This window comes from Gavia stellata, chromosome 2, assembly GCF_030936135.1.
Source record: "Gavia stellata isolate bGavSte3 chromosome 2, bGavSte3.hap2, whole genome shotgun sequence".
Lineage (NCBI taxonomy): Eukaryota > Metazoa > Chordata > Aves > Gaviiformes > Gaviidae > Gavia > Gavia stellata.
Genome location: NC_082595.1, coordinates 23,808,452 through 23,877,015, shown reverse-complemented (window position 1 = coordinate 23,877,015; position 68,564 = coordinate 23,808,452). Strand labels below are relative to the sequence as shown.

General features: G+C 41.3%; 2 protein-coding genes across 5 annotated transcripts; both read right to left on the bottom strand.

Annotated features, from left to right (window-relative positions):
- Positions 1 to 23,318: 23,318 nt before the first annotated feature.
- MEMO1 (mediator of cell motility 1) lies at positions 23,319 to 52,756 on the bottom strand. Of its 4 annotated transcripts, none has more exons than XM_059830662.1 (9): positions 52,644 to 52,756; positions 39,390 to 39,471; positions 37,095 to 37,163; positions 34,998 to 35,110; positions 33,511 to 33,622; positions 32,391 to 32,533; positions 31,142 to 31,218; positions 25,542 to 25,646; positions 23,319 to 24,216 (listed from the first exon to the last, which is right to left on the bottom strand). In XM_059830662.1, the coding sequence occupies exons 1-9, from the start codon at positions 52,702 to 52,704 to the stop codon at positions 24,085 to 24,087; spliced, it is 894 nt and encodes a 297-aa protein (XP_059686645.1). In that variant the 5' UTR covers positions 52,705 to 52,756; the 3' UTR covers positions 23,319 to 24,084. The 4 variants fall into 4 exon arrangements, with proteins under 4 accessions (XP_059686645.1, XP_059686624.1, XP_059686632.1 ...); XM_059830641.1 differs by lacking the exon at positions 52,644 to 52,756 and adding an exon at positions 50,236 to 50,410; XM_059830649.1 differs by lacking the exon at positions 37,095 to 37,163 and having other exon boundaries at positions 52,644 to 52,737.
- An 8,371-nt stretch (positions 52,757 to 61,127) lies between these two features.
- DPY30 (dpy-30 histone methyltransferase complex regulatory subunit) lies at positions 61,128 to 66,960 on the bottom strand. Its single transcript, XM_059835636.1, has 5 exons — positions 66,845 to 66,960; positions 66,267 to 66,347; positions 66,135 to 66,182; positions 64,640 to 64,782; positions 61,128 to 61,419 (listed from the first exon to the last, which is right to left on the bottom strand). Exons 2-5 carry the CDS (start codon positions 66,300 to 66,302, stop codon positions 61,347 to 61,349), a joined length of 300 nt encoding a protein of 99 aa, XP_059691619.1. The 5' UTR covers positions 66,303 to 66,347; positions 66,845 to 66,960; the 3' UTR covers positions 61,128 to 61,346.
- Positions 66,961 to 68,564: the final 1,604 nt, after the last annotated feature.

Genomic DNA, 68,564 nt, shown 5'->3' with positions numbered 1-68,564 from the left:
TTCTTTTGGCAAATTGTTTAATGACTGACCTTTTATTCAGGGGGAGTGATTTGAAACACTCTTAACTAGATGTTACAAAGGAAATATTTGGAACTTCCTCCGCTCTGCTCAGTGATTTAGTCTTGGTGAATGTTTGGTGACATTTCCACCCTGAGGAAAGACAGTATAACTCACAGCGTTTTAGCGCCACTCTCTTTGTGACTCATTGGACAGGTTTTAATGCAATGGTGGATAATTTATTTTCTATCTTTATGGTCTCTAACAGAGCTGTAGATAAGAGTAGATAAGAGTTTGGTACTTCATAGCTCACGTTTTCTTTCAAACCTTTTCCTCCCATGACTTTCTAAGACTCACCATACATAAAACATGTAATTGTGGTACTGTTGGGATTTCTTCTAAAGAGATGGGTTGGCTTTGAGGGATGGCTTTTCCTCCATTTAAGCAGTGCTGGGAAGTAGGAAAGTGAATATCAATTTTCTGTAAGAAACACATGGACTAGACCTCCCTGGGTCTTCGCCACCACGTGGAGAAGTTCTGGGATCCACAGAGCTAACAAAAACTCCTTTTGATGTAACCTTAGGCACCACCAAGGGTACAAAATATCAAAAAACAATCTTATAGGAGGTGTGGAATGACAAAGTTTGGGGTAAGTGGTCTGGGCTTGGCTCCTGAGCCCCCCAAATTTCTGCACCATCTCCCTTCTGCCTTGCTCTGGGCTAAAGTGTGGGACACAGAAAGCAAATGGCAGTGTTAAGGGCCTTGGGTGCTCAGATCTTCTTTGACCTACATTTTGCAGAATGTGTGTCCACTGGTGACTCACGAGATCTCATCAAGATCCTCACAGTATCTCAGCTTTGGTCCTGTAAGGATTGTACAGGAGTTAATTCTCTCCACATTGACCCTTGACTCAAGTAGCTGTGTTCCCGGCATGGCACCCAGCACTAGTGGTTTGCCACTTGAGTTTCACAAGATCTGTTAGTCTCTTTTTTCAGGCCGTATGAAAAAGACTTTGCCACTTAGTTATCACCAGGCCTTTATCCTGAGGCTTAAGGAGAGATAGAGGAACCTCTGGGGGATGAAGCAGTGAAGGGTTTTGTCCCTTCTCTGGCTGTCATCTTTAGGCAAAGAATTTGGCAAATAGACTGCAAACTGTGTGTGGTTTGGCTATGAACCCTCATCATTCCTCCTTTGTTCTCAGTTGGGTTTTCTCTCTGGAGCATGCAACTTTTGCCCAAAACACATGTGGTTCTTCCACCAGGTTGATTTCTGTTGATGGTGGATGTGTTTTGATTATGCGGATTGAAGGTTCTTGGTCTGTATTCCAGGTGCATTTGAAGTAAAGGCTGCATTTGTCTTCTGTGTTTAGTCATTGTATAATGCCTAGGAAATGAGACAGGGTTAGGCCCTCACTGAGTTATTACAGTCTCTTTTTAGCTGAGTCTTGGTTAGGAATATTGTGAAATTGCCTTTCTGGCCTTTTCATTTTGCTCGTTTTAGGCTGCATCTGAGTGAGCGAAAGTATCTGAAGCAGGTATCTGAAAAAATCAGTAGCAGCTGCAAAGGAGAAAGTTTTCACTCTAAAATAGGCAAAGAATGAGTTAGAAATTACTCAGATGATAATTTGGAAGTTTTCAAGTGGATTAGGACTGATAAACTTCAGCCTGAGATCCTGAAGACCTGGTGGAAGTAACCTTAGAATGATGCAACCTCTGCAAACACACGGAGGACAAACAAGGTGGCCTCAAGATGAGAAAATGGAAAACGTAGTGGATAACTTTAAAAAGTGTAGCATGGAGATGGGAAATTATCAACTGACCAAAGGAAATTTTTACTGAAAAAATCTTGATGAAAAAAATTGAACAAACTGTATCCAGAAGACAAAGAAGACGAGTATCAACTAAGATAGGTTTGTCAAGTGTAATGTTAAACCAGTTTGTTGTCCTTCTGCAATAGGGATAACAGGTCTTGTGGAAAGGGCAAAAGCAAGAGTTTCCACATTTCCTGGTTCTAGCCAGGCCTTCCTTAGCACTGTTTCAAATTATATTGTCATTATAATTTAGGGAAGCATGGTTTAGATGAGTGTTTTTCAGTCTTTTCTAATGTAGATCCATGAGGAAGCTCAGTCCCCCATAGTAAATTTTTGTTACTGAAAATATGCCTACTTCTCTTTGCTGCATTTCAGAAACACCTTAAAGGTAGCCCGTATGAAAACCTAAAGACAATAATTTCAAAATCGCTGGTTTACACAAAACTATCATAGGGCTAGTACAAAACTGGTTGCACACATAGTCACAAAGTAACCATTGGTGGTCCACTATTAAAATGTAAAACATACGGAGGTGGTTTCTTTGGAACCTCTTCTAGGTTTGCTCTGTCACTAGGTAATGAACCAAAAGTACGTAGGTCTCTAGAGTCACAAATCATAGCTGGGAATGCTATAAAGCATTCTCCAGAAAACAGTTTCAGGGGATTAATAAGCTAATTGAAAAAGCTGAACTCGTATCAACAGTGTTGTTCTGGTGGCAATAAAGCAAATACTGTTCTTGTAAAAGCAGGACTATTGACTGCAAGACATAAGAAATTACCATTCTGCTCTACTCAGTGCTTGGTAACAACTCAGCTGGAATATTGCCTGTGCTGGTCTGGTTTACATCCCTGCAGATGAAGAAAGTCAAGAGAAGAGCAGCACAAATGACTGGTGATCTAGACAATATGACTTAAGAAGAAAGATTGCATTTATTGGGTTCTCAGGCCAAAGGAAAAGAAGACTGAAGAAGTCATGAAGATCTTTTATGCCCTTAAATACATATAAAGTTGCTGTACAAAGGACAGGAATAATCTGTTTCCCATATACACAATGAAAAATAATAGCCTTAAGTTACTGCAAAGGACATTCAAGATAAACATTAAGAAAAAAATTACAATATTAAGGGTTACAAAGAGGACCCTGTGGGTTCCCCAGTGCTGCAGGTCTTTGAAACACAAGTCTGTCAGGAAAGGTGCAAGTACACAAGATGCAGCCTTAGGGCAATGGACTGATTGGTCTCAGAAGTCCCTTTACAGCCTTTATTTCTAAGAGCCTGAGAAGCTGTCCAATTTAACCTAAGATAACATCTGATAGTGGACTTCAGCCAGCCCATGTGGCCAACTTTCTCCAGTTTAAAGAGACAGGATAATTTACAATAGGCAGCTCTTTATAATACTGATTCATAGTAGTACAATCAGGTCGGTATATGATTTTACTTGAAAATGACATATGTGAGACTATTTACAAATCCGAATTGTAGCTGCTATTTGTTTTGCACCTGAGTTATATTTCAGTTATGTATTGAACTTTTTGTTACTTTGTGCATTTTCACTGTTAAGGATCTGCTTGTAAATCATTATGTGCCTTGAAAACCTTGACTGAACTCAGATGGGCATAGTCCATCTGAATAGCTTTTATAATCAACAAACTTTGTTGCCTCAGTGTTCACACACTTCTGATTGTTTATGTCTGTGCTGAAGAGCACAGGCCTTACCACCGATTCCTGAGGGATTCCACTGATGTCCTTTCTCCATTGAGAAAACTTTGTTTTCTATTATTCAACCAGTTATGAATAAATAAAATTGTCTTCCTTCTAACTCCCTGGCAATTTAATTCTTTTTCAAAAGCTTCAAAGGAATCTAACACACGTCATGATTTTTCTCTACACGGTATGGGACCTTTCCCCACGTACCACATTTATCTATGTGACTACATCTAGTCTTATCCTGTGCCATATCTCTGAGTGGAAGTCAGGACTGCTGATCTGTTTCCTGGATTAAAAATTAGTGTCACATCTGTCATCTTCCATTCCTGTGGCGAATAATAGATATGGCACATAATACCACAGCTGAGGTATTATGTCTGGATGGATTATATATTCAAGTAGTAGTTTCATGACTTTATATCTAAGTTCTAGCTATATTCAGAACTCCGGTGTGAATATCTTCTGGCCCTGCCAGCCAGCCATTATTCATATTATCAGCTCTGAAGTTTCATTTATTCATTCTTTAGTTTTAGGAGGTTTCTTTGCCACAAAAAAAGGCTAAAGTCCAACACAGTGGAAACCAAACCTTATTGCTTTGGCCAGTTACCTGCCTTGCTTGCTCCTTTTACTCCTTGATATCGTATCAGTTCCACAGATTTTTGGCTGGTTTCTGTTAAAGGAAAATATATCATGCTGGATGTGAGAGCTCAAGAGAGGCGAGGCTGCCACAGATCCATGCCCCCAGTCAAACCAGTAGCAAGGCTGAAAATGTATTCCCAGTAGGTACACACACACAAAGCACCCCAAGTCACCTAAATCCCTGCCTTTTCCCACCTTTGGTTCCTCCCCTAAACATCTTATAATAAGTAAGTCACATGCAATTCCAAACTGCTCTTCCTTTGCATCCCATAATGTGTCCTACTGTCTCAGGCAGTGATCCCCACAGTCCAAAAGGAGATCTGGAGAGCTGCTCCTGATGACACCTTGCGATGAGTTTCAAGTCTGGACACTGGGGTTGAGGCCCTCCTGGGACAGCCCTAGGAGGGGTGCGGAGAAGTTGCTCCCTCACTCCTTGGGGATCCTTGATTTGGGTTCCTGCTGGCAGTTGTGCCTCTGTGCTCCTTTGGCATGTGGACATGGGCATTTGGTGGGCTGATGACCCCTGTGATGGGCCTGGGAGCAGCCGGGCAGGGTGTTATATGCCCCCCTGCCCCATCTCTCTGTGCTCCTTTTTTGTGCAGACAAGCTTTTATTATATAACCTAACAATTTCCAGCTTGTGACCTGTTTAAAAACATTTAATATTATCTTTTTCCTTTGGTGACTTGCTCTTTAAAATCTTTTATCTGGCCCAACTTTTTTTTGCTTTCACATTTAGCTTGACAGACATCATGCTTTATTCCTTGCTTGAAATAACCTCTTTTTTTTTTTTAAACTTTTGTTAGCTTCTGCTGTTTAACCACACTGACTTCTTTGGCTTATCAGGGGTCTTTCAGAGTTTCTATTCATTAGAGAGACACATTTATTCTCAGCTTCTAAAACTGTGTCCTTAAGCAACCCCTGTGATGCTCTGTGCCTGGGAAGATCATAGAACAGATCCTCCTAGAAGCTATGCTAAGGCACATGGAGGACAGGGAGGTGATTCGAGACAGCCAGCATGGCTTTGCCAAGGTCTTGCCTGATGAACCTAGTGGCCTTCTATGATGGAGTGACTACATCAGTGGACAAGGGAAGAGTTATGGATGTCATCTATCTATCTGGACTTCTGTAAGGCCTTTGACACGGTCCCTACAACAACCTTCTCACTAAATTGGAGAGATGGATATGATGGATGGACTGTTCAGTGGATGAGGACTTGGTTGGATGGTTGCATCCAGAGGGTAGTGGTCAACGGCTCAATGTCCAAATGGAGATCAGTGACAAGTGGTGCCCCTCAGGGGTCCGTATTGGCACCAGTACTGTTTAACATCTTCATCAATGACATATACAGTGGGATTGAGTGCCCCCTCAGCAAGTTTGCAGACAACACCAAACTGAGTGATGTGGCTGACACGTCTGAGGGATGGGATGCCATCCAGAGGGACCTGGACAAGCTCAAGAAGTGGGCCCATGAGAACCTCATGAGGTTCAACAAGGCCAAGTGCAAGGTCCTGCACCTGGGTTGGGGCAATCCCTGCTGTCAATACAGGCCTGGGGATGAAGGGATTGAGAGCAGCCCTGCGGAGAAGGACATGGAGGTACTGGTGGATGAAAAGCTGGACATGAGCCAGCAACGTGCACTCGCAGCCCAGTAGACCAGCTGTATCCTGGGCTGCATCAAAAGAAGCATGGCCAGCAAGTTGAGGGAGGTGATTCTGCCTCTTACTCCACATTGCTGAGAGCCCACCTGGAGTACTGCATCCAGCTCTGGAGTCCTCAGTACAGGAAAGACATGGACCTGTTGGAGCGGGCCCAGAGGAGGGCCATCAAGATCATCAGAGGGTTGGAACACCTCTCCTATGAGCAAAGGCTGAGGGAGTTGGTGTTGTTCAGCCTGGAGGAGAGAAGGCTCTGGGGACATCTTATTGCAGCCTTTCAGTACTTAAAGGGGGCTTATAAGAAAGATGGGGACAGATTTTTAGTAGGGCTTGTTGCAATAGGACAAGGGGTAATGGTTTTAAACTAAAAGAAGGTAGATTTAGACTGGACGTAAGGAATAAATTTTTTAAAATGATGCTGGTGAAACACTGGAACAGGTTGCCCAGATAGGTGGTAGATGCCCCATCTCTGGAAACATTCAAGGTCAGGTTGGATGGGGCTCTGAGCAACCTGACCTAGTTGAAGATGTCCCTGCTCATTGCAGGTGGCTTGGACTAGATGACCTTTAAGGGTGCCTTCCAACCCAAGCTATTCTATGATTCTATGTCTATAAGCATATCCTCAGTTTCCTTTCAATTTCTTATCAAACAGCTTCTTCATTTTTACATGAATCTCTTTTTTAAAAACGCTTTAAGTCATTATTGTGGGGTTTGTGTGGGTGTTTGTCTTTTTTGTTCCTACCAGAAGGCTGTATTTAATATATTAGGATCCCTTGTATGGAGTAATACTTAAATAGTTACCTACTGAACCACATGCACTACTCAGGACTGAATCAAGAGCTGTGTCTTTGCTGCAGGTCCTCTAAAGTCATGGTTACAGCGTGACTTTAATCACTTTAATTAGTATATGCCACCACTGAAGAGGGTGGTCTTGCCTGTCCTCCCTGCTGCTGCACCTTCCCTCTGGATCAGAAAACAAAGAACTAACTCAGTAAAACTATGTGACACTTAACAGTGCCATGTAAAACCTGCCGTCTTTCACTTTGGGAACAGCGTGTTAAGCAGGGAGTTGAGCCGTCAAAAGCTCCAGCTCAGCTCCGTTTCAGGTTCAACTGGGGATGAAAGTGCTGCCAACAGCAAAACTTTAAAAACGTGGTTTAGGCTCAGTTCTGGTCCGGGGTCCTGGTCCCAGCTTACTGCAGGCTCCCTGGGCAACATATCCTTTATGTGTCACTTGCCGTGCTTGAGCAAGAGTTCCTATAACTGGCTTCTAAAAAAGCCAGTATAAAAGTGGAATAGTTTTATCGGGAAGAGGTTCAGCACCTGTTGGAGCACCAGCCTTTTGCACTCTTCTGCTGTTCTCAGGGAAAGGCTTTGGCCTCTGCAGCTGGTAATTTTATTGCAAAGAGAAGGAGATGAGATAGAAAACATCACACTTCTTACCAGCTTTGCCAAAAGCACTTGAAAACAACTTCAAAGAAGGACACCCCCCTCCATGCTCAGAGTGCAAAACATCCTTTTGTAGGGAGTTAAACTAGACCAATGAAATGGGGGAGAGACATCCGCTTTGATCATTTGTTGCTCAGACAAACTCCTCAGCAACAGTTTCTAGGTTAATTAAATGTTACTTTGTACTGACAACAGCTGAGCTTGTGTTCAAGCCTCAGAATTTGTTTCTGTGGCTGAAAGCTTGTACTCCCTCGTAGTCACGGTATAAGACACAAACCTTCCGGTTGAGTAACACACAAATACAACAGCAAACAGCAAGGTATGAGACCTGCCTTCCTGGCTTAACTATCAGTAGTGGGGGAATGAGCTTCCCACGTCAGAGAATTGGTTATTTTCTCAAATTTAGAATCATGAATGCATAACTCTCAAAATCAAATTCTTTTCTTCAGGGGAAAGAAGCATGCATTCAGTTTTTAAGAACTTTCCCCTTTTTCAACTGTTCCGTGATCAGATTGGCTCAGTCTACTCACTTTCTCTACAGAAAGGAAGAAATAGCGAGGGAAGAGAAAACAAGTCTTGCCTGCTACTTTTGCAAGTAAGAGTAAGAGGAAGGACTGGATTATGTATGGAGGGCTCTGGTGGCTCTGCTACTTTCCTATTGCTTTCCCATGTCTGTATGTCAAGTCTTGCAAAGCTTAATAATAGTACAAAAACCCTGCTGTCATGGGAAAACCCTTATTTCTACAAAGTGCTACTTATAGTCTATCTAAAATAGTTCCTGTCATAAGGGAGTACTTACGTCAGAAGGACAGCTGTTACTTGGGCAGCGTCTCCTTTACCTGTACTTTGTTCTGGGCGGTTGTTCCAAAGATTTCAAAAGGCTTCAACTACAGGAATGAACCGAGCTTAAAAATACTCGGTAGTGCTATAAATGTCAAGCCCCTATATTGCCAAGCCTGACTGTGATTGCTACCCCTGGAAAAGTGTTTCTTTCTATAGCTAGAGATACCACAGGTAGCATCGGATCCTGCAATGCAAATGCTAACTAATGCCCAGCAGCATCTCCAGAACAGATCAAATGCAGCCGGATCTGGGGAGGTTTAGCTGACAAATGGACATCAGCGTTCTGATTTCTAAAATGTGCATATGGTGAAGCACACACTAACTGAGCTAGCATATGCAGGGTAGTCCTATTCACAGAATTGCCAACCACGCATGTCCAAAAACCACAACTCAGGCCCTTCCTTTATATAAAGGGGCTAATTTTAAGGTAATGACATTAAAAAAGAAAATAACCATGACCTTTTGCTTGTTTGAACCCTTTAATCAAAACCAAGTAACAATTTCCAGCTTCTCTCTAGCTCATGACAGATAGAAACTGAATTATTAATTTTAATCAATTCTGGGATCGTCCTGTGTTCCCTGGGCTGTGAGAGTCAGGGCTCCAAGTGACCCTCTGGTAGCATGATAATTGCAATAAAATGCCTCAGTTCCACAGAGGCTGCACCCTTGGCAGCTGAAGGGCAGATCTGCTTAACAATTTCATTCTAAATAGCTGTTGGATGAAATTCTCTTCTCCTTCAGTTATTTAAGTTTACGAAACTGTGTGCCTCTCCAGGGATGGGCTCAGACCTCTCACACCAGCAAAGACAGTCCTGCTTTTGGCCTGGACAGTGAGTGTCATGGAAAACTGTTACCGGGGTTTGTCCCCACTACAACGCAAGATTTCTGCTGTCTTTGCACTTGGGAAGGCACAAACAGCTGACAGGGCAGCTTTCACAAAGGACCTTTTCCAATGGGGCCACTCTCTTTTAAAGTATCTGAGTGCTTTGCAACCCTTTTGAGCTGGTATTTCCAGAGAGAAGAACTGCAAGTCAGCTTTTAAATCAGTATGTGTGGAACGAAAGCCCGCTGATGTTGTGACCACCACTTGTGTTTTTATGTAGACACATTGAGCTCAGGACATCTATTTCAGTGGCGGTGAAGTGCAAGTAGCTTTTACCATAAAGGTGATGATGAAGGTAAAATGAAGGCTGTGATCATGTAGCTAACCTCAATAACTCATATTCAGTTACAAAGCACCTGTCCTTGTCTCTGTGAGGTTTCTGTCAGGGCAGTTTTATTCCAAGGTAATAATTTTAAGTATCTGTCACAGGGTCCTGAGCCTCCTCCCTTGGGCAGAGGCAGTGCAAACGCAGCTCTCCAAAGCACAGAAGAAGAGACCAGGCAGAAGGAAGTATGACTCAGAAGGCCAGCAAGGCTCCAGTCTGTGTTCCCAAAATTATTTTCGCTTTTCATCCAAAGACTAGAGTGAAATGTGTAAGCAGACCTGCCCTCTGTGCCCCAAGTGCACTCTCTCATCCCTCAGCTACAGGCTCTTCCTTGCTGATTCTCTCTGATGTGGGTTTGAACATCCTCCAGCTGAGGAAGGCTTAAAACACGTGTCTCATTTCCTGAGCACATGTTCAAACCATTGATTTAAAACTTAGGCATTACCACTAATGCCTTTTTTTTTTTTTTTTTTTCTTTTAAAAGATGCAATGAGCCTTGTTTGGTTCCGAAAAGGCAAGATGTTACCACCAGCCCTCAAGATAGCACCCAGGTTTGGGTGCCCAAGGTCTGGAGAAGGGCACTAACTCTGGACCTTTCCCAGTACGTTTCCTGATGGCAAACTGTAGAGGCTCCCTGGCCCATGGTTTCCAATCCTTTTTAAAGGGTGCCAAAATTCCCCTGTCTCCCGTATCAAAAGTGTGAGCTCCAGGTTCTGGCTTTCATGTCAGCAGCCCTGACTGACTGCCGCAGCCTCGCAGTCCCGTAACACACTCAGGAGTTTAGAGACATTTGTGCAAGCAGAGTATGATGGACCACAAACCCACTTTCAACTCCTCCCATTTACAGGCCAGCACCCTGACGGCTTTCCCTCAACATTCACCGCACATTGAGGCTTGGCTTTGAGCAGGGCAGCCTGGAGCTATTACCTCTCACTGCTAGGGAACCATCACAGAGCATTTAAAAGGAAATAATGTGTGTTCTAGAGCCTTTAAAATCATCCCATTGAACTTTAATTGAAACTATGCTTCTGCTGTCAGATACTCCATGATTAAAATAGCACCAGAAAATATGTTTAGTAAAATTATACATTTTAATAGATTGCTATCAATCACATAGCAAAAGCCCGATTAGTTTCCTTTTTAATAAATCATCTAAGGCTTTTCCATACAGATTTAAGAGGCTAACTTGACTTGGAAGGCTCAAAAGAGAAAGCACTTTTTAATGCAAAGCAGTCTTGTCTAAGGATTTAATTTTAGGACACTGTTTTTGTAGAAAAAAATTTACCACTGCTGAGAAAACCTTGTGTGTTGTCACTCTAAATATAGATCCACTTGCTGGAGGAATACTCTGTTCCAATGCTCAAGACAAAATAATATTTTTACTTCAGCGTGAAACAAAACTTAGACTTCAACCCCTTCATGGTTCAAGGTAAGACAATCATCTCGCCCGTTGCAGACAGAAAGAACTTTCTCTGAACTGACATAGAATAATGTTTTCTTATTCCAGGGCAAATATAAAAATAGTATTCCTTCACAGGTTGAGTATTTGATGATGCTGAAAGAAGAAAAAATAACAGATAAATGTTGATTTTGTCATAGACAAAGTGTTGCTTTATTCTCTGAGCATGACATCACATCCAAATAACATTTCAGATTCCCAGAGCAACGAAACAATCCAGTCAAATTCCCCAAATATCCAAGGGGATTCACCACACAGGCCACCATGGGAGTGGGATCATGCTCTGAAGATGGCAAATTCTGTGTTTTATTAAAAATTCCTGTGCAACTGTTTGTTGCAGGGCCTCTTCTGCCTTTTTAACTTTTCTGAAGCTGATGCCTGCACGAGTAACGTTGCTCCATGAGCAGCAGGACTGATAAAGCCTGGTTTCATGTGGATTCACCTCCCTGTTTGAGCCATTCTGCAGACTTCCTAGAGGGTCCCCATCTCCTCCTCCTCCTCCCTCTTCTCCTATCGTGCAGGCACATAACCCTGCTTTCCCCTGCTGGGGCTGTGCTCGTCTTCCCCCCACTGCCTTCTCCAGGCAATGCCCTCGGCACCCCAAGCCGCTGGGGCAGGCAGCAAGAGCTTCAGCCCTTTGCAGCAGGCTGGATGAGTGTAAAGTTGCTAGTCTGGTGGGCGAAGCAGCAATAGTGGTCCATCATCATCCCTTCAGGTGTTGCCCTGAGTCAGGCACGCTCGGAGCCAGAATCTCCAACTCTGCCTTTCCACCAGGGATGCCCTCCCTCGGACCAGAGACCGAGGCAGATGCTGATATGGTACCTTCCTTCAGCATGAGCCAGAGCCTGTGCGAATCTGTCTGTGAGGGATATTGCTCTTTGTTCACAGGATTTTTTTCCTTAGAAATATTTCACAACTATGAAAGGAGAAAAATTGCTCATGCCATAAGTTCTGTCTGCAAACTCTCTCCCACTTCTTGGCAGTGGAATTTATTGGTGGTGCTTTGGCACCATCATGCACTCCCAGGATGAAAAGATCAGTTGTTTTAGTTGTTTCTAATGAATGTACAATTTTAAATGTTTTCCACATAAATTAGACTTTTACACCCTTCAGTAGTGCCAGATGGACAGAGCCATCTGTCAGAGATTAACACTCGTTAAAGGACCACTTAGTATTAAAAAAAAATAACAATAATGTTTCATTCCAAGAAAATTTTTGCTTTGTACATTGGTTGAACTAAACAATTGCATGTGAGGCTGCTCTTGTTTTCAAAGATCAGCATTTATGACTGCTTGTATAATAATTTACTGAATTGGAAACAAGAGATTGTTGGATGATTAACCCATTTTTACAGCTTGAGGACATTTCTGAGGGTCTCTGATCTGGGATGATGCTGCAAATGCTGCAAAAAAAATTGGAGTGCGAGAGACAGCACGGCCATGATACAGCCATGGGCAAGTCACAAGCAAATCGGGGATTGTTGCAGGAAAGGGTGAAGCCCTGAATAAAGCGTCCTTCCCTTTGAACTGAGAACAAGAACCTGTATAAAAGTTTGCAATAACGTTGTTTAGCTGATGAGCATTGCCGTTATCCTGCAGGCTCCCTCCTGGAGATCACGTTTGCATTTTCCCTCCTCACTGCCCCACCACCAGTCCGAAGCCTTGCACTAAGGGAGGCCAAGCCCGAGCCTTGCACCTCTGCCCTTTGCACCAAGGGCTAAAGGAGAGGCCCTTTGGCCATGACAGCCCACGCTGGGGCTGCACTCCTCAGGCCACCGCAGCCACCTCCTGCCTTGGGGACTGTTCCCCCTGGCCTCCCTTTCCAGCCGCAGTCCGTTTTGCCACCCAAACGTAATAGGGAAAGGCAAAAGCTAAACCCCCAGATCTCCAAAAGCTCCGCCTGCATTTTCGGTGTTAGCAGTGCAAGGTAATAACTTCCTTGCAGGAACTTGTTAAAGGGGGTTTGGCTGGTTAGGTGCAGAATTTGCATAGTGTCTCCATTACGTTATACTTTATGGCCACTGGAGATGGGACTTACTGAACCAGGCAGTCCTTTCCCTTCCCACGTTTCTATCACTTAAATCTATCAATAATGCCAATAATGACAGTGTTTAATATATTTTTTCTGTTTCCACTGAAAGGGTCAAGTGTGATCAGACATGACAGAACTGCCATCAAAAGACTGAGATTTCAGGGTACTAAAAAAAGAGAAAGTTATCTATATTTATTTTAAAAAAACGTTTAGCTAAATTAAATGTTTTCACACTGGTTGTGCCTAATGAATTTCCCCATAGGTATTTCCACCACCGACAGAAGCTATCTCAGAGCTGGCTGAGGTTACCTGAGAATTTGGAGAGGGTGACCAAGGTCACATAAGACTGACCAAGGGCAAACAGAATGCCCAACTTTATAAAGGGGGGACAGATGATCAAGACAATTGGAGACCAGTTGGCTTAACTTCAGTGCCCAGAAAAACACTGTGAGAACAAACCATGCTACTTGCAAATACATGAAAGATGCCAAACAGATGAGTGATGGCAAACGCAGATTAATGAGGAACTAATATGAAACCCATTTCAGGTTCCTCCTGTGAGAGGATAAAAGCGGAAACCATCATTCTACATAAGCAACAGATGTGCTTTGACTACAGTAAATCTTTGGCATTTTCTCACATGGCGTGCTTTTAAGGGGAGGTGACTTGAGTCAACGTGACACTATCGTAAAGGAAGTTCAGAATTGGTTAGAAAACTTGTTTCAAAGAGTCATTGTCAGTAAATCCATAGTCAAACTGGAAGGGTGCATCAAGCATGGATTTCACTGAAGCCAGTCTATGGTACTATACTGTATCTTCACTAATGCTTTGCATACTGAGAGCCTGGAGTACGATTATTAAATTTGCAGATGGCAGCTAGGGTGGAAGGACTTCCAGTACACAGGAGGCAGCCTAGGAATTCAAAATGATCTAGCCAAACTGGAGAAACTATCTGAAAAACAGAAGGCAATTTGATAAGGACAAGAGAAAGTGCAAACTTGGCACGGGTTTCTGAATGAACAGACATTTGACAAGGCAACACCTGGCTACACAACTGTTCTGCTGTATTCAGGTGTTAGCATGTGTCACAGCATCTTGCTGCTGCAGGAAAGGGTGAGCATCATACTGGGTCACACCATGCAGTGGTGAGGTGTGTGAAAACATGAAGTGATACCCCCCCACCCCCCATTTGGCACCAGCCTGGCCTTGGAAGAAATGAGTCATTTGGGATGCTGCAGTTTGAGGAAGCATTGACCAGCAGCCTGGAGGAAAGCAGCAAGAGCAATTAGTCATGGTGTAGGAAAGGATGGAGAGAATTAGGGCTGTTCCTCCAAGGGAAGAGAAAACTGAGAAAAGATGCAATAAGGTTTTCACAACCAAAAACAGTAGCTGCCAAGGAGATGGGGGAGTTTAACAAGTCTGCCAGGATAGGAAGAAAAATGGGATTAAACTGCAGAGAGGAGATCCCAACTCAAGTGCCCCCCAGGAAGGGCAGCAAAGCCCTGGCAGGACCATGCTGGGGGGCTGTGGGTCACCACACCAGAGGCTTTTCATGGACATGTTGGAGAAACATCTGCCAAGAGTAATTTAAGTGTGTGCGCTCTGAATGAGAGATGGCATGGTGGACCTCCCAAGTGTCACACGATACAACACTGCTATCTCTCCAAATGCCTGCAAGCAAGAAAAAGACCCTGGTAGCTGTGGTGGAGGTCACTAATGTTTCTCTCTTGCTGTTACCAAAAGGAAGTCAAGTACCATGATTTTTGTTTTAAAGATGAGGAAACTGAGGCACATATCCCTGCTTGGATGAAAATTTGGCATTTGGTCGAGCACAGAGCTGGCCAAGAAGGCTGGTGCGCTCTCCTCCAGAACGTGCAAGCCTGTCAGCAGTGATATGGTGGAGCAGTCACCCAGCTGGAATATACTTTTTGATAAAATTATCAACACTAGAGCCAGGGCTTATTTTTGTGTCTATATTATGTTGCTCAGGAAAATAGTTAAGAAAAACATTGTGTTTCATTCATAGAATAGTTTAGAAAAAGTTTAATCCCTTTCATGAGGTGTATGCATAAGAGAAACCTGAAGATTTCATTGCATTTCATTTATCTGTAAAATTCATGCATCCCTCTTACTCTCCAAGGGGTTCCCCCCTGTAATTTTTTTTCTAGAGTTACACATTGCAGAAGGTGAGGTATTTGTCTGTTATGTCGAAAGGAAGAGGGCAGTTAAAATAATAGACTTAATTCTTCTGATCTGTAGATGGGAGTGCTGAAGAAGCTTTGACCTCCTTTGAAAAATCTCAGGAGGGCAGAAACTGAGAGCTATTCCTAAAACACCTTTACAAAGCAGTTTTAAATCCCTTGATGAAAAATACCCCACAGCATTGACTGTATCAGTACCTAACTGTGCTGTATCAGCAAGAGTGCAGCCAGCGGATCAAGGGATGCAACTATCCCACATCACACCTGAGCACTGTGTCCGGTTTTGGTCCCCCAAGGTCAAGAGGGACATTGAAAAAGTGGGGAGAGCCCAGCAGGGTTGGGGGGGGGGGGGGTAAGCACACCAAGACGGTTATGGGGTTGGAGACCTTGGCACATGAAGAAAGGCTGAAGGGATTGGATTCATTCAGCCTAGAGAAGCGAGGGCTTGGGGGGGGTTTCATCCCAGTTTTTCAGCGCTGGAAATGTAGAGATGATGAAGGCACTCTCTTCACAAGGATGCACTGTGATGGACAGTCAAGTCATTTCAGGCCAAATTTTGTCTCCAGACACACTAAAAACTTCTCCACTATGAGACCAACTAAAGGCTGGGATAGGTTGCTCAGAGGTGTGGCGGAATTTCCCTAGATGGAAATATGCAGAACTTGGCTTGGCAATGCCCTAGATCACCTAACCTAAGGCCCTGCTTCCAAAACACGTTGGCCCAGCTGCTCTCTCTGGCCCTGGCCAAGCTGGGCTTTCCCCCAGTTTTTGTTTCTCTCAGTACAGCGAATTGCTGGAGAGTCAAAGAGGCAGCGTCTTCATGACTGTCTCTTACCTCTGATTTATCTTTCCTCCTACGAAAATACAGCTCCACGGTAGCAACAGCCAGCAGCAAAAGGGCATCTTTAGCATCCTGTCAGCTCTGCCCATGCAAAGCAGCTGTATAGAACACAGACACAGCAGCTACACTGCCCATTTTAGCATACATCTCCCTGCTACCAGGGGTAGAGCTACACCAGTGCAAGGTCTGCAGTGGCACGTCCCCGGAAAGGACTAGTGATGGCACGCTCCAGCCGTATGAGGTGCCAGGGCCTGGATGCTGGATGTTTGCCAGTGGCAAAAGCAACTCAGCAATGGAAAGAGAAAAATATGAATTTCAAAATGTCTTCACTGGTCCAACTCTGTTCCAGCTGGAGTTAGGTAGAAAAAAGTGGACATTGTCTTTTTTTTTTTTTTGTCTTTTCCAGCATGACTTTTTAGTCCCTCACCTTCTGACTTTGTTTTGGAATGCTGCTAAAATAAGCTGGATCCAGCCTGAGATTTCTCTCTCAGATAAGATGATTTCAGCTAAAAGAAACTCTAGTCATGGAAAAGCTCATATGTCAAGAAAATGGAACCTAGCAATATTTAAAAGAAAAAGAGAAAGAAAAAAAAAGGGGGAAAAAAAGCAGCAGCTTGGCTCCTGTTCCTTTTTTAATGAACAAAATAATCTTGTAAAATCAACTGACAGATCAGATAAATGAAACTTCTGCTTGGGGTTAGAAAGCATGGACATTTGTCTCCAGATACAGTTTGAGTGCATCTTCTTCATCTCTGGTTTTGTTCCCCTGAACAAGCTGCCAGCAGCGTCCTTCCACAGCCTCTCCCCAGGTTACAACGGCTGAGATCTGGCTCCCTCGCCGCTTTCTTGAGCAGCTCCTATCTCCTTAAGAACGTGAAGCTTGATCCGTCTCCTATTGAGTTCATTGGGAGCTCCGTCAGACACAGAGGTATTTTTTCCAAGCTTTGTGAAAATAAGTATCTGTGCAGAGGTGGGATGCTACATATGCAGCCCAGTGGGTGTGCTGTTAGGTGGCCACCCCTGCGCCTGCCAGGCCAAACCAAAGCACACGGACCAAAGTCTGGGGACCATCCTGCCCTTGAGCGCAAGGGTGGGAGATGCCATGGAGGATGCTCTCATCCGTCCTGCTGCCCACAGCTCGGGTAGGGCAATGGCTCCAGCTGCTGTCTCAGGCTCACTCTGCTGAGACCCATCAGACCTTTGCCACCACCTTTAACACGAACAGGAGTGCATCCTTAACAATTGACCTGCAATGCCACTTGCAGTGGAGCTTGGGGAAAACCCAAGCTCCCACCTCTCCTCTAACAAGAGCAGCCCAAGCTCCCACCTCTCCCCTAACTGAAGAACAGCTTTCTTGAAATACCAAACAAACCAAGTAATTTTTGCACAACTTGCAAAACACCGAGAGATCACAAGAGAGCAACAGGGTCCATGTCCAGAGAAACAGACGGAGGTGCACCACCGCTTTACTTTGAATGTTTGCTTACGAGCTTTGTCAACAAAAACGTTTGTGTATAATAGGTGCTGTTGCCATTTTTTACTGCAGTTTGTGACGGAGATAACCCAGTATGTGATGACCTCCAATGTAATTTTTCTTTAATTTTTTTTTTAAACACAGTTATTTTAAAGGGGCTGTTGGACAAGGGGCTTTTGGATACGGCCACAGAGTTCAGGACAAACTGGAAAACGAAAGGCTCTAACCGATATTTTTAAAAGAATAGCAACTACTATTGCCAGAAGTGCTGCCGGAGCCTCCCGGCGGGGCACACCGCCGTCCCCGAGCGGCAGCTGTGCGCTGCGGGCCGGGCAGGAGCGGCGGGAAGCTCGACACTGACACCTAGTGCCGGCCCTCCCCCGCCCCGGAACGACTCTTCTTTCGGAAGCGAACAAAAGTCACGGAGGAAACACATTCTTTCCAGAATGCTTTGCAGTCAGCGTTGCTGAAGAGGGGCGGTTAGAAGCAGCCGCGTTACTCTGGCTGAGGGCAGGGCTGCTCCTAGAACCCAGCTGGCTGCTGCTGACCGTGGCTGCAGCCGTACCCGGCCGACAGCAGCAGCGACTGCAGAGGTACCTGGCCTGCATTTGAGAGGGGCATCGACAGCTGGAAAACACGTTGTCAGCAGAGTGAGAAGAGGTAATGGCAGCGGGAAACCCCCGTTTTCCAGTCAACTATGTGCAATGATGCGAACACATCACTGAGCCCCAGCCCTTTCGCTCAATCTCATACAAGACTGCTTGCAGGAAAGCAGACTGTTTAAGAGACTCTACTAAAGTTCATTCTCTGGTATGAGCAAAGGCAGTTTTTCAAAAGACTTGCTGATCAGAAGAGGCTTTACTTGCATTTAGCAGAAAAGGCCCTGCCCTCTGGACCAGGGCTCCTGCTGCAGATGCAGCAGAGGAGGCCTCCCAACCCAGGTTTGTCCCAGCCTTCTGGTTAAATTTTTCCCCGCTCTTCGTAGAACTATGCCTACACATTTTTTGAGTTTTGTGGGTTTGTTTTGTTTCTTGGGGTTTGGGTTTTTTTTTAAGTGAACATGAGAATGCTGTAGTTTCCATAAAGTACAGGTTTACTCCTGCCATCACGTCTCTGTTATCCACTTAACTGGAATTATTTTTCCACACAACCACAGCGCTTTGGAGTTGTCTTGGAAATACACAGGGCATACGTCAGTAATGCATCCCATGGCCCTGCCGCCCAGGTAACTTCTCTGATGGATGAAAAGCTGAGCGTGTACCAGAGCTAAGTGCTTACATATAATAACCAAATCAGTTTATTTCAGAATGGCTTCAAAGCAGCATTTGGTTACATCTCAGCCCTGCAAACAGAAAACCATTTCTTACATCACAGACAGTATGACTTCTCCCTGAAAGCAGTTGTGATGACAGTCAGCATTGCCACACAGCCATTTATTGCAGACATCTTACTGACATGTTATTTCTGACACTGGCTCTTTGGACTGTGATCATAAAGCAAAATAGATTATCATAAAAAATATTCACGAGCTCAACACAGATTCATCACAGCTGCACTTAACAGCTCACTCTTCCAAGTCTTTTAATTCAAATAACAATTGCTGGAGACAAATGGAAAGTCATTTAAGGATCAGCCGACACATCCCAGGGAATGCCTTTCCCTACCTGCCTGCACAGCCCGGCAGCTCAGTCAAGCCTCTGCCTCTGCGGCCCAGGCACCAGGATGCTAATACCGCTTTGTACTGCTGGAGTTCAGCAGAAAAATGTAATAAACAACTTTTACCTAAGAAGGGGCTTCACCCAAGAGTGCTGCTGTTTTCAGTTTTGTGAAGCTGCAGTCACAGGCTCAGGCAAGTAATTTGCCACTGTTTTAAAATTCACTAGAGAAAAAATGAAATCTGAGAAGTTTAGGTTCAGAGACTTCCTAGTTTAATGCTTAACACAATGTTTTACTCTTCTTGTCATTTAGGTCTTTGTCATATACAGAACAGATACTGTATCACTGAAGTCTGAAGTTTCATTACTGGCTTCACTCACAGTGCATTTGAGGCCCTGGATAATTCTTTAATGGGATTTAAATACAACTACTTGCATTAGCATATATTTTTGTTTGAAAACAGTAATTAAATAACTGGTTTCACAAGCTTTGAAAAAGGTGTATAGAACTGTTTCTGAGGAATACATATTTCCATTAATGTCAATGGAGATCACAGGGCTGTTATCTCAGCCCTATATTTACTTCTCTTAAATCCACCGAGAACCAAACACATTGCCTTAGAAACCTAGGGGGTGAGGGCTAGTCTGTCACCTTTGCATAAAGCCCAAGACACCTTTATTTACCTGTAACTTAAAGATATCAGCATAGGATTCTCACCCTTGAGCTTCAACAAATTGAGCTAGACTTGACAAAATACCTCCAACATTTCTTCTCTTTGAAGTAGCAGTAACAGGCTGCCCACCATTGCATCCAGCCCACAGCTGTACTGGGCAATATTTTGCAGAATGTCAGATCCCAAAGAGGATAGCAGAACAGTTGCTGACATTAAATTGGAAAAGCAACCATTTTCTTCCTTGTCTATGCCCATTTTCCTCATCTCTCTGCCCTTTCCAAAAAGATCCAAGACCCTACCAACTCCCCCGCAACCAACCAACCCCAAAAACCAGAGGCAAACAAACAAACTGACATAATCTCTTCCTTAATTTAGAGATATTGCTACCATAGCATTTTCATTCCTGAGGTATAAGCAATGGCAGAGACATCTCAGACCTTGGTGTCAGGGAATGCACACACTAAACAGGTACCAGAGAAGACAGGAAGAAGCCAATGCTGAGTTTTCAGCTAATGCTGGAATAAGATAACCCCCAAATGACACCAGGCATCTGGAAGTTGTCTGCAATATGCATGGACAAATTGTTTTCAGAATTAGACAAAAATCAAATAAGGAAAAAAAATTTGAAATTAAAAAAAAGCTCTAGGGACAATTATAATAGATTTTGCATTACTGAAAGAATAGTCAGTTCATCCCTACAGACCAATTCCAAATCATGTTTTGCAACCATCTATTGAAAAGGCCATCTGGCTGCAGTGTGGGCCCCGAACCAAAACATCTCACATCTTTGGGGTGCACTACACTGGATCCTGAAATTCAGTTTTTCTTCACACTGAAGATCTTTTCATAGGCTAGCTTCAAGGGTTAATTTCAGAAAGTTTCTCAGGAAAGTAGGAAGGCAAAAGGTCACCTATCCAAGGGACTTAATTACATTCCTGGAGAATTGTTTAGTTTGGGCAATGTTTGAGAGTGGATCAGATGCTAGTTAGCACACTGAACTCAGCCTGAGGAAATAACAACTGCAAATCACGGTGACTGATGTCATTTGAAAGCAAAGCTTTCTCTGATGCAGGGGAGAGCATTCTTCCTGAGGGAATAAGGGGAAAAAGGACAAACATGAAATGAAAAAACCCTACAGCAACCACAAAAACGACATGACAAAGTACAGGGAGACTACGTGTGCAGGCGTCAAACGAAAACCCCCATTTCAGGACTTGAAATGTCAATTCCAAATTCCCAAGTAAAGCCTGCACCAATATTCAGAACCCCCAAGACACAGCAATGAGCCCGTGACTGTGAAACAGTGAGAGCAAGAGCTGGGCCTAAAAATGCCCAGCTGAACTTGACATTTCCAAAGGCTCCAAGAGGCAAGGCTGCACTGGAGTAAGAGTTCAGTTCCGATAGTAACTTTGGGTCAGAGCCACTCAAGCCAGGATTTTTTAAAAATAAATAAAGCCAGACAATCATTATGAACTGACAAAGGGTGACAGTTGAAGTGGCTACATTACACCTGTGCCTTCTGCTTCTGCTGATCTAAACCTGAAGCAGACCTGCTGCTCTATTTCAGTGGCAAAAACATTAAGCTGAAGAATTAAGAATTCAGTAGACAGTACTCGAAAAGCACTTTTGAAAGTCAGTATTTAAAAAAATAAAATCCATAAAGTTCTTTTGTAAGCAACACGAGAACAGAAAAACAAAGGGGTATTTTAATCAACATTTTCACTCATTGAACATTTCTCCAAAATGCCAAAATTTGAAAATGAGGATCACGTCCCTGGCTAGTTTTATTGCACCAGAAGGGTGGTCAAAGCCCAATCATCCCATGCCCAGAAGCCTCCACAGAAGTGAATAGGACTCTGAATATTCAGTATTGTCTAAACCAGACACTCTTTGTCCCAAAATGCTATATTCAGATGTATTTGAATGAGAATAAAATGTGCGGTAAAGCTAAAATAATGAAACTATAGTCTTGAGTGAAGATCTTTTCAGGATTTTGTTATTTTCCTTATTTGCTTTTCCTTCTGACACATTTTAAACTGACACACCAGGAAATGGAGCACTGAAGTCAACTCCCTCCAACCCCACCAAAAGTCAAGACCAAAAAAAATTGAGTTATTTGAAATCGGGTATTTTCTGCTCTCACACAAACAGGGTTTTTACAACAAATCCTTCGAAGTTAGAGCAGATTTCACAAAGCTTTAAATTTCTCTCTGAGTGGGCTTCTGAACTGTCATTGCTGGTTATTATTAGTAGGCACAGAAATTCCCATTTTAATTAGAAACTTTATTTTGAAATACATTACACAGTTTACATGTGAAGTGCTTTCACTATAAGATATTTTGTAACATTGTACTGAGCAAAATGGCTGACCAATTTCCTTGAAGCTCTTCCAGTTGTGTTTTGTTTTTATTAAAACTATCTTACAGAACTAAGATGCAACTTAGGCATTTGTATTCATAAGCTAATTACTATGATTACCTTAGGGAGAAAGCATATACTTAACTGTTCCAATTAACTATGTGTTTGAATAACAACGTTAAGCATTTGGCATAAGACTGAAAGAAACCTAAGTCCTAATTAAACTTGTATTCACCAATGATTAAAAAAAATTAATCTTCATGATCAAACTACCTTTTTAATAAGGCACAGTCAGACAAGTATTTATAAAAGACTGGCTACCAATTCAGTTTTGCCTGCACCGCCTTCCTGCTGGTCTGTCAAAAGTAATCTGAAATTGGTTTTCCCTGTCTGCTGCTGAGACTTTTCAAGAACAAGGCAGAGCAATAAGGCAACTAAAAGAATGGACATGCAAAGGAGTCTGGCGTTTGGGATGGATTCTGAACATCTGCAAAGTAGTTCATTTTGTAAATGGAGCATTCACCTGTTATTATTAAAATGGTGGCCAACTGTGATAAGGAAAATAGAAGTGATGCAAGCAGTGCCTGTTTGCAAAAGGGTATTTTAATAGGAATAAACAAGATGTCTGGTACACTTTCAGGTGAAGACTTTGCATGCAGCAATTCGCACAACTTCCAAAGATAATCTAAATTGAATTCTGAAATTCCCCTCTGTCACCCAGAAGAGCTGAATGTACCAGGAGGTTGCTTGACAGCAGGCAAAGTATCAGGGAATGAAATCTCCATTTAGATAATGAGCCAGTACTGCCATCCTACTTTGCATTTCTTATCAGAACAAAAGAAAGTCTTCAGAAATGATAACAACTCAAATAATTACACCATTGTTTTGGCTGGAAGAAAGTTCAAGAAATCCCAAGATGTGATGATGTTTAAAGAACATGAAACAATTTTACCCACAGACAAAGAATAAAGGATAAAAAAATAAAATATAAAAAATAAAAAAAGAGAAGCCTTACCCTCCCCTCCCAATTAAATCTGTGAGGAATAATTGCTTGAGCTTAGCACTGTATGGCTTCTGTGGCCTATGAATGCTTGATAGATACTCTAAGAATTATAATTTTCAAGGTACTGTTTGTTTTCAATTTCAAGTAATTTCAAATAAAAATACTGCATCCATTTCACTTTAATAATCAAACCAAGCATAAAAATAATTAAAAGTGTATTTCTGATACAAATTTGTATCACATACTAAAAGATACTATTTTATAGATAATTGTAAAACAAAAAGAATTAGAATATACAAAAGGTTTTTAAAATTCTTTCGCACAGCTGAACTCATAGTGCAGGTTTAAGATAAAAGAATCTGTAAATGAAGTAGTCATAACAAATGTTGAATATAAAATACATTCTGAAGTATTTTACAGAATGGCTGAATTATCAAGCATAAGAACTGAGGATAAAGGATGTTAATGACAAGCAGCCACATACAGAACACAAAGCAATAAGTTTAAATCAGACTATTTTCGTTTGTGTAGCCCTTTATTAGCAACTAAAATAGAAGATATCTGTTGTACATCACGGGTAGTAACTGACTATACTGGAGTTTTATTATATTCTAATACAGGATCATTTATAAATGCGTGGTTTTCCTTTTTTTTCTTTTATTAAAAAGCTTCCACCCCTTTTTCAGTTTACAACTTGCAAAACTATTCTGAAAGCTGAGTACATGTGCACAGGTCTGCAAAGAGTGCAAATTTAGGATATGGTAAATGCTTTACATGTTGTATTTGTAAGGACTGTCTGCCACCATGCCTTCACAGCCATTATCTTTAAAAAATTAAAAAAAAAAATAAAAATCACAAAATGAACGTTTCGATACCAGCCTTCCTTCCATTGTCCTAAACAAGAAAGCATTTTTAAATGAGTTGAAACTAAGGAAGGACTACACCTACTAGAAAAGAAGAGAGTTCTATTAGTTTGAGGTTTCAGTATACCCAAAGACCAGGGACTGTATCTTTGTAAGGGCTAGGCTGGGACGCCGTATACAGAGTGTGTGCAGGTGCCATCCCTGAGCATTCAGTGGTTCAGTGGACCATAAGTGCTCCAGCTGCATAACTCACTGAGCTGTCTTGCCAGTTTCGACACTGGCTTGACTGAGCATAATTCAAAAATGAAAAACTCATATTCATTCCATTCTTCTGGAGCTCGTTGATAGCCTGAAGAGAGAAAAAAAGCTGTTTAAAAAAGGTATCAGTGAAATTACGACCTCTTCTACATTTCAGACCTCTCCCCTCACTTGGGGGTCCTTGCACTGTCTCTCATAATATAAGCACCTCTGAGTAATTTGTGGACCTAACCCATTTCTGTGCTGCTTCATTCACTGACACTCCCCCCACTGCACTATGCACATCCATGCAGTTCTATAATACAATACTAAACCTTTCAAAACAGATCCCTTGGAAACAGTGCTTTCAGTTCCACAGGGAATTTAAATAGAAACACAGATGTAACAGAAAAAAGCCCAACACTATTAACACGTTTTAGATTGTATTTCTTCCATTAAGGAAAGAGAATGTACCAAGATAATTCAATTAAGCGTGACAACTGGCAAAAGTGAATGAACAGAATTTAGCTCAGATTCACTGCAAAACTAATCATTATCTGAGGTTAAGAGTTGGACATTTTTGCAGAGTTGTCATAGTACTGAATTTTGCTACATGCATCCTCAATATTGATATTGCTCATACAAACTTTTATGGACTCCACTTTATAAGGTTCCTCTGTATGTTCACCATACAGACTACGTTTCCAGTGAATTAAGTTTTCCCTTTTTAAAAAGTTAACATGTTTCCTGTTTTAGATTTGAATTACAGTAAAAATACAGTGAGATTCACTCAAGCAATATGACAAATCTGCAGCACTCCAGCAGTGCTGTAAAGCAGCTGTGACCCAATTCAGACAACTAAGTTAAGCCAGGTTTATGTCTGCACTGCATCACCAAAGCAGAATATAGTAACTAGGAAGTACCAGTTAATCTGAATTCTAATTGCCATTAATTTATGAGTTAACGGTGCACTGCACTAATACTTACAGAGGCCATCTCTCATCATATTTGCAAAACTCAAAAACGCTGCCAGACATCACAAGGCACTCACAATAGCTAGCTAATAGCAATACAGAAAAAATATATACATGTTTGTAAGTACCAATTCAAAAGCGTATATATGTATGTACTTCTTCAGGGAGATGGAGTTATTTGTTTGTTTATTTAGGGCCAAGAGAAAGTGAATTATTGTATTTCATTGAACATGGTACCTCATCTCCCTTAGGGAACTGAAAACCCTCAGCCCTTGTAAGAGCTTACATTTGTCTATATGCAAGACACAGAAATTGGAGACCAAGTTGAGAACATTTGGGAAAAATAAATTAATTCAAGACTTGCCATTTTAGAACTAACAAATACTCCAGCAATATTGTATTTAAAACAAATGGAAGCATTTTGCTAGAAGTTACATTTCTGAACAAATCCAAAGTTACTTACGTTTAATAATACGCCAATAGGATGTCTTCCACATATGGTATTATGGTATTTCTTCAAGTAATTGCTAAAAGATACAGGATCTAGCTGCTCTATAATGCTCATACCCTGAAAAAGAATCAATAGCAACGATTACTTCACACATTCATCAGCAGGTGTTTATACATCATCTATTTATGACAATACAGAATACTTCAGGAGGAAAAAATCTCTACTTTGTATCAAGGGAATCTCAGCATGTGAGCTCTAGCTTGTAGTCATCTTGTTGCCATCCCTTGCCAAACTAAAAGTGCAGGAGCTCTTCCAAAGCTGTCAATGATCCACAGATCTGTGAAGCTATCTTTGCAGGTACCAGCGAAGCTCATGTTAAAAAAGCTCCTCCCGCAGACTAGTTGATCCCCACCTCTAAGGATGCCCTACTTCCATAGATTTCATACAGCAATGACCAGACAAATTTACTAAAAGGGCAAAGCAGGAAGAAGTTTTGCCTCCATCTCTTCTCCCTGGTAACAGAGTTCAGGGCTGAGCACTTGCCTGGGACTTCAGGATGTCCAAAAACCCTAGACAAATCATCAATATACACACATGCAATTCAAGCACGCAGCAAGTGTAATGTATCCTAGACGCATCAGGCATGCAAGGCAGTTGATCTGGGCACAGGCTGACTGTCTGCTCAGAGCATAAAAAGCAGATCCAGAACATCTCTAAAGCACTACAAAGTTGGTGCACGACAGAAACATAAGAGCCAGGAGATGATGCTTCCATTTTACATGAGGCAGTCATATATATACATCCTTTTCTCCATCCACAGTGAGACCCATGATCCCATGGAGTCATACTATGAAAACCGGAACATGTACAGAAAACAAAACCTTCCACATATACAAACATTTGCATTCTTAAACGCAAAAAGAATCCTACAACTCCAGATACAGCCTACTCCTAACCCATCCCACAGACCAGATCAAATACAATGAAAGTATAGTTTAAAGCAAGTCTAAATCAATTATTGTCTGGGGTTTATCACAGCTTTGCTATTTTGCCTATATTAGACTCCATCCTCTTGTGTTTTTCCTTCCTCTGAAAATAATTAATTCCCTTCACCAGGTAAATGAGCTCCAGACACTCACTAATTCAGTAATACACACAGCTGTGCTTCTTACATGTAGCTGATGAAACAGCAAGGTTTTCCTTAGAGACGGGGAAAAAAACATACACTTTGCACAGGAACAATGGGACGTTGATATCAGAAAGGGAGAGAATTTCTCCTAAGGTTTCTGCGATTGTCCCAACCCCTTCCCCTGCTTTTGGGAAAGTGTGGGTGATAAAAGGAGAAATCACAATACAGGAAGCAGTCAGTCTGAAGTCGCCACCTCAAGAGTGAAACCTCTTGAATACTCTGCAAGGGCGTTGGCTGATCTGGCAGGCACGCTAATTATTCAGACTGGATCACAGCTTACAATGGAGGAGCTGGAGATTCGAGAGTCAGGGAGGATTAGAAAACAGCAACCATAACCACCACCTTTGTGTATTTTTAATTAAAAAAAAGACATAAAATGAATTCATAAAGAGGTAAGTTTTATGGAAAAATAAAACCAAACTATGCTGACCAATTGCTGGCAAGAGCTCAGTTCTTTCAGGGTTATGGAGAGAGTGTTTGAACCCCTGGCCGGTAATTACAGCTGTTACTCACTCCAGATCTACAGAACCTAAATGAGTGCCAAAAAAATAAAGTAGCTATTTTCTAACTAGCAGTGATTACATACATATCATTGCATTTCTAAAGTTTAAGCAGCAGGTCTTTGAACCATCCATTTACTTGTAAATTGTACATGTCTAAAGAAAGCAGAACCAAACTTAACTATATACTCCAATGAAACTAAACGGGCATAAAGGCACTTATTCAGATACTGAACAGCTCATAAGAACATATTTTATCCATTTGTAAACCCTTCCACGACTCTTTAAAAAATTAAGATGGCTGCTCAATTGAGAGTCTCATTTTATAGCTGTAAGTCACTGGAACATACTGGGCAGAGGCATTTGAGCATTTGTCTCAAATGAACGGACATGGATTTATGAGAATGCCTGGTAAGCTTATTTCAATGCATAGTTCAACACTGTGAAACATCTAGAGCTATGCAGTTCATCCCAGCAAATACTAACAGAGCTCCATACATCACAGATTGGAGAAAATCCACAGGAAACAGGTATTAACACATCCTATAAGCATTCAGCTATACTGAACTTTTCAGTCTTTTGGATTTGAAAATCATTGTGGCAGAGGAGCAAAGGCTACCAAGCTTGTTCCTACCATTTTAGAAATGGTATTGAGGAACAAAGGAAACATTTTCGTCAGGTTGCGTTTTATTTTTCTAAGGAGCAGAAGTATGAAGCTAATCATTTTCAGTATTCAAAATAACTCAGCTGGGCATGGTTTAGAACAGAGTTAAGATACATGACAAAACCCACGTGATAAAAATGCAAATCATCACGCAGTTCTGCAGTTTATCACATGGTTATTATGGCACCGCATAGAAATTGCGTATCTCAGTTAACCAGATATTGTAAATGGCATCTACAATATCCTACCACAGTGCACTTAATATGATTAAAAGCAGTTACATTCTTAAGTATCATCCCCTATAGGACCAAGTATCTACAAGCTTACAAAAAACAAAAACCAACCCACAGGCTTCTTTTATACTATACTCCAATAATGCCTCAGCTGGTCAAGTTTAAGTTTGCAATCAGTTACATAAGCTGCTTCTTCACACTTAAAAATATAAACTAGTAGCACACTTATGAAGTAGAAAAACTTGGTCACAGCACTAGCCAGTCCAGCTATCTTTGTATGTGTGAGTCACTCAGACTAGAAGATAAACAACCAACAGGAAAATTATGGGCTAGGCACAGCAGAGAGAGCAGGGAGCTGGGCACCCAGGCAGAAAGGCATGGTCTTGCATTATGCCCAAGCTAAGAAGCCTTCCGAGGCTGGAGCACCGTGGAAGGTGCTGGCACACCACAGCAGCACCACAGAAGCCACCAAAATTCAGCAGTTCATTAGAGCCACCTAAGAAGCCACCCATGCCGTGCACGGCTCCTGCACAACTGCTGGCTGTTCCTGCACAGCTCTCCTCAGTGCCTGCATTCTCCTCTCCCTTCAGCATTCAGGGTAACAGAATCCTCCTATTGACTCAAGTGAGGCATAAGGTGTCATAAATAGATATAAAATAAGCAATCTGGCAGTGAAGATTGAAGTGAGCAGTCTGCATTTTCCAGCTAGACATAATCAAAAAATAATTACTTTTCAATGACATCTTACAGAATACTCCCCCACTTTTATTTAAAATATGGTAGGTATCAGGTTATGATGTACAATAATTTGTTTGTATATCAGCTGCTCAGTTATAACTCTTTATTTCAGGATTCTTCCCTAAGGTACCCCTATTAACCATGGGGCTGTTTACTCCTTTCACTGTCACTTCGTAAGGTGCACTGTGGTACCCCCAGGGTCACAGCGCGGTCACATTAAGAGTTACCATGCAGAAACTGATGTCTGCCCAGCAATATTTACTACATTTTTTTTTTTTTATGCTGGAGTCTAAGGCTCTAACTTAAAATCACAGCAAATAAAATTTCTCACAGCAGTTACCAGGTTAGTAAATCTTCAATGCCCAAAGCGTTTAGCATTGTTTATGCACTAGCGAGGAAAATCATCATGCATCTGTACTTAAGGTCCAGTTTAAATAAGGAAGAGACCATTGTCCTCCCACAAGGGCATTTCTAAGGAAAACTAATTTCATCTTAACCCAGAGTATATTCCTGCTTACAAAGCGCTCAGCTGACTGCTTTGCTAGTTAGGTTCAATAAAATTATTGGGCCAGTAATAGCAGAGACAGTTTTGTCTCTGTCTTAATGCTATTTTCTCTGTGGAGAGGCCTTGTGGTTACAACAATACAAGTTTCTTCAGCATGCCAAGTGACATTAAAAAATTCAATACTGTTCTAAGGAAACAAGAATTAGCTGAGTGGAACATATAGAATTAAATAAACTCCTTCCAAAAGCTGGAGAAATGTGACAGGGAGATCTTCGTGGCATTGTGGATAGCATCCCAAGTGTACCCACAATACTGCTAAAAAGAAATTTCTGAAATTCACCAAAAGCAAAACCTACTCTGTACAGAGTTTGAATACAGAGTCATGTGTTCACATATGGCATGATATAAACAGGCAAAAAATAACCACAGTATACTGCTACGCAGTATGTTTAGTTTTCCAGTTAAATTTAAGATTGAAAAAGTATTTCCATAGTTATGAAACAGTAGACATCATGTTCAATGTTACAAAAAATGCCATTTCCTTTTGGCTGAATAACTACCAAAAGAAAGAGTTGGTGCAGCAATGAATTCACTAAAAGTAATTAAATGCCAAAGTCCAGTCTTCCTACAAGCTTTCACCACAGAAATTAACAAGGGGAAACGAACGTTTGCTAATGCACCTTAATCTGCTCTCCTGCAAAAACACTCAGAGCTGCAAATTCTGCGAATCTGTAGAAAAAACACTTGTCTTTACAGAAAAACCTCTCAACTGACAGGAATTATTAAAAATGGGATAAATAAAATGAAGGCAAATCATTTACTGTTTCTATTCCAGCAATGAACAGTGGGGAAAAAAAAGTAGTTAATATGGATACATAAAGCAAAAAAACTCCAAAGATCTCTCCAGCAGACAGGATTTATTCTTTCAAGACAAGGAAAAAAAATTAACATGTCCTGAATAACAACAGTTCTCTCTTGTAACAGATTTTACAGAAGTTACATAAATGATCCAAACAGTTTTAAAACAAGTTTTAAGGCCACGTATTTCCAGAAGAATTACTTCTATTCTGTACCCTAAGTATAGTCTTGAACGTTAACACAATTTTTTTTCATTTAAAAAGAAATCCTTGGCTCCTGTGACTACAAAGAAAATGCAACATAATTGGCATCATGATCTTTATGTATTTAGCATTCCTTTCATCCGTTTGCCCAACCCAGAATGAAGTATGGTCTATTGCTTTTCCCCACCACCTACTACAGAGTAAGGGGTGGGGGGAAGACTACTCCAAAAGTCACCATTTCCTCGGTTTTCCTCACCAGCACAATCCCCTACAGCCTTTCCTCCTCAAAATGGGTGTTGCTAAAACCATTAGCATAATCACAACGCTGTTTCGATATGCAGGTATCATAGCTATCAAGCCTGAACTACCACAATACTTGGTTCATAACTCTTATTGCTTCTCTTATTGCTCTTACCCATAATGTAAGAGGGTATATGGACAGGAATTACATTACACTAGGGCATTTTAGGTAGGCAAACATGCATTTATTCTCATAAATTATGCTTACTAGATTATACCCACAATATAATGTGTGCAGTCAGTAAAATGGAGGATACTAGCTAAAAACAGCTAAGTTCTTATTGTGGTAAACAAAGGAAAAGTATACATTCAATAAAATAGCTAATCTATAATATTTTGTTAGAGAAATTTCTGAAGTGTTCAAAGAAATGTAATGTACAGGAGAAATTTGTTAGTTAGTTCCACCAAATCTGAAAACTTACCATTTTATCTAGGTGCTCAATGGATCTATAAATTTCTCCTTGGGATTCATCATAGTAACTGTAACGGAACCTCTGACCTTGAAACAAAAATCACGTATAAAATAAAAAAGGGAAAAATCGTAGCTAAAACACTCCCTAGTACTTACTAAATAACTGAAATTATAATATTTGTAACGTAGTAATCTTCATTTATTTTATACTTTTTAGCTCCACTGAGGAAATTCTAGGCCAATCATCAAAAGTAGCAGCCCAGAAGCAAAGTAGAAAATACATGACGGGCAACTATATTCCTAAAGAAAAACCTACTGTGTAGAACTGACAGTGCAGTATCACTTATTAATTGTCTATTAGTGCCTTGGAATCCAATTCTATGAATTAAAAAGTAAAGCAACATTTCATTTTGCTATCCCTCTTGACAAAGTCAACCCTGGAGTCAGGCTACTTCTGCTTGCACAACAATACCCACAGTAAATGAAGGTTAAAAGAAAAAGTTCATGGTAATTCAATGAATTCAATCATTCTAGATCGTTCATTAGCCACAACAGAACCCAGGTCATTCTTATATACCTCCACCTATTCCACAATTCAAAGACGAGTAAAATACGCACTTAATTACGTCAGTTGACCAAAGATGACAATGAAAAAAGGGAAGAAGGTCTGTTGTGTAACATAAAATGTATCTTTCTGAAGCAGTCCCTTTTCCAGCTATTATCACTTAAAAGAAAAATAAAGTGTTAAAGCAGGACAGAAGTGAAGGCTTCTGGAGTCTTTATAGCTCTGCCACCAAGATGAACTGGGATAGCTCTGGTGAGTTGGTACAAATACTCCATCTGCTATCTTACCCAGCAGTAAAACGTACAAAACTTATTTCTGTCAGAGGGATGTTGCCACCTCCAGTGAATTTTTAGCTAATTAGTTTTACAAGTTGCTTTGAGGTGCTTAAAAGAGTAAAAAGAGCAAGAAACTTCAGACACTTATTTCATTGCAACAGTAAAGAAATGCATATAAACCCATACACCTTCACCATTTATTTCCTCCACTAGACTGAAAACACACTACCGTATTAATATTTTTCATCTATTGTTCCAGATTAAAAAAAGATAACTCTTTTTTAGCTTTACAAAGGCATTTAAGTTTCAAAGATACATTTACCAGAAGTTAAAATGTTCAATGTTTAATAAAATACATTATTTGAAAATCACTACAAAATATTCATCATACTGTTGTAATGAAGAGATCTGAAACTTACCCCAATGGCAAAAGTCAGAAGAAACCACAAAGAGGTTACTAGGGTCAGCTAGGTATTTACTGAAGAGTTTTCCAAATTCCTGCTCTTTTGACTCACTCAGTGCTCCAACCAACACAGGAATAATAGTAAACTCATCCTTATGGCTTATAAGCAAAAGAAAAGAGGTTGTAATTCAAGTAATATCTGAAGTTTTTTCAGGGCTTGCTAACTGAAATTGCAGAATGTTTTAAAAGGGCACTATTGAATTGAAGATCCAGTAAATTTGGTAAGGTCATACTAGGAATTTGGTTTAGAACCTGAAACTACTTCAATGTCAGAAAACAAATTTCCCCCCCCCCCCCCAATAGTATTTATCTCTGCTACAAAGTGAAAACACCAGGCAAACAAAAAGAAAAGACACAATGAAACCAGCAATAAAGTAAGAATTAAATTCTTCCTGTATAGATGCTGCACAAATGTTGGGTAATTTTCCAACATACATGAAAATGCTCAAGATAGCACCCAGATGTATACTGATACTCCAGGGAAAATCACAAATACTATGGAAGAAAAATAAATAAATAAATAAAAGACAGGGGAGGAAAACCCACCACAAATTGACAAAAAAGTATCTCCTTCAAAGAAAAATTATTCAAAGTACGCATCTGAAATAACAGGTGTAAACAGAACCCTGATTTCAAAATTAGTATTAAGGCTCCAAACAAACTTAAAATCCCACAGAAAACGCCTACTAGTATTTGAACTTCCTTCAGAAATGCCTTGCAAAAATAAAAGAAAAAATAAAAAAAAACAGCTATTCAGAAAGATTCATGACAACATGTCTAATATTAACTCTATTAAGTCAATATAAACATATAAACTTGTTTATAAGGGGTGTTCCAATTTCATCGTTCAGGTGTTCGCTCTGCTTACAGTTTCTATTACAGCAACTAATCCTAGTCTCTGACCATCTCCTCCCCAAAATTTTTATTGGGGGGTGGGGGAGTGTGGGTATTATACACCATATAGGCTATTATATACCATAAAGGGTATTACTACTTCCTACTGCTCTTCACATGTAGTTCAAACATTTAATGCACATAATGCTTATTCTTGTAGAAGTAGTCATTAGTCCCAGTACCTTTCCATGGCTTTAGCAGTATAAGGCAAATGCATTTCAATACTGTGTTCATCTTCATCTGTCTGTAGGGACATACGCTCAAACATTCCAGTCTTCCACAATTCTCCATAAACTGAAATGAATTAAAGATTAATTTTTACTACTTTAAAAAAAAAAACTCTAAAAGCAAGCTACAGTGCATCTTTATCAGAACAAGCCCACTATAACAAATTACTTGCCTCTAAGGGCTGTCATCATAAACCACTTGTTTTTTTAAATAAATTCAGGATTAAAATTATGTTCAAGTCATTAAGATACAAACATAATTGATTCTGTTTACAAACTAAGTGCGTTAAATCAGTGACCTTGTTAGTATATAGAGAAAGATTTTCAGTTATGATACAAAAATCTAAGTAACACAAATAAAATACATTTGAAAATATGCATGCATTTGCCCAGTCACTGAATTCTTATTTTCACAAACTACACCATCATATGTTTAAAAAAAAAAATAAAAATTGCTGATCAGCTGAGCCACTGCTGGATGTGTTACTATTTAATACAATTTATTATTAACTGAATCATGAAGTCTAGAGACAGTGAAAACTGGATAAGTAATCCACATTTATAAGTTATCTTTTCTACTCTCAAGTGCACGTGGTGGTATGCAGAGTCATCTCTACATTTCGAAAACTCTCCACTGGAAGAATTTGATGTAGGGCTGTACCTCCTTCTTCACTCCATAAAGGAGTTCTACAGAAACCAAAGCATTTGTTACCTAAGGAAATTTCTGCAGGCACTCTGTAGAAAGCCTGAACTAGCTTGCTTAATCACAGTCATGATGAAATAGCAATACATCTGCGCTAATTAGCTCTTCTGAAAAAGATACTGTATTATTTAGGTATACCTCAAAACACATGAAAGTCAAAATATCAAATTTATCTTCATCGCACCTTTGAGCTTAGTATGAAAGACTGGTATTTCATGGACTAACAGTTTTTCAAGTTCTGTAGGTACTCTGCCAGTTAAAAAAAGTCCCATGCAATAATGCATCCAAATAAAAGCAGCTTTTTGTTCCTCTATTATTCCTCTACTAGAAATAAACTCAAACCAACTAAAGCACTACCTTTTTTTCCAGACAGAATACTTCACAGAATAATGGAGCAGGTGTGTAGTGGGCTATTACTCAAGTGTAACACTTTTTAATTTTGAGATCCGTTTTAAAGATCACTTGTCAAGAGGCACACACTCTTAATGGAAAAGATAAGCAAAAGCTGAGAATTCCTTACTTGCAGGAGCAAGAGAGACATTAAGGTTATAATATTGCAACGCCTGCAACCACCAGGATCTTTCAGAAGTTAGCTTTCATTGCAGTAAATACAGATTTATAACTGTATGCCACTTAAAAGCAATGAAGTGCCCAACAAGAGAGTCCTCAGCACTGCAGTACCACAGTTAATACTCAAGCCTCAGCAATCTTCAAGATGTAAGCTTTATCATGCACTTACTCTTTTGGTCAATTCGGAGATCATACAGAGGTGTTCTATAAATGTCCACACTGGAAAGTGCACATCGGGAAAGGGGCACGTGATGGGAAGGCCCAAGTATGAAAATTTTTCGGCTACAACAATTAACACAAAAGCCCACAATTTAGACAACTGCAATTGTACAGAGACTTGGTTTAGAGTAACAAATTTAACAACAGCGTACGAAGTGATACTTTCTGGCGGTTACCAATAGAGTTTTACTCTGTTGTGTGTAAGACCACAGACCAAATCCATGGCCTAGCCTTGCTCAGTATCTCAGAAATGATCGTGAGATCAGTTCAACAATGCTTCCCGTAGCCTTAAATCTCTTAAGCAGGTTCTATATCAGAGGGCACTTGTCAGCTAGAAATGTGTCTGACTGGACTCATTTGGAGGCTGAATGATGTGTTATAGCCCCTTAGAACAGATTTTTGGATTCTCTCCTTGGATCAACACAACCTTCAGTTACACACCACCTTCAACAATTACAGGTATGTGCCCTCAAATGAGGGTTATGGATTTATCATCTATTCAGAGCTTTTCACTTATTTACTTGTTTAGCCTTACTTGAGATTTCACCAAACTCAAGTTTAAGTCATTCTTAAATGCCGTTTTTATCCAGCTGTTGCATCAACAACAGGGACTTGGATCTGCACATTTGTAGCTTTAGCTGATACTGCAAGCTTTCACACATCATCATGATGTTATTTCACCAAGTCCTCAGTTCCTGGCTCTTGATTAGATGTTAAGGATCTCCTGCCACAGAACTTAAAAGAAAAAAAAAAAACCACAACCTACAGGAAATACAGTTTTTCAAATTCAGGATCATATCATCTCATCTTGCTTCTGGCACTGAACTAAAGGTGTGGGAGACACAAACATTTTTTTTTTTTCCCCCCCTTACTTGTGGAGTGCTATAGCAAGCTATACTAAAATACTAAAACTTTTTACAGAGGTCATAAAAACAAAATATCCAAACGTGCAATACTTCAGCTGAAAGATGAATGACTGGCCAATTCTAAACATCCCATGTGGTAAAATAGCAAATGATCCAGAAAGTTCAATCAACTCCACGTCACTGAACCTGGGGAATGCATCTTGTTCTAGAAATTTTAGAAAAACTAGTTATTTGTCACACTGTAAGTTATCTACACTTTGTTTACAACAGTTTAGAAAGAATCAAACCCACTGTCTTTGGAGAGCATTACAACAGTTATCTCATAAGCAACCGACAGGCATAGCCATTTTTTATATTAACATTGCAAAATACATACTTCGAGTAAACACCGGAGATGTTTTAAATTTTTGTCATTTAAAAAAAAATGTTGCAGTCAGCAGAACACGTAAGAATTGTATTCCTTTAACCTAGAATAACTGGATTCATATTTTCAGAGGCAGGCACAGACTACGGTAGCATGTTGGGTTTTTTCCAACTTTTCTTTTTTTAAACTGTTGTGCTGTTAGAAACAGAAGTCCATTTAAAATTATTATAGCAAGTAACTTTCACTGACTTCAAATATTATATACACACACTGGTCACTTTCTCCACAGCAGAAGAGAATCCTGGTAGCATTCAGCCCATAATCCTGCACTGAAAAACCAATGCAGAATCATGATCAAATATTTTAACATACCTAAAAACCAAACAAAACCTCAAAAAAACCCCCATGAAACAAGAGACACCCTGCAACCAGTAAAAAAAAAAGAAACCCAGCTTGACCTTTTATAAAACCAGTGGAACATCAAGCAATAAAGTAAATTAAATGTTATTACCTGCAAAAAGAACACCTTTAAACCCTCCCTTCTATAAAGTTAGTTATGAATAATTCTCAATAATTTTTGAAAATACTGCTTTACATTTTCATTTTCAACAATACTACATTATTTCTTTCTTTTGTAACATCCAAACAATTTGAACATTTATGATGTTAAAACAGAACGGATGCATAAAAGACTAAAAAAAGTACAAAATGAAAATTTGAGTACTTCAAAGTGTAAGAATTAAAAAGAACACCCAACTTCTCAGAAAATTGCAATGGCATCGTCTTACACTTTGTAAAGAAAAACTTCTATACTTACGTAATAGTAGGATCCACTTGTTTGTAAGCATGGGCTGCACAAGATCCACAATAGGTATATCCTGCATGGCTGCAAATCAAGGTGTACAAAATGTTAATGTCTTAAACATTGTTGAACGTCTTAAATATGTTGATATTGCTATTAATTGTTAATATCTTAAGTATTATTTGTCCCCAATGAGCTAGAAATGTAAGATTGATCTAAAAATCAACTCCTAAAACAGCTAGAGAGCACTGTTCCAGTACTAAATGTATGAGGGACATTTTGCTAAATAACTAGCAGTGACCATTTACTTGAAAGTTAGTAAGCAAGCCTCCAGATCAAAGCACCTTTCCTTACGTCTGAAAGATACTAGTAGGCAGACTACACAGCTGCATATTATCAGGAGCTCCTGATAATGCTAAGAGTGCAGCCAGGAGACAAGGGAAGAGCAAGCTGATGGAGAAAGCTCTTCTAACCACATCCCAGTAACTGAATAGTATGACAATAGAGGGGTCTGGCAAAGAGAGACTACACGTTACAGTGGATAAACAGAGAATAAAAATGTTCTATCATTGAAGAAGAATACCTCAGCAACAGAATGAATAGGCACATGGAAAGAAGTGGAATGCAGCACAGTAGCTTTTACTGCAGAGAACGCGACATATGCTTTGTCATTTTCCTATTGCTCTGGCCTGGAGCCTTTCTTGACCTGAGTTCCTCTGTGTCTCCAAAAACATTCATAATTATTCTGACTACTTGTTTCAAATCTCAAGACCTATTCCATTCAAGACTGTTAAAAACAGGAGAAGATTCAGTTTACAGTGCAAAAAGCGTTCATTCCAGAGAACGTTCATTGCCCAGGGCCCCAGGCCAAGCAGGGGAGAACAGCTCACAGTCACTCAGCAGCATGTCCACAGAAGGAGGCCATGCCCATTGCACAGTGCTTGGGCCACATTGCCTCTGGAGCACCTGTGACCCTAGGTCAATAGTTATCATTTATTTTGAGTCAAATACGTGCAACAATGCACCTACAGCTTTCCAGATGGTCTTTTGACACAATGACACTGAGAATGATACGTGCTCCAAGTCCTGGGACATACAGGATATTTGAAGATACGAGCTCCCCATTGACAGCAGTGGAGGATTTTACATTTATTTAGATGTATGTATGCATACACATCCACAGAATGACACCTGGAGCAAGTTATCCTGAAAATTACCCTGGGTTTTTACTTCATCATCACTTACCTCACTCATTCTGAAGAGCTCAGGAAGGTATTAACATACACATTAAAGGGATAAACAGAAGACTGAAACTTAGTGAACCAGCAAGGTATGTTATATGACAATGTCAACAAAGCCTCCTGAAAGGTTCCCTCTGCTACAAGCTTTTTCAGTCTTTCATAAAAATATTATTAGCCATATCCTACTATTACAGGTGGCAAAACAGAGGAACAGTTAATTAAGCAATTTGGTGAGACCACAGGAAGATCTCCAGTGGTTCTAGAACAAGAACCCAGGCTACATAATCTGTAGCTGAAAGGCCTCTTTCCAGACATTCCTGCAAGAACCACTAAGGCAGATCTGGGACAGTTTCTTCTGCACATTCAATACTATTATGGAATACTTCAAATATTATTTCAATGCTATGTCAGCACAGGAAAACCATCATTTTAAAGGTGATTTTTCTCGCGTTTCCTTCCAACTCACAATAAATTGAAATGACCAACATACTTTCCTTATTATATGTCTCAACCATCTTTAGTATATTGAATTCTACCTAAATAGTTTGGATGATCCCTACTTCTCCTGTGGACAAAACAACCCAAACAGAATCAAACTAAAATAACAGAAGTAAACCATTTTGAATAGCTGAATAGTGTTTCATTACTTTTGTTTTAAGCTTTTCTAAGTTTTGATTTGGCAGTGATGTTGGTGTTTTGTTTATTTGTTTTGTGGGGGTTTGGGGTTTTTTTTTTTGTTTTTAACATGTGTAGCTGTTCTATATGAGAAGTGTGCTGAAAGAGCTGCCATCTTTAGACTACCACTCCACTAATACCCCTCTTATCTGTCTTACTGCATCACAAGTGAATGTTATGTTTTCCAGTCCAACAGCAAAAGGAAACTAATCATATACCAAAATGTGCACAGATTTATTCCATTCCATGCCATAGCCAAAATACTTATTTAGAAACCACATGACATTCCTTTCAGCTAAAAATTAGCTTTCACCAGTTTTCAAAAATCACTCAAAATAAAGAAGCATTTAACTAATGAAGTATTATATATACTAAAAACAGATTTCAAACTCACGGTGCAATAATGGCTCTAGCAGGTCTCTTTGTGGACTGTACTTGAGAAAGCCAACCTTCTAGTTGTGCATTCAGCTGGGGTCCTATGAAGAAATGAGGAAATACTGAAACCATAAAAGAATCTAAAATACCTCAAGAATTAACAAAGTCCAAAAGTCCAACAGATTTAAAAGCCTGTGTTTAAATCTCAAAAAAAAAAGTGTAAAGTAAACCCAACACGCCTGTAATGTTGAAAGTTACAGTAGGAAAGTTTCAACCTCCTAGTACAGGAAGTTCATTTATTGCACACCCAAAAACACACACATTGTTTCTTGCTCTGTGGACGGATGCACATTTCATCATTAGAAAGGATGGCTGCTGATCTCAAAAGAGAGGCTAACAGATGATTGATTCCTCTGGTAACCATATTTGCAGAATGCAGAAGTAAAAGTTAAGACAACCTATACCAAGAGAGCCCAACAGGGGAAGATGACATAACACAAAGACCTTACATACTGACATGATAGTCAATGGCTATGGTATTTAGCCCTTTATTATTATCAAGCAAGCATAACAGCAGAATGCAAAACACACTGCAACCTGGAAAAACTGTAAATACACAGGAAAAAGCTAGAAGTGAGAAGACACCACACTTATGCCTTAACAACTTCTGATCAATCAACATATAAGTACATAAACTTCTTGGCAACATTAATTTTGGTAATTGGTCAATCCAGTATTTAACTGTTGGGTTTTTTAACTAAATCCTGTACCTCAACAAGTGGCAAATATTCTCAATTCAATTACCTGGCAGGTGATAAAAATGCCTTCTAGAAATACAACATTAAAAAAAATACATTTTGGTTATTTCCAATCACAAAGAAAACTTTTTGATGTAAAGCTATTCCTGAAGAAGGAAGTCTGGCAAATATAGTGCAACATTCTTCATATTAAAGAACGCAAACTTTCAACTAAAACTCATTGAGCTGCTATTGTCACAAGTGACATATCATTAACAAAGAGAAAAATACATGCACTTTTTCCAGTTGACACTATGCTTTTGACAGAACTGTATGTCAGCAGAGTTTATCTGTAAAGCAGGGTGCAGTAAGCCACTCTTCTTCTACCACACACGTTGTAGATTTTTGTATTTTCCCCATGCAGGTGTAAAACCACCAACTGCCAGGAAAAGTCAGAACCAAATTAAATACCTGAAACTATTTCACAGCTATGTTCCAAACAGCCCAGATCTCAAGCTGACAGCTCTCCAAAGACCAGGCAAGAACTACAGAGAACTGGAGCAAAGATGTCAACTTTTGCAGAATCCAATCAGTCACTCACCAGTGATAGCCAAAAAGCTTTCTCTAGAAAACCCAGGGGGTGTCAAAGCCACCATTTTTCATACAAAACTTAAACTCACGTGTTTTTTTTTTTAAAAAAAAATGATGACTTCTGTGGTTGTAAAGAACCCCACCTTCTTACATGAAGAAGGTGAACTAGTGCAATGCCATTTCCCTAAGACTACAATCACCTTGAATGCCTTAGTTGCTGTCTACACAGAATCACAGAATCACTAAGGTTGGAAAAGACCTGTAAGATCATCAAGTCCAACCAAAAAAAAAAAACCCACCAAAAGAAAACCAAACAAACCACACCACACAACAACAAACCACAACACACCAAAAACCAACCCACCCAACACCACACAGCTCCATGCCCATCAAGCCACATCCCACAATGCCACATCCACACGCTCCTTGAATACCTCCAGGGAGGGTGACTCTACCACCTCCCTGGGCAGCCTCTTCCAATGTTTCACTACTCTCTCAGTAAAGAAATTTTTCCTAATATCCAGCCTGAACCTCCCCTGGCGCAACTTGAGGCCATTTCCTCTTGTCCTGTCACTCATCACTTGGGAGAAGAGACCAACACCCACCTCTCTGCAACCCCCTTTCAGGTAACTGTAGAGAGCGATAAGGTCTCCCCTCAGCCTCCTCTTCTCCAGGCTAAACAACCCCAGCTCCCTCAGCTGCTCCTCATAAGACTTGTGCTCCAGACCCCTCACCAGCTTCGTCGCCCTTCTCTGGACACGCTCCAGCACCTCCATGTCTTTCTTGTAGTGAGGGGCCCAAAACTGAACACAGTATTCGAGGTGCGGCCTCACCAGAGCCGAGTACAGAGGCATGATCACCTCCCTGCTCCTGCTGGCCACACCATTTCTGATACAGGCCAGGATGCCGTTGGCCTACAGCACTGCTGTATTACAATGACTTTGTGAAATGATGAAATTGTCAAAAAATCCCACCAACAAACAGAAAAACCCAAAAAGCAAACCCACACACCAATTTTGTTCTGCTGATTCTGTTGCTTGGGGAAATTACAAGCAGCAGAGACATGCAACAGAGGTAAGGATAATGACATCTTAGAAAATGGAGGCTGTTGGGGAAGCTAAGTAAAAATAAACAGACCTCTATTTCCCCCCTCTTTCTAAGATACTAGGAGACTAACAAAACAGTACTCTATTACAGTCTTACAGCTTTTATTTTTTATATACTTAAGAGTGAAGACACAAATAATTTAAAAAAATTGACTTCCTAATTCTATGTATGTAGAAGGACAAAGCACTTTCTGAATGAAGGTCTTTAGGAGGACACAATTTTTTATATTTTTTTTTCAAACACCTACTAGCCAGAGTACAAACAAAACGTGATTCCACCCCCCCCGACCTCTTCTCCTCGAAGATGATGATCCACAGGCAGCACAACAGCAGAAGGGCCAGAACCTCTCAAGCAAAGTGAGACAGCCCTGGGACTCTCTTCTGCAACAAGGCACAGTGCTTGGCCTTCCTCCGTCCCTTCTTTAGCAAGAATTTTTGATTAAGGTGGTAGTTAAGGTGATTTGTCTTTGGTTAAGACAAATCAGGTAACTCGTGAACAGTTTAAAGTCGAAGTTCAGAATCTCTGGTAATTTCCTAAAATCCCATATGATGTTCAAATCTGGCCAAAACTTCAGATCTTACAGTGTAGTAGCAGAGTAAGAAGCCCAGGTTCGCTTAGTCTGCTATTACAGACACACACCGAAAAAAGTGGTAAACATTTTTTTCCCCCCAGAGTCAGTAAAATAACAGATCTGTATGACCCAAAGGATGAAACTTCTGTCAGTGTTTACATAAGGACAAGGTAACACATATGCTTTTAGATTTTCTTCCCTTTAATGCAACTACAAGGTGCCTTTTTAAATCATTAACTCCAACCTAACGTAAGTTTCCATATCAACTGATACTTATTTGTACTATTTTAATAAAACATGTTATCAAATCTCTCTGTCCAAAGGACCAACAGGAAGAGAGAATGAAGAGTACAACATATCCCTCTGACCTTTTAGCTAAAGAAAGGAAAAAAAAAGAAAAAAAAAGTCCAACAGCATTCACATGAACTGACAGGAGCATAGCCTACCTGCAGCTTCCTATGCTTACAAATAATTTAAGGGGGATATTCTAAAACTGTAATTTTCTTGTTACCAAATTAGCATCAACTTTTTGTTGAAGTGTTTATAGGGGTTTTTCTTCCAGTTTCTCAAACATGACAGTGCTTAAGGCTGAAGTCAAAATATTTGAATTGGTTGTGCAAAATATAAATAAACCCACATTATCACAGTAGATACGCTCTGCCGTATGGAATTGTATTATAGGAGACGAGTAGCTTCTTCATGAAGAGCTATGTAAGTTTTGTTCATATGTAGGTTAAATTAAACCGGAAAAAAAGTCTTTGCAAATAGTCACGGAGATAACGGCAGTATATATCCATCTCCTAAGTTGACAAGCATGGGCGAGGAATGGCGCTGCCACCCACAGATCCTCCTGCTGCAGTGGTAAGAAGTAGGAGAGGTCCCTGCCCCGCAAGCCGTAGGTGGGACGCCCAGCTTGAGAAAGCTGGCAGGAGGAGTGCTACAGGGTTTTTAAGGCTAACCCAGACAGAAGGACAGAAAGCCTTATGGATGCAACTTCTGGATGCAACAGTCAATACACTTTAGCATTAATACTGTAAGATCAGACCTTTTATTGATTAAAGGAAGATTAGATGGCAAAATACGAGCTTCACTGAAGCACGTAACATTAACATGCATTTCAATCCTATGACGTAAGATATAAATATAGGTATGTAACTAAAGAATGCTGACATTACCTGTGGATATTTCACATCCTGGGTTTTTTTTTGAAACTGGCAGAAGTTATGCCAAATTAAAAATAATTGCAAGCACAGACCAAGACTCCACCAGACAAGTTTATAGATACAGCTACAGGCAGAATTTATTCAAACATCTTGCCTAAAAGGATAAATTATTTTTACAATCAACATTATCCCCTCACAAAACACTAGAGTAAGAAAGAAGGAATTCTTCCACGTTAAATGCGTGCCTGGGTTACCGTGGCATGTATAATAACACAAAGGCATCTGGTAATCACACACTTAGGTTCATCACCTCAATTTACAGCTGTTGTGGTCCAGGCTTTGTGGGTTAAGCCTAACCAGCACATTCTTTCCACCACCAAGCTCACCTCGTCACATCAGACTGAAGTGCTTATATGCCAAGTGTCAACACAACATAATGGGAACTTGCTGCTGTCCCAACAGCCACCATTACCAGTGCAAAACCTACCTTTTCAGGTTGGTAAGGAAGACATGGTGCTTGCTCCAAAACCTCAGTCTCAGTGAATGCTTCTTGTACTGAAGGAGCATAAGCCTCCACCAAAATTCTGAGCAGCACCCGGGAAAACTGCTCAGGTTTCCCTCGGCTGTGCATGTACAGCACTTGCAGCAATGCAACTGATGCTGAAGCACAGTAACAGTAACACTGCTGTCCCCAGCTTTTACACTTTTACTTAACAGCTTTTACTTGTCTAAGCATGTCTCCTACCCTATAGGAGCCAACATTTTTTTCCGAGCCTTATTCCTTTTATCTTTCCATTACCTTTTACCATAGATGAAAAAGTCTACACCTCGAAAATACTTCTAATAAATATTACAGCATGGGTACTAAGAAGTAAGTAAGTCTTTATTCTTGTAGGGTGTTCGAAAAAATAAGGTAAGTAACAGTGAAACCTTGGGGGCTGGCACAGAACTAGTTTAATAACTGGAACTAAGGGAAATCCTGTCTCCACAACTTTGAAGATTAACCCAAAACATTTAATTCAATTGTCAGGCAAACTCCAATCTGAAGCGTAACAGAGGACTAACTAGTTTCTCTTCTTAGTTAAAATTGCAGAAAGTATAATGATCGTTTTAAAGAACACAGGTCCCACTTGAAAAAAAAAAAATCTTTGTTTCTCACTGCAACATAAGCCAAATCCTTGAATAAAGAACAAGTTTTATCTGTGCAAAGACTAGGCTGTGTCAGGAATAGAAGGTGATTTCCAACAACTCATGTTGATGAGCACATTCTCTAGTGCTAGCATATACTCTCTTCCAATACTGAGTACTGATGAAATAGTGAAATCAGCCTATAAGCAAGGCAGAAATTTACTTCTGCAAACTGTAGGATGGGGGGGGGGGGGATTAAGACACAGAGATTACACTGATGCCACATAAACTCCCATTATACACACTGTAAGACAAACATAAAACAGCAGGTAATGCTTGAATGGGGGAAAATAAAACTGAAGTCACAACAGAAATGTTGAAATCTGCTTTGGTGACAGTTCTCACTTGCATGTCCCAGTTTTCCAGTATTCCACTAGCTCTTTTGTTTCCTTTACTGAAAGTTATTAGGAAATAAATAATCAAACTATAACTCCCCTCGTTAAGAATATCAAACAACATGCACCTACCTAGCTTTCTAAAATACCTTCCCAGTTAGGTCATTCAGCGATCCAAACAAATGACCTTCTGTTTTATAGCTCTGAGGAAGTGATTTTGGCTCTAATACATTCACAAATTCAGGTTACATTTAGCAAGTATTCACTAGGTGATACTTGCAGGCTTACTTTAATAACACCAGGACTGTACCAAATGTAAAGCTTCTTTTCAATTCCAATAGTACAGTAAAAGTTGAATCTACATTCTTTACTTGGAGTTTTTTGATTATGACTGTATTTATGTGATTCAGCTGGAAATAATAGCCTGGAAATCATATTTTAAATTACTCCAGTATATTTTTGCAGTATACCACGTTAAATAATACAGTCTGCATATTAATATTGTGTTCCATGATTAACTCATGAAAGAGCCCGCAATGAGACAGCCATTTTCCCCATAAAATATCTAAAAAGACCAAAGGGAGAGAAACATTACCTTTAGTATTTAACATTGCAAAGCAAATACTTACAAATTTGCAAGACAGTATGATTGGTTGTTCACAGATTGCAAGGTAAGAACTTAAGTTAATAGTTGCATTTGCAATGCTCCAGCTAATGTCACAACATTAAGATTTCATGATCAGTACATTAATTATCCTGCTACTGCAGAAAGCTCCTTTCACTACAGCAGAGATCAGGTCAAAAATTTCTCTCATTTCAGTGACCCTCACATGCTTTTTACATTTTTTCCTAGATCCATTTGTCTGTGACCAGCTACAAACAACACAGTGATTCATTACTTGTACATCACATTTATGAATGAGCCTTGACAAGTTATTCCAATTTTTGGGAAAATGCCAGGGTTCTTGGCACACCAGAGTTAAGCACTTTCAAAAAAGACTCTTATGATATAGCGACCACCTTCCTCAACTCCTCATCTACATTCATAGTCTAACAACACACAAGATTGCACACAGTATTTCCTTCTAGCCACTTCAGCTACTGCAGGGACTCAGATCCAACACACTACAGAGAAGGGTTTCTGCTCTAGGTTAAGGTAGGAGGCAGCCACTCTGAGGGTCAGGGAGAGACATCCCAGCAGCAGTGTTTGCCCTCAGAAACCATGGGCATCAGGCCTGGTGAACAGATTACACATACTCAGCAACATCACAGCAGAGCAGAAACAGCTGTAACCGATGCACACACTTTCTCTGATGCTAATAAGAAGTTCCAGCTCATGCCAACAAGCACAAAAGTGCTGGGATTACATCATTATTCACGCAAATGGACAATTAAATGTCACTCTCCAGGGCCCCCAAGCCCCAGAAGGTGCAAGTGAGAAAAGCTGTACTATCTCAGAATCACACTGCTATTGCACATTGAAGCGGGCTACCTCAAAGAGCAATCAACAGAGAGTTACTGGGTTGTATTTGGTACAAAGGCAGTAAAAAAGCATTAATGCAGGTCTTATTGGGGATTACAAAGGAGTAGAAGAGACTGTAAACATGCTAAAAGAGTGGTCAACTTTGAGAGGAACATAATTTCTAAACAGATCATTCATGGCACACATCTGTCTTTTCATTTATTTTCTGATCTGCAGAAGTTCTTTGAAGTATTATCCTTTCCAGCTGACCTAGACACCATCATGCAGACCTCAGCCCAAAAGACAAGGTCTGAACATCCCTGGCCACATGACAGCCAGTTATTTGGAAGTTCTGGCATTTCTTGTCCAAACAACCTTAATCCTTACAAACGCTAGCAACAAGATTTCAGTGCCTACCTCCTTTGGGGCTCTTTTACTTACAAGCCAGGGCAGCAGAAAACCAACTCTGAACACAAGAGTACCATGAGGTTTAAACTCTCTTCAAATATTTATGTGGAGACAGACCATTTACTTGGCTTATCATAAAAACAGCTTTAAAGACAGTAAGTGCAATGGCCTTTCAAGTCAACATAGCAATTACTCTCCCAACTCACATTTGCATCAATAAGCATATGGAAATTAAGGTTCTTCTAGTTCAAATGACTTGGCATTGGCTTGCAGAACGCACACCTTCGACCACTACGGCTTGGTCAAGGAAAACAGAGAAATAAGCCATACCTAATACAATGACAAACTCGTTTTGCAGGGCGTGTTTCAGATCATGTAGTATTGTTTGTTATTCACACTCACTCTCAATTCAATTTTACTCACATGATTTGGAATAGCTTACTAAAAACCCTTTGTATTTTGTCTGTATCAGCATGCCACTGACTGGGGAAAAGTTGAGACAAGAAGATTTAGCAAACGCTGTAATAAAGAGTGGTACAGTATTCAATAAGGATTTCCAGGAGCCAGGCACAGCGGGCCAGCAACCAGTGAATAAACCATGTTAAGCTCCCCAATGTGTGACATCTCACCTGTAATGGCATGCTATACAGGAAAAAAGATGCAGATACGTTAATGTTTATTTTCATTTCAGGAACGTATGGATTGATTCCCCACAGAACTGCTCAGCACTTACAGAACCTGCTCACATGGAGGAGCAAATCAGGAGTGAGCAGCCACACCCTGTCCTGCAAATAGTCCATGCTCAGGATAGTGTGTCATTCCTGTTGTATTTCAGCTGCTCCTGCTTTCAAAATCATGGAAAATTATGCCATTTTTGTTTCAATTTGTCCTTAATCTTCCCCCTCACCCTGCTGGTCAAAATCAATTTCTCAAGAGGTCTGGATGCTAGGTGGTTGAATTAACCCAGCAGGATTGGGACTTTCTTCCAAAAATAAATCAGAGTGTAATATTTTTCACCACACAACAGTGATACTTTTTTTTTTTAAACAATCTACATGACAGCAGTGCAACAGGGTGATACTTTTATTTACATGGTATGCCTTTATCTCATTTTTGCAGGTGTTTTTAGTGGCCACCATACACGAGGTTGCTAGCCCACAGAAGCAATGGCATGCCACATACCATTTTTTACTTTTTTTTAAAGCGGACACAGATCAAGGCCTACAAGTGAAAAAATAGGTTGTTTAGACCAGTGGCCTACTATCAGCAATAGTTATAGCACTATTTCAGTTTGGAAGCTCAGCTGTAAGGCTTCCCATATTCAGTGCTGCTGCTAAGTAGGAAGAGGAACAACTGACCAAAGAGTTGTTAGTTTGCTGCTAGACAAATGCTCCACAGGTCCACATCTAAAGTCCATTAAGATGCTACACGGACTGATTTGGAACAAACGTGAACGTCCCCACACCAAGAATTCTGGAGGAGAAGATACAATGATAATTTTGGTCAAAGTTTTCATACTGAACTCAACTGCAGAAACTTATTAAGGAACTTGCTTTTGAAATTTTTCTTTACAACAGCACATCATGGATGAAGAACTCATGCAAAGTTAAATGGTAACACCACTGTGAAGCCAATCTTGCCCTCCCCGCCCCCCTTCTCAAATTCATTGAGTAAGAAGTAGTGAGCTTTCTGCCTGGGACCTCACTTTCCCTCTAATAACAACAAAGTTGTTTACTTATAGTTAGATATGACATTCTAACATGTGAACATGCCTGGATGTGCATAATTGCACAGCCAGTCTCACCTGCTCTAAAAAGTTAATTAGCATCATACAATTAGGTGATGTATTCACACTAGAACATAGTGCATGTTTATGTTTTCCAAGGCAGAACCTTAGCAGTGCATATTCCATAGCTGCAGAAAATAGGGGAGCGAGGGTCTACCTTCAGCTGAAGCAACTGCTGCCCCACAGAAATAAGCAGTCTCTGAAGACAAGAAGTAGTATTTCTTCTAAACCCTCTTACATACATTACATTCATATCACAGAATCACAGAATCAGTACGGTTGGAAAAGACCTGTAAGATCATCGAGTCCAACCTGGGGGGGGGGGGGGGGGGGGGGGGGGAACCAAAACACAACACAACCACAAAACCCACGCCACACAACAACAATAACAAGCCACAACCCACCCAACACCACACAGCACCATGTCCATCAAGCTACATCCCACAATGCCACATCCACACGCTCCTTGAATACCTCCAGGGAGGGTGACTCTACCACCTCCCTGGGCAGCCTATTCCAGTGTTTCACCACTCTCTCAGTGAAGAACTTTTTCCTAATGTCTAGCCTGAACCTCCCCTGTCGCAACTTGAGGCCATTTCCTCTAGTCCTGTCACTAGTCACTTGGGAGTGACTCTTCATCCTCCATGAAGAGTAGTGGCTCCCTCTTAATTGGTTGTGGCTTCACCTCTGATATTGCTTCCACTCTTGGAGCGCAGAGGACCCAGCTAATCCAGTTCAAGGATATCCTCTGGTCACAAAAGCTGGTTTACATTCTGGATCCATCCTCGGTCCTCTTCACTGTCAGCTGGCTTCAGCCCTTCTTTCCCAGGGTTGACTTCTACAACCACATCTTGCAGACACATTTTTTTTTATTTAAACATAGCAAAGGGTGGTCTACTTTTGCAGTCAACCCACCCCGATCCAGAACACCATACATCATCCTAGATGTTTTGTTGATGTTTTACCCTCAGGTACCAGGCATGTTGGGATAAACCACCACTTAAAAGCCTCATCCTCACACAGCCTCTTTAAAATGCTTTCAGACGTAGTAATTTTGAACACATCCTTCAAAAATCACGTTTCTCATCTTAACTATGGAGCAGGATAAGGGTTTCCAGGGCATCCGCTTGCCCTGTGTAATCAAACTCAGATCTGTAGAAAGCAAGCAGTTTTCAGGAAACGGGAAGCTTAAATGCTAACCAGTTTATATATAATCCAGCAAATCGCTTCTGGGCCGAGACAGTAAGCATGAAGAGAGTAGGTAGGAGGACTTGACAACACAATCGCCAGAGAATCGCGGGAAACACTGAAGAAAAATCACAATTTAAACTCTAATCGCTGCCTCAGCTCCATCCTTGAAGTTATGCAGGTTGAAACCACGTGGTAAAATCCAGACTTTCTTCAAGCAGTATGGTTGAGGAAACGAGCCTATGTTACAAGTTTGAAATAGCGGTTCACATGTGAGTTTGGCCTAAAATATAGGAAGATTTTAAGTTAAGGCTACGATGAACACATACCCTCTTCGTCCCCATTTGTTTCCTCTTGAGTTTTGATGGACTCTCCTAGATGGCACACAAAAATTAGTTTCCAAGCAGCAAACAACAGGTAGGCCCTGTCTTGCTGAACAGGGAGAATTCCTGCTCTCACATACCCTGTGTAAACAGCACAAGATAGTTCTATAGGAAGAAACATAAATAATGCTCTTTTCTTGTTTAAGGAATACCCTACAAAGGAAAACAAAACACACTTCCCAGAACTCCAGCCTATGCAACATCAACCACATACCCCCACCACACACACTGTAAGTTACAATTTAACTTGTCAGAAGTACAGTCACCATAACTCATTACAACATGATTCAGTTTGGGGATTTTTTTATGCAATGTAAGTGTCTGGGCAACCATCCCACGCCTCCTCAATAAGCAATACCCAGAGGGCTGCCCAAAAGCAACAGGAGCAAGATGCTTTTGGATGTCCTATTACAGACAAGTAGTACTGGCTGAACTAGTCACACAGACTTACCAGGGTGTAGTCTTACAAAATTATGCCCTGAATTTGTATAGAAAAGAAAACACCCAAACACAGCATCTATGCCTCTTAAATTAATTATGAAAAAATTAAAATTCTTATTTGCAAGTATCCAGCAGTAACTTGGTATGAAGTCCAGTATCAAACAAACTACAAAATTTATGTGTAAGGTCATCTAGCCATTCCACATCACAAATCAATTCTCTGCCTTATTCATAAAAGAAAATGTAAATAGCACAAGCAAGCTGGGAAGTGTTACCACAAAGCTTCAATGCTTTGATGTCTTTGCACATGTTTAAATCTATACCTTTGACATGATTTTGTTTGCTTTCTGTAAACAGAGTACCACCTACCTTTCTAGATCATTGGGAAAAATTGTAATTGGAAGCTATCGACACTGGATGAAGATTTGAGACCAGTTTTGTAGTGGACACAACAGTTATGTTTGGAATATTAAACTCGAAAGGAAAATGATCATCCTCTATTGTCTCAGAACTGCCTACCCACCATCTGAAGCCCAGCTACTTATCTCACAGTCTGCCTCCTTTTGTGTTACCCTCTCCCCGTATTTCTTCCCTTTCAGTTTTTGCCTCACACCTTGTTCATTAATTTGTGGAGGAGAGGGGAAACTGCACCTATTCTAGCCAAGAGAAATGTATGACTTTTCACATCTAGCTCTTCTTAAATGTCAGTTTAGGATCCTGAATGCATGTCTTCATTTAATTTTTTTTTAAACTGTATCCCTCCCTCTGAACTATTCTTTATGACAGCCTCTTGTTCATCTAAGCTTGGTCACCTGTAGTTTTGTAGTCATCGTCACTCCTGAGGCCAGTGAAAAAGACTATCCCTTTTACATCTCCTTATTAACAGCTCTGAAAATACAAATGTGCATCTTATCCACGACAGCAGAGTTCTGCCCTAAAACCCAACAAAACTTATTTCCAAAAATATGCCCTATCAAGCCATTATTACAGGTTTCTGGGTTTTTTGGGGGAGGGCGAAGGGAGCAGTAGTCCTCCCTCCAATGCACCACTTTTTTTTTTTTTTTTTTTTTTTTTTTTTTACACAAATGCTACATTTTTAAATGGACAGAGCCCATACTCTACTACTGCTTTAGAACTTTTCACTACTACTAGAGAAAGCGCTCTGGAAGAAAAGCTCATCTTGGACTACAAGAAGTGAATAAACCTCCTTATTTCCCCCCACCCCATCACCTGCCTTCTAACCCTGCAAAACACCCCAGACATCCTGTATTCTCTCAGGAAAAAAAAAAAAACAAACCAACCTACAAAACACAAGAGCACTCCAAAATAGCGAAATCTGTTCGCGTGCTCTTACATCGATTAAGTGCAATATCCAGTACGAGGCACAACACACAGCCTGGCTCTGCCACCGCTGCCCCGAGACGCGAAGTTGCAGCAACGGGCGTCTCTAAAGCAGGGGCAGGCACACAAGGGACAGGCCGGGGGGCCGATCCAGCCGTCGCCGCGCTCAAACCCCGGTTCTCCGGCGAGAGGCGCCGCTGACCCGGTGCAGGCAGCCGGGCCGGGAGGACCAGCGGCGGCAGGCAGGTGTGCTCAGCTCCCCAAGACGCGCGCTACGGCCAGCGGAGGCAGAGCGGCACGCCCTCCCCGGCTCTGGCCGCCCCACCAGCCTCCCGGGCCGCTCTCCGCCGGCAGCCGGGCCCGGCAGCCGCCCAGACCCCCACCCGCTCGCAGGGCCCGAAAGGGCCGCAGCCCTCGGCCCCCCCTCGCCCGCCATGTGCCGGCCGCGCCGGCGGGGGCGGGGCCGGCGGCCCCTCCCCGCGCGCGGTACCGGCCCCGGCCCCGGCCCCGGCGGCGGAAAGTGCTGATTCAGCCCCCGCCCCCCGCGGCGCTGCGGGCCGCGGCCCCGGTACCTGAGGCTGTGTACCAGCTGCCGGCGTGGCTGGCCTCCCGGCAGAGCACCCGGTTGGACATCTTGGTGCTGGAGCCGCCTATGGTGTTCGGGGGAGGCGGTGGGGGACGGGCCCGGCCGCGGCGGCGGCGCTGCTCCCCCTCCTCCCCCGGCACGGCCCGGGCCCCGCAGGCGGAGGCGGCGCTGCCGGCGGCGCCTCCGGGCGGGCGGGCGGGCGGCGAGCGGGAGGGGGGCGCGCGGAGGCGGCGGGCGGGGCGGCGCGGGCAGGGGGCGCGGTGCCGGGCTCGGCCGCAGGCAGTCGCCCCGCGGGGGGGGGCGCGAAGGGAGGGCGCGGGGACAAAGCCCGAGGCCGCCGCCAACTCCGCGCTGCCAGGTGGGGGGGGCGCGAGGAGAAGGAGGCCGCGGCAGCAACTGGGTTTGGCCCGGCTCGGCTCCCGTGGACTAGGGACCGTTCGGGCGCCGCTCCCCCATTGGGCACGAAAGCAAAAGCCTCGCCGCCATTGGCTGCCCTCCCTCGCCGTTCCCGCCCACCGCTTTGACAAGCCCGGAATGGAGCGGCACCGCCTCGTGGGGGAGGGGGTGAAAAGGCGGGGTTCGGAGGGAGAGTCTCCTTCGGATTGGCTGGCCGCGTTGCCGTGGCGATCGCTTCTGGCCTCGCTGATTGGCGGGGCTGTGTCTCCGTGGTGGAAGGGAAGATTACGGGCGCAGGTCAGATGAGGGGAGGCCGGTCGCGGGGCGGGGGGGGCGTGAGCGGGGGCCGAGGGGGAGCTCCGCCCCGCGCCCCCCCCCCCCCCCCCCCCCCCCGGGGGCACGGGGGGCAGTGGCGGTTACCCTCAGGCGGCGCCGCCGTTGGAGGCGCGCGGCCGCCGGGTCCCCTCCGCGCCCCCGGCCCCTCTGCATCGGCGTGCCAGGGAGCGGCCAAGAGGTGCGGAAACGTGGCCGGCTGCTGGAGCCTGCCTGCGGCGCGGCGTGGCGGGCCCCTAGCCCCTGCTTCACAGGCCGGAGCGGGAGGTGAGGGTGGGCGGTGTTCTCGGGAGCGAAGCGGCGCTTTCTGGTGCCTGGGGTTGCCCCCTTGCTGTGAGGAGAACATAGTGCAGCCTCTGGTACCTCCTCTGCTTCTCCCATCCCCGGTACGGGCTGTGGGAGCAGTTGGGATTTTGAGGGTTCAAGGAGCAGAGAGAGCATCGTTTCCCAAAGGCAGCGGTTTCGGGCTGAGAGAACGGGGAGTTTGCTGTGCTGACGCTCCTTTCTGAGCTAGCACAGTTCCTTTCCTACGCCTCCCTGCCCGTACCGTTCCGTCTTTGGTACCGTGGCATGCAGCGAGGGCTGTGGGAGTACGTTTGTGTAGAAGTCTGCAATTATTCTCAGCTTAATCCTACCCCACCTCTTTAATGTTTTTTTTATTAGCTTGGTGAATGGACTGCTGCCATGGAGACATCAAACATAGCTCAAAACAGCTAATAAGGCAGAACTGGAAAGAGGAGTATGGCCAGTACAAAAGGGGGAAGGGAAAAAGCAATTTTAGCCACTGACATACGAGGTGCAACCAGGAGAGAGGGAAGCCACAGCAGGAGAGATGAGGGGCTGCAGCCATTAAGGTATTAAGGCCGACTGATGCTTTGTGAGGTGGAGAATGCATGGGCCAGGCCAGGAAACACATTCTCCTTCTCCCCCTCATGTCGTTTTATTCTTCGAGAAGTCCTCCGCCAGTTATAAATGCATGCAAAATACAGAGCTTTTGTTATTTTTTTTTAAACAATAGAACAAAGGAAACGGGGGGGACAAAGGCATTGTTTGCAGTATGTCTTGAAGATCAAAAAGGCTCGTGCTGCAGAGAAATGGCTGATGTCATTTTTATCAGTGAAGATCCTCCTCTGTACCCGTGACGCTGGCTTCCCAATGGACCTGAGGGGCAATAAGGACTAGATTCTCCAGTTAATAATATTTGTAATAGGTTGTAGTGAGGAAATGGGGCCTGACTACCCCAGCAAATGTCTAACGTTTTATGTAGCCTTCACTGCTCTATCTATCCTTATAGTTTTCTGTTGTTATTTTACAAATAGTGTGTTGAAAAAGGTTAATGTGGATTCTAACTGCTGCCTAGACTGGAAGAACTATCCTGCCTGACTGCTTTAACATAAAACTATATTGGCAGTTGTGATACCCATTTATAACTCAAATCTTTTACATAATCTTCAGTACTGGGAATAACTCGTGAACTGACTACTAATCCCTCAATAAAGTTAACTAAATGCAGCAGAGGATAAATTTTACTCCATGGGGAAAAATAAATGTTGTGATTATATACTTACAAAAAAGGTCATGCCAGCATATAGTTCAAGTTTTTGATGCACCATTGTCCCACAATCGACCAAGAACAGTTAGAGGAGGCTGCTAGGAGGAAAATCTTAGGGGAACCGGAGGTTAAAATAGTTTTTAATTATCTGGTATTCCTTTCTACTGTTCAGAGAAAGAGCTTTCACCTCCTCGAATCATTTACCCTCCAATGAAAATAAAATATAATAGCTTCCAAATGGTAATCTAGATGATTTAATGAGTAAAAACGTAAGTATTTTCTTCCAGGTTTACTACCTTTCTTTATGTAGTGTTTTTCTCCTCTTCAGCTTGCCTTTTAAAACCTCTTAAATATATTTCTTTTGTTGTTGCTGCATACCTCTTGGGCTGGATCCCTTTTCTCCTTGTGCTTCTTTTTTAAGTTTCCTTCTCCCTTAACCTTTCTTTCCTTGTGTGTAGTTTTTTCTCACCTAGATTAGGTGTAAATTAGGATGAAGTTTTTACTTTATGTAATGTGAACATAGTGTCCGTATAGACGCGGAGGAACAACTGCAGCTCAGTGTTAGCAGGTCATAGAAAGCACAGGCTTTTTTGCTAATCTTTAGGTGTGGCACGTGCCACAAACACCCTTGCAGCCTGTTTTCTGGTGAATCTCTGTCCTTCTCTGTTATCCACTAGCACTCTCAATCCAGAGCCCAGTGAAGCTGCAGGACATCCTCCTCAGTTTCTGCCTGTTCTTGCCAAAGGTTGTCATCCATAGTACTACAGGAGGAATTTCTGCTGTTCCACTGGCAAGGGTGACAGTAGGGTTTTTTTCTTTGTTCCCTATCACAGGTGGACATAATGCCACTAAGCAGTGTTTAGTGATTTGTGGGTTCCTCTTTTTAAACTTCTATCACCTCCTGATCATGGATTGTTTTTTATATTTAAGGGCTGCTGACATGCTCCCTCAGTACCACATGCCATAAATGAACGAGGCAGAAACAGAAAAGCAGGCATCTCTTCAGTTAAATAGAGCATGGTGGTGCTGAGCTTCCTGGTGCTCAGGACATGGAGGTATGGAAGTGTTCTAGCCACAGGCTGAAAAACTGGGCTCAGCTTTCAGTGAATGCTGTGAAGCATGAGTTAAGTTGGGAGATGCTCCTGCTTTGTCTGTAATTCTTCTCAGCACTGTTTGTACAAGGAAAGTAACAGGAGCACTCACCTGTTCAGAGCTATTTCAGTCTTTTTTTCCTGAGGTGCAGGGAAAGGTTGACATAATGCATGGACAATCCCCCAGGTCAGCATACCCTTGAAGCACAGACCACTGATACACATGTATGTCTGCTGCAGTTTGTTCCTTACCTGGAAGAAAAGCATGAAGGCAGATTGTGGCAAGAGTGACTTGCCAGTTAGTGTGCCCTTACCATGCAGGGTTTTCCTTGAGTAACATCCTGTGCCCAGCTTGGGCGGCACGTCTTCAGCTGGCCCAGCTTTCAAGGTCTGTTGCTTTCTTGGTTTTTGCTCTTGTTGTCCTCTTGCACATGGTTTATTTTACCTTCTTTCCTATCATGCTTTTCGCATGGTTCGCTTCCTGTCTTGTTCCTTCTCAGAAAGCTGTTCACTGACAGTTATTCTAGGTTTTTCTCTTTACAAACTGCCATTCTCCATCTAAGGAACCTGCTGTTCCTAGCAGTCCTTCTTTCTACTGTTAAAAGCAGGCCCCCCAAAACTTCATAGTCCTTACAAAGGAAATATTCCACTTCCTTTATAACGTAGTAGCATCTGAGATAGATAGTACCAGTAGGTAATTACCCATCTTGTAAATACCTCAGTGTACACCAGATAAAAAAGAAGGCCCCATGCTCTCCAGGAGATACTTCCCATCCATCCAGCAGCCTTTTATCAATTTAGGCTCCTCTCAGGAAACTAGTTTATTTCACACAAGTGCAAAGCAAACTTTGAGAAGAGAGATAAAAGCACATAGAGAAGAATATGACACATTGCTAGTCAGTGTTGCACTAGGACTGCTGTAAACTGCCCTGTAGTTATACATACAGCGTTTACATTTTAAGTCCTCACTTAAAACTGTATTTGAATAGTGAACATTAGCAGAAGTGGTACTGATACTTTTTTAATCATGGTAAAATGCTTCTTTCTGTAACAGCTGGCATTCTGTGATCTAGGCTATGTACGTAGTCACTCTTAAAATGAATTCTGACTATGAAATAAAATAGGGAACACAAGCTAAGGCTTGGCTAAGAATAATTTGTTATGTAATTATTACAATGATAAGAATAAATCAAAACCTGTATTCTATCAAGCATGGTAGGCATAGGGATTCTTCTCATGTGTTTTCTTTCCAACCTACTGGTTACAACTGCTTGTACCTTTCAGAATTTTTCAGATTTTTCATTTGTTTGAAAGCAGCTGCTTTATTTCTAGAAAGTCTGATGGGGAGAGAGAAGTTCTTTTGATCAGACTGCATTTACAATAGTGACAGCACTTCAGAAAATAAAATGGATAGCTCAAAGACCTGTACTGATTTTGGAGAAAGTCCTTGATAAATCAGAGATGCAAAAAAAGATCTGGCAAGTCAAACTGTATTTTTAGGTGATAACAGGCTTCAGAATATGAGGATGTAGAACCCTTTGATCACAATTGCTTTTAGTGAGAAATCTTTTCTTCTGTCACTGTCCCCTTCAAGGTAAAAGATAATGTTCTCGGTGGAAGCATTTAAAAAGGCAGACTTCAAAATACCGCATATGAGTCACATATAATTGTTTCACAGTTACTGAATAGTAACTTCTGGATATTGGATCTAAAATAGTCGTCTTGGAGGTTGTGCTGTAGTGTTAACCAGGTATTCTGTTTTATTTTCTGCTTCATTTTACTGTCCTTCGGAGCATATACTGACTCAGTTACCTAGGGTAGTGTGGAGAAAACTGAAATAGAGTTGTTCAAGAATCAAGAGATAATGGCTTTCAGCTACTTAGCAGTGGCCCATCATACATCTAAAGTTGCCATTTTCATTTATTTCTTCAAGCTTTTACTCTACATCTATTAATAACTTGTAGGCCCTTACATCTATTTTCCATTTTCTTAATGTGTTCCTCATTTATATAAATGTAAAATCACTTGGTTTTTAATTTGTACTTCATAATTAAATACGTTTATCGTGAAGCCCTCAGAACTGGTGTTTCCTGTGGAAAAATAGTACTCCTTTCTTTCTGGATTAAATTGGAACCTGTCAAGTCCCTTCACAGAACTGTCATTGTTTTGTAGCGGGGAGAGTTTAAAACAAGTAAATGCTTTGAAAATTTGGACTCTTATCGTTACTTCCCTAACTTTGAGACCTGGATTATTCAGATATGAGCTGATTATTCAGATAGTAACTTGCTATCTTCTTCCCGTTAGAGCGTTATGTATGCAGCAGATCCTAATTGGTGAAGCCAATTTACCAAGTGCAGGAATATGGTTGGACTTTTCTTGTTGACTTGTCATACCCTTGCAAGAATGACTAAAATTTATTTCTTAGAGCTGGTGAGTTCACTGCTGCTAGTAACATTTCAACTTGTTTTCTTGGAGGGAGCTGCCCAGAAAAGCTGCTGTAGTAAATCTTCTAACATCATCACCTTGTGAACATGGCTTTTTCATTCTCTTAAACTAGCCTAGATGGTGTCACCTGCTATTGTCTTCTTGTGTAACAATCAGCAGCACCAACAGCTGAATAGGTGGCATGCTGCTGGCAGGGACAGCTCACCTTAAGACTGGTACTGATGCTTTGAGATTCTAGGTTGATGTAAGAGCTGTGCAGAAACCCAGTATGTTTACAGGCTTTTGTGCAGCTGCTTGGAGGGTGTTACCATAAGCTGAGAAATCTGATTGTATTCTGATTTCAGGCATGGTGATAGATTATAGGAAAATTGCTCTGTCTAAGGAAGATTAACAGTTGAGCAGCTTCTTTTTGTATGGTCTTGCACAAATTCTCAACATAGAAATTGGGAATCAACATAATTTTTTTTTTTTCCCCCCACATGTAACAATTCTTACGATCTTGGAATGTTGTCACCCATGGATGAAACCTTGGAATGCCGCTTTAACAATGAAAATAGCAGTACTGAGTCTTTATGGTATCTCCTTGTCTTCTCTTAAATGTTATTATTCATTTCAGAAAGTCAAAACACTATTGTTAAAATCCTTACAGTGTCTTCTTTGAGTGTCAGTGTTTGATGGAGACTGTGTTCACAACAATGCAATAGAATTTGTAATCTCTCTCCACAACTTCAGTACATTTTCCAAAATAGAGCTTTTTAGGCTTGGTTTCGGATTTGCAGGTTTCTTTGAATTTTTTTTTGTTCCCCAATCTTGCTGGTCTTGGACTACACTAATTCAGTGTTTCCCTCTTAGCATATTAAGAAATACGTAAAATATGAAGAGCCTTCCTACTAGGAGTAACAGCCAGATCTCATTCCAGCCCCTGCAAGTTAGCAGACAATTGAAAAGTTAATTTTTTTTGTCTGAAGGATCTATCTTCTGGCCACTCTTACACCCATGTATCTAAGCTATTAAAGAAGAAAAGCTATGTTAAAACAAGTTAAAACAAAAAAATCTTCAGATTACCATAGGAAAGTCATCTAGTTGTCAGAGAACTACAGGAAAAATATTATTTGTGCAGTGGGCCACCTAATATATTGCAAATACAGTGTGTATCTCTAAGTCATCACAGGAACAAGTCAAATGAGAGTCCTAAGTCTTTTTTTGTGAATTTATGCATAATTGCCAAAAAAATTATTCAGCCTTCAGTGTCACAAAGAAAAAACCTCCAACGCTTGCAGGAAAGAATTTAATTTACAAGGTTTTAACTGCTTGCTATGTTAAAGCAATTAGCTAAGAAACACAGAATGGAGATGTGAATGGTAAGGTGGCAGTATTGAAGTTTATTTGAATAAAAATTTAGTATTTTGATTAATTGAACAACTGTTGGAAGCCAAGTTTAGCATTTCTGTGACCATCAAACAAATTATGGTCATTCTCCTGGTCTATTAAAAACTGGGATATGCTTAATCTGGATTCCAGTATCCAGTGCTAGCAAACAACATTGATTATGCTCCTTGTTACAAGTTTCAGAAAACAAAACCAGGAATTCTGAGGGCTGTGTCTAGTCCCTGTATCCATTGCCAATAACCTAGTGAGCCAGTTCTCCAGCTACAATATTCGTATTTTCAGAGCTTTGCTAGTATTTTTTCACAACATATTGTTTACTGTCTTAATTCCAGCTTTTTCTTCTGATCCCCAGTCTTCTGTTGCAGCTTCTTATATTGTACCCTGAGGTCTGTGGCCTTTACCCCTACTGAGGTTACAGGAAAAATAAACAAGGGGTCAGAAAAAGATGTTAAGAATGGGGAAAACAAAACAAAAAAACCCCAGTGTTAGTAAACCCAAGGGGGGGGGGGGGGGGCGTGGATCAGAATACTTGGTATTTTACTGGGTAGATTAGGATTGTCTCAGACATTAGGAAAAGGTTCTTCACTGAGAGATTAGTCAGTCACTGGAACAGGCTCCGCATGAAAGTGATCACAGCCCCAAGCCTGTCATAGTTCAAGGAGTATCTGGATGACACTCTTAGTCATATGGTTTAGTTTTAGGTAGTCCTGCAAGGAAGAGGGAGTTGGACTTGATGATCCTTATAGGCCCATTCCAACTTGGGATATTCTATGATTCTTCGACAGAGAAAGAACACTCCAACTACGGAGTAGCAGTACAGAGAAGTGAATTACAGAACCTTTGTTAAGTCCCTTCAAACTTTATTTTGTGTTTCAGTTAAATGCAGCACAGCAGACACAGGAGATAAATGACAAATGCTGAACAGCACACCTCATTAATGTAAATATCTGAAACATTGGATGCTGTCCACAGGTGGTCTGTTCAGCTGCTGAATTTGATTGTTTGTTTTAAGTAAACCCATTTCCTGGTGTTCTGAAACAAGTTCTCTCCTCTCTACTTAATCAATGCTTCCTCAAAATAAATTCTAACTGCTCTTAATTTGTTTGTTTTCTGTTTAGGCATGTTGCATGTGGAGGGTGCTATGTAAATCAAATTAAGTTAGATACATTATCACCCATGTGATTCCCATAATAAATTGCTCTCTTTTGTTTCATGCGTTCAGGTGATGTAGCCCCATGGAATTATTCAGACTTTCATCCAGCAGTGCAGTTCCAGTACTTTATTTTGAAAGTCTCTTAGAAGCTAGTTTAAAACAAGTGAACAAATTAAATGTAAAGTGTTCTTTATTAAATAACTCAAAAGGTAAAGCAAATTGTGTGATTAAGAAAGACATCATGGTTCCAAAGGATTTTTACAGCAGAAAACAAGTTGCGGCAAATGAGCATTTCAGTCTAGCAGCCAAATTGTCCTCATTTTTATGGAGTTAATTTCGGTCCTCAAATTGTGCCTTGTTTTTTAAAAGATATGCTGCTAGAAATTCAATGGGATTTGGCGGTCTGTAAAGAAAAAAGTAAATCAAAAGCAATTATTTTTTCTTGTATGAAATTAGGTAGCTGAAGAACTAACCACTTTCCCTTAAAAGCAACATAACTCCTCCCAAATACTTACAAGCATTGATTTAGGGATGACCAACTACCTAGACTTGCCCTGTAAATTTCCAGTTTATGTCTGATGAGAAAGTTTTTAATGAGGAGTCTTAGTCACCATTGGTTCAGTGTTACTAAATTGCTACAACAGTTATATACCTAGAACTAGGGTATAGTCCGTAAGTGTAAATACTGTATGCACATCATTGGAAGTTACATGCATTTGCCTATTTCTTTAACTCATGCTATATAAAGTAAAAGTTAATCTGTCAGTGCTGTCTTGCTTCATTTTCTTCAAATGGTTACTGTGTAGCTTTGTGCATTAGAGCTATTTTCATGGTTTCTGACAACTGAAATGAACACAACGAAACATCAACAAAAACTTTAAATTTGAGAAGTGCTGTAACTTGCAAGTAGTCAATAATAAACACTTTTGATCACTGGCCATAGTCCCTAAGTTTTTTTAAAAAAGCTCCTCCAGCTACAGTGCATGAATCCTGCTAATATGGATTCTGTCCACAGAATAAATGACAAACTTATTCCACACTGGGTCAGACCAAAGGTCTGGCAGTGAACAAATATGCCTATGAACATGAAAAAAATGGAAGTGTGAAGAGATACTTCTCTGGACCATCCTTTTGGCTTCCAAGCATTTCCCAGCTTTCTGAGCAAGCACCTTTAATAGTCCTGGGTGGATTCCTCTACAACTTTGACCAGTTGCCCCTTGAGCCCAAATAAAATTTTAATGTTCTCAACCTGAGACAGAAAGTTATATAGCTTAATTATGTGACCTGTGAAGGATCACCTCCTTTTGTTCATGACTTGCTACCTGCTTCGCTTAATTTGATTACTATATCAGAAGAGATAATAAACAATCCATCTCAATTCTATGCCATTCATGATTTAACAGGTTCCTAATATATTCTCTCACAGAAGTCTCTTTCCTAGGTATCATCTATTCAGTCACTTCGTATACTGACAGCATTCCATACTTCTGACCACCTTGTCACTCTTCTTACTTTTTCACATTCTGCCAGCATACAGGGGAATTGGAATTACACACAATATTAAAAAATACAAGAACATTACAAATTTAAATAGTAACATTATGCTTGTTTTTACCCCTTCAATTTCTAAGTCCTACCATTCAGAACTTAGTTTTGATTGAGCAATGCACTGACATATATGTTTAACAGTTTAAAGAAATTTTTTCACAAGGGTAATTGTCAGCTCAGAATCTATCATTTTTTCAATAGCATTAGGGTATTTATTACCCTCCTAGGTGCATCATTTTTGGTTTATTTGTATTCAATCTTTCACTTTTTGTCAGTTTCAATTTTTCATAGCAGTTTTCCATAGTTTCACATCAAGTTTATGAAGTTCCCATGCAATTATTTACAATCGATCAACCTAAAAAAAATCCAAACAGAAAACCCCAACCTATTCTGTAAAACTCAGCATCATTAACAAATTTTGTGAGCCACTTCTTCAAATTGTTATAAATTATCCTTTCCAGGATTCTAATGTTGAGCTCATTTCACCATGAAAATTCACCATTTACTTCTACTCTCTGTCTCGTATAAGACATATAAAAGCTTTTTCTTTAACCCCACAGCAACTAACTCTCTGTAAAACCTTTTAGTGAATGACTGTGACAGAAACCTTTTGGAAATTTAAACAGACTGTATCATCTGGATTCCTGTTTATGTGTGCTCACTAACTCCTTCAGTGAACTCCAAGAGACCTACAAGACCTGACAAAAGTTGTGTTGACTCCTCCCAAATATTTCATTTATCCATATGCTCACTATCCTGGATGATAATTTCTACTGAATTCCAGGCATAGTCATCAGATGCACTGGGCTGTTCCCTGAACATCTCTATATTCCTTAGAAAAATAAATTAACATCCATTAGTTACTTTCCAGTTCAATTTTAAACAGAAGATTATACAGCAGAGCTGATAGTTCAGCTTTTTCACCCCTGAGGTTTTAATATGCTCAACTGAATAGCCACTTTGACCTTGGCAGTTTGATACTGTTAGGTTTTATTCCTATATGTTCCCTAACCTCTTCTATCAATGTTCCAATTTCACTCCTGTGATGAGTACCCATAAAGAACAGCTCCTTTCATAGTGAAGAGAGATTTTTTTTTAAAAAAAAAAGTTTGTCTACAACACAAGTATCCAAACTGTAAGTGTGGGGTATCCACCTCAGGCTGTGTTTTACGTTCAGTCTGCAGCAGAACTCCCACAGATATCAACTGAAGATCTGCACACTGCTCAAGTGTACACCCAGGGTGTACCTTCCGAGATGCTCTTTTGCCTAATTAGCTGTCTGTACAATGCAGTTCAAATTCACAACTCCTTTTGAGGTTAAGACACCGTTGATGGTTGTTCTGCCTGTAGGTACTGTGATGTGATTATGGTCATTCATATCAGCTTTTGATAATGTTATTTCAGCAAAACTGAGAAATGGTTACATGCAGCATGACTCACCAATAGTTCAGATACACCAAAACACTAGAAATTAATTTGAGTAAGATGAACAACAGTTTGCTATTACTGAACAATACCCTTCTACATTGACTGATAAGAGATTTGGGGCGCCTTGACGGCAAAGGATAAACTATCAGTTTGCTACCTACTGTGTTGACAGTGCAGGGTCAGCCTCATCCTTTAGAAAGTGTTTTAATCTCTGATAAAGATGCATATCAGGCCCCATTTGTCTGCCTGTCTTTCTTTTAAATGGCAAGCAGAACTCTTTATAATTCCACACTATGAAAATCTTGTTCAAAACTAGAGCAACTTCTTGCCTTGCTTCTCTGTGGTGAATTATATGATAAAATTAATTTAAAAAAATACACTTTTCCCTCCAAAACCTTTGCAGTAGCATACCTCATTGGAAGATCACAAATACCATAAATAGCTCTTATCATGCTGTATGCACCTAAGTGAGGAACACGTCCTGCATGGTCAATCATAGTAATTCATAGGTTCATAAACCTGTTACAATGGCTTTCTTACAACTAGCAAAACCATGTCTGGTGTGCGAGGTCTGAAAAGGTGACATACCACCCAAGTTTGAGACCTACTTTTTTCCTAAGAACAGAAGGAACATTGAAGCATTTTACCTTTCTTTTGCAAGAACAGCAAGTCCCTGTAGCAAGATAGGTACAACTGTCTGATCCAAGTAGGCACGTGTGGGTAATGACTGAAGATCCACCTTCTGCTTTGATGTTTTCTCTGCATTTATTTTCTCATTTTCTACTATCCTCTGAAGCAGAAAAAAGAAGTGAATTAACATTGGTAATAGGAGCGACATCTACTTTGAAGTGTGTGTGCAAACAAAGTACCCATCTTTCTGCAATTCACTGGCAATAACTTCTTTATAGCTTTTCAGAAAATTTAAGTGCGTATTTTTCCTTGCACAAAAACCTAATCCAGAGGAGCCTTATGTTAAATTCTTATGTTTTGGGAAACAATGTTAGGAAGTCTTAAGTTTTCTAAAGCAGAAGACACCCAGTCTCTATCATTTTTATTTCTGCTGTTGCATTCACAGATTTAAATTCTACACCAAGACAGGAATGACTACTAACAAGAGCGGTCTCATTTAAATGGTTCCTGCATGCACGCACTTCTAACACAAAATGCTAAAAGAACAAGAAATTCAGGTGAAGTCTGACAAAGAGGACTCTATTAAAGTTAACCACTTTGAGACCATGCTCTATTAAAGTACAGATGGACACTTTGAAGAAAACATATGCAAAATGCTTCCAGGTGCCTTTTGGTTAAGAAGTGCTGAATCATCTTACACCATTAACTGTATTTAAAAAAAGGATACCCTATCACTGCCAGTAAACCAAACGTATTGAATGCAACATACACGGATCTACCGATACAGGACCAATGTATCCCACATGTTATGGTTCTGTAGTGGAAGTTGAGGCATACAGGCAAGCAGTTATCAGGAAGATGAGTCACAAAGGATGTTGTAAGAAAAGTTTCTGCAAAAGCTTAGCATAGACTAGGAGCTTATAACAGAGGGAGACTGAAGGCATTTCTTCAATAAGGAATAGTAAAAAAAGTCATAGAGTTATTATCCTAATCCACACTGTTACCAACAGCGGAGAGAATGGATTGTGTCTACTCTTTCTCAACATAAGTAATTAAAGATAACTTGGATTATTCCGATCCAATATTTCTATTGACAAGAATATGAAAAGAATCCTTTTTATCCTTTGATACTTCCATAGAAATGCCATCAACTCCTCCTATTCCCCTTCCTGTAATAAAAGTCTGGCTGACTTTTTGTGGCATAACATATTTTTTATATATATATAACAGACAGCGATAGGATAGATAGCGATCATAGGATACGTCCCGAAAAACACCACCTCATTAAAAGGTTCATTATTTACTTCAGTGCCATTTAGTATAATGGAAGCAACACAACAGAAAATATATTAACAGCCAGTTATGCAAGGGACTAGTATCTGTTGGTTCCGTTTCCATGTAACTTTCTCGGGAACATTACATTTGCTGAAGTTAGACTCAAGACTCAACATTTTTACCCTTGGTCAGGAATGTGACTTCCACTGTACTTTACAGCAACAAAATCTTTGTTACCTCTACATTTTCAGTGAGACCATATTCAGAATGGGGATTTTCTGGAACCTGTAAAATAACGCATAGTCAGCAAACTGAAAATGCTCCTTTTATGCATGTAGCATGATCCTCACAAAACATTTCTTGCAATACCTGTGGCTGTCCCTCCATAATCTGTTCCGTCTCCATGATTTGAAATGTGGAATTTGCTGGACGTACAGTAACCTTGGAAAGCTACAGAAAAATTGGTCAGCAAGTTGAGATGAAGACCAGTGTTAGCTGACTTGATATTGCATCGCTTGGTTACTAAGGCACAATTACTCGAGAGCCTACAGAGTTGCTCTGGGCTCCCCCCCTGCCAAACTTGTACACGTTTTTCCCGCACACAAAATTGAGAAGTGACTTAAGGTTCGCGTTACGTCCGCTGAAGAAAACAGCACCGGGATTAGAAAATACGGCATTCGTCATTTAAAGCAAGAGTCCCCAGCGACGGCCCCCTCCCCTGCCCGGCCGGGAGCGCCCGCGCAAAGGCGGAGACACCCCCTTCCTTCCTTCCTTCCTTCCCTGCCCCGCACGCCTGCCCGCCGCGGTACAGCGCCACTACCCCGGGACCCCCCGCCGGCGGGGCCGGGCTGGGACCCCGCCGCACCGCGGGCCATGTGCGGGCGCCGGCCCCGCCTATGCCCCAACCGCCCCGTGGGGAACAGGCGGCCCCCCCGCGCCGCTCTCACCCGCCGCTGGGTCCGGGGCTCTGTGGGGCGGGAAACCGGCGCTGTGGCGGGGCACCGAGAGCCTCTCCACAGCAACCAGAGCCCCTGGCGACGGTGTCGTAAATTGTTTTGACGTAAGTGAAACAGTCGCGCTGCCTCCACGGACCCCCGGCGAACTGCGCCTGCGCAGGATGGGGCCCCGCCCATCCCTGAGAACCGGCCTGCGGGGCGGGGGAAAACAGATGGGAAGTTCGAGCGGCCGCGGATGTTATCATCCCCGGGCGGGGCCTTCTCCCTTCTCAGCCCCCTCGCCATTGGCGGGTGGGCGCGTGGAGGCGGTTCGCTGGGCGGTGCGGGTCGCGCGGCGGCTCTTCAACGGTCAGAGAGGGGCCGAGAGAAGCGTGGTGGCAGTGGCTGCTGCGGGGCTGTCGTCAGGCCCTGGCCGGTCTTGGTCCGCGTTTGGTAGGGTAGTTGGTATTATGCCAAGCGGCTCTGACTGAGGCTTTTTTTTTTTTTTTTTTAGAAAGTTAATTTTCCTCACCGAAGCAGAGGCTCTGTCCTGACCTCTGTTAACCGTTTTGAGGTGTAGCCTGAGGAGCTTTGGTTAAGGTTGTTTGTGGGGGAGCAGGCAAGTGATTCCATTCGCAGGTGCCCTGTCAGGACTAAAACTGGTGGGATGTTTCTGTTCTCCAAACAAGCCTTTGAAAAACACTGCCCCTTGAAAGTTTTGTGGTACAGAAACCTACTGATAATTAATGCAGTTTGATGTCTGAGGAGCTTACGGTGATGTTTGTGCAAAATAACTTTGCTGAAACTAATTTTGAGCTGAAACGGGGTTTTGTTGGTGAAATAACCTTTCAGAGCTGTGTAGAGTACAGTTTGCAAAACAATGTTGGCCGTTAATTTTGCCCGGTTGACTCTGTGTTAAAAAAATGCAGCTGCTCAGCTTTCTGTAGGTATCAGCTTTAATCATCCTTTCTCCACTTGAGGCTATCAAGAAATGGAAAATCTACTGCTGCTTTAGTTGTTGTACTGTTACAAATTGCACCAGTGTTTGAACATCTATGCCTGATTTCTTTGTTCTGTTTTCATGAGGAATTAAATTCTGTGTCTGGTAACATGGCTTGTGCTAGTAGATTAAAAAGGGCTTTAGAATTTTTTTTTTTTTGGTTTGAGAAAGTAGTTACATTCCTGTAGTCTAATTTTTTTTTTTTTTGAAAAAACTTTTTTTGTTGTTTTACAACAGTAGGTCTATTCCTTTTTCTGTCTTCTTGCTGCAGTGACAGCAATGCACATGAATGATCTAGCTGATGCTCTTGAAAGATCAGCAATATGGCAAAATAACAGAAAATGCCATGTTCTTATTTGATTATGCTCTGATGTAATAATCTAATTCTTAATGGTGATGATGAAGTGTGTTTACATCAGTGAATTTGAAACAATGTTTACAGAACTGACAGTGTTATCAGTGTAATAAGCAGGCTTAAAAACTGAGGTGCAGTCAGTCACAGATTTGATACTCAACTGAAGGACTTGGAATTGTAGCAGAACCGCATGCTGTCTTTGTGTCAATTTGAGTACCTAGTGCTGGTGTCGAGGAGGCTAGGTAGAAACACAGAAGGCAAAATCCTGAGGTTTTCTTCTAAAACTTAAACAAAACAGCAATACAAATAAATTCTTAATGTGAACAGGTGAGGCTGAAGAGGTGTAAGCTGCTCATTCTGTTTTGAGGCTCTCTTAT

What these genes read in the sequence shown, in the direction of transcription:
- MEMO1 (XM_059830641.1), bottom strand. Translation starts at nt 50,410, where the DNA reads ATGTTTCTTCCTATAGAACTATCTTGTGCTGTTTACACAGGGTATGTG. An exon ending in AACAAATGGGGACGAAGAGG is followed by an intron (nt 39,472 to 50,235) that starts GTATGTGTTCAT and finishes ATTTCTTCATAG; the next exon opens with GACCCCAGCTGAATGCACAA. An exon ending in TCTCCGAATTGACCAAAAGA is followed by an intron (nt 33,623 to 34,997) that starts GTAAGTGCATGA and finishes AATTCATTTCAG; the next exon opens with TTTATGGAGAATTGTGGAAG.
- DPY30 (XM_059835636.1), bottom strand. Translation starts at nt 66,302, where the DNA reads ATGGAGACGGAACAGATTATGGAGGGACAGCCACAG. An exon ending in TTATGGAGGGACAGCCACAG is followed by an intron (nt 66,183 to 66,266) that starts GTATTGCAAGAA and finishes GTTATTTTACAG; the next exon opens with GTTCCAGAAAATCCCCATTC. An exon ending in GTCTCACTGAAAATGTAGAG is followed by an intron (nt 64,783 to 66,134) that starts GTAACAAAGATT and finishes TTTCTGCTTCAG; the next exon opens with AGGATAGTAGAAAATGAGAA.